Source organism: Gordionus sp. m RMFG-2023, chromosome 1, assembly GCF_954871325.1.
Source record: "Gordionus sp. m RMFG-2023 chromosome 1, tfGorSpeb1-WG-v2, whole genome shotgun sequence".
In the NCBI taxonomy this organism is placed as follows: Eukaryota; Metazoa; Nematomorpha; class Gordioida; order Chordodea; family Parachordodidae; genus Gordionus; species Gordionus sp. m RMFG-2023.
In genome coordinates, this window is record NC_088775.1 from 56,011,289 (window position 1) to 56,083,033 (window position 71,745).

The 71,745-nt window shown below is 28.8% G+C and overlaps 2 protein-coding genes and 2 long non-coding RNA genes across 4 annotated transcripts; 1 reads left to right on the plus strand and 3 right to left on the minus strand.

Annotated features, from left to right (window-relative positions):
* Positions 1-36,154: 36,154 nt before the first annotated feature.
* LOC135931864 (uncharacterized) lies at positions 36,155-37,200 on the minus strand. Its single transcript, XR_010573188.1, has 3 exons — positions 37,102-37,200; positions 36,820-36,981; positions 36,155-36,291 (listed from the first exon to the last, which is right to left on the minus strand). It is a non-coding gene; the product is annotated as an uncharacterized LOC135931864 (long non-coding RNA).
* Positions 37,201-37,865: 665 nt separating this feature from the next.
* LOC135927653 (ATP-dependent DNA helicase PIF2-like) lies at positions 37,866-38,918 on the minus strand. The gene has a single exon (XM_065463788.1). The coding sequence runs from the start codon at positions 38,916-38,918 to the stop codon at positions 37,866-37,868; it is 1,053 nt and encodes a 350-aa protein (XP_065319860.1).
* Positions 38,919-38,953: 35 nt separating this feature from the next.
* LOC135931863 (uncharacterized) lies at positions 38,954-40,718 on the minus strand. Its single transcript, XM_065469169.1, has 3 exons — positions 40,692-40,718; positions 40,588-40,644; positions 38,954-40,483 (listed from the first exon to the last, which is right to left on the minus strand). The coding sequence occupies exon 3, from the start codon at positions 40,412-40,414 to the stop codon at positions 38,954-38,956; it is 1,461 nt and encodes a 486-aa protein (XP_065325241.1). The 5' UTR covers positions 40,415-40,483; positions 40,588-40,644; positions 40,692-40,718.
* Positions 40,719-59,373: 18,655 nt separating this feature from the next.
* On the plus strand, positions 59,374-60,306 carry LOC135922669 (uncharacterized). The gene is made up of 5 exons (XR_010570991.1): positions 59,374-59,476; positions 59,853-59,918; positions 59,965-60,036; positions 60,109-60,150; positions 60,197-60,306. It is a non-coding gene; the product is annotated as an uncharacterized LOC135922669 (long non-coding RNA).
* The last annotated feature ends 11,439 nt before the right edge of the window (positions 60,307-71,745 follow it).

Below are 71,745 nucleotides of genomic sequence, written 5' to 3' on the forward strand. Positions count from 1 at the left end.
ACTTTGAATCCGTGGGTTGTGGAAATAAAGTATCCGTTACCGAGAATTGAAGAAATTTTAGCGAATCTGAAAGGGGCGAAGTATTTTTCAAAAATTAATTTTTCGTGTGCGTATTTGCAGTTACCTATGAAAGAATCTACGAGGAAATTGTTAACCATAACGACGTTTAAAGGATTGTTTACGTTTTGTAGATTGCCATTTGGATTAAGTATTTCGGCACCGATTTTCCAAACAATGGCTGCGGTTTTTCAAGGGTTAGAAGGTGTTTTTTATTATATGGATGATGTTTTGATTACGGGAATAACGGTAGAGCAACATAATCGGAGATTGGAAGAGGTCTTTGAGCGGATCAGAGTTAAAGGATTGAGGGCAAGTAGAGAAAAAAGTGTTATGGGTGTTACTGAAGTTGTATATTTGGGTCATAAAATAAATGGAATAGAGGTAAAACCATTGGATAAAAATTTGATGAGTATTGCGAACTTAAGAAAGCCGGTGAATAAGGCAGAAATTCAATCGTTTATGGGAATGGTGAATTATTACCATAGATTTATTGAAGATTTTGCAAGGATAGCAGCTCCCTTATATGAGTTATTGAGAAAAAATGTGTCTTTTGAATGGAAAAATGAACAAGAATTGGCGTTTGAAAAATTGAAATTGGAAATTAGTAAAGAGCCTGTGTTAGTGTGTTTTAATAGCGAATGGGAAGTGATTATGGCTGTTGATGCTTCTAATAAAGGAGTAGGAGGAGCTTTATTACATTTGATAGAAGGTATGGAAAGACCGGTGATATTTTTCTCGAGAGTATTTAGGGAAGTAGAAACAAGATATTCGGTAATAGAGCAAGAAGCGTTGGCGGTTATTTTTGGTTTGACGAAATGTAGGGAATATTTGATTGGAAGGAAATTTGTAATGTATACTGACTATAAGCCATTGATACATTTGTTCAAGAAAAATAATAAGGAATTGATGATGTCGCCGAGACTTCAGAGGTGGCTATTGTTATTAGGTAGCTTTGATTTGGAATTGAAATATCGACAGGGTAAAGAAAATCATTTACCAGATGTATTATCGAGATTAGGTAGAGGAGAAGAAAGTGATTGTTTAATGGAGGATAAGACGGATGAAAAAGCATTAATTCGGATATTAAAAGGGATTTCAAAGGTAGCCCTACTACTTGGAAAGAAATACAGGAATATACTCGGAAGGATAGAGAATTAGGTTTGATAAAATTATGTTTAACAGGTAAAAGAGCGTGGAATGATAAAGGAAATAAATATAAAAATATAGAAACGGAATTGGTAATAATTGATGATTGTATAATGAGGGTGTCATAAATGTTACCCATTTTAGTAGAAATATCAATCAATTTTATAAATATATAAATATATTAGTTTTTAATTAACCAAATGTCAGTCATTTCTGACAAAGATTTTTGTTTATATTTTTTAAAAATTGAACAAAGAAACACTTTTTTTTTATGACTTTTCGATTTTTATATATTTTTGTGACTTTTAAATTTTTGAACTTTTTTTTTTTTAAATTATGATAATATTTTGCGCCTTTAATTTTTTACCTTTGTAATTTGATATAGTTTTATTTAATAAAGATATAGATCCGAAGATTAGTTTGCCTAGCATTTAATTTGATAGTTTGCATTCTGAGTTTAGCTTTATAGTAGAATTTAGTCTTAGTAATTTTTCTGATATAATTAATATTTGAACCTCTTGTTTCCTCGTTATTTTCGGTTTTTTGTCATTGGTGACCGAGACCACCAGGATTGTTTAGATTCCAGGGTTATTCGGTATTTCAAGGTAAAGAAAAAATATTTTATTTTATATTTTGTATCTCACCTCAGAACACAACGCAATCACATTTTTGTTTAAATTTTTTAAAAATTGAACAAGGCCGTTTTAAGGTAATATAAATTTTCATATAATGAGATGGGCTTTATATTTAATTTTGATATTGAGCCTAGCGTATTTGATAAAATTTCGGAGTATCCGAGTATTACTTATCAAAGTTTGTATCAAATGGTTGATAAATTTGATGTAAATAATGCCGTAGTGACAATTTTATTGTTGGTTCTACTGTACGTGTTATATATTACAGTAAAATTTTTGTTTGGAAAATGTACTCTGGGCGCGACTAGAGTATATGGTAATTGGAAAATAGACACTCCGGTGTCGGCTGATTGTTGGAAAAAGATTTCGGTCTTGGAAAGTAGTTTAAATGGAATTTTAAATGAAATCAAGAACGGCAGACCTGAAAAGGTGGAAATGATGAAAGATAATAACGATGATCGTTTGGATAGTGTGGAGAGATCTATAGTTATCCTCCAGGAATTGAAAGAATTAAAAGACATGATTAGGATTATATATCAGGATATGAATACGTTGGTTATGGCTAATAGTAATAGTAATAAAGGCCAAGTGCGTGGTCCGACATGGACAGATGGAAAAAATATTTCCATTGAAAAAAATGGCTTTTCAGGTCATAAGAAAATTTTTGAAGATTTGAAATGTACCCGTTGTGGGTATGTGGGTCACAAGGTAGAGACCTGCGTAGTCAAAGAACAAAATTTTCGTGAAGGTTTTCCGTTAAAGAGATTGGCATCAGAAAATTTTAATGTTAGAAAAATTTCTGGTACTAACACGAATAAATTTGATGTTTTACGACCGAATTATGGCAAATCCCGTTTGTGTTTTAAATGTAACAAACCGGGACATGTAGCCATAAACTGTATCAAAAATTGACTATATGATTGTAAATGTAATCATATAGTAGGTAGGAGATCGGGATGGAAAAAAAATAATAAAGTAAATAACCATGATAATAACCGAAATTTTTTAAATTATGATGATAAAAATAATAAAGATTCTAATGAATTTAAATGGGAGAAATATCCTTTGGGTATTGTTAAATATTCCGATGAAAGGAATATGAATATTTTCAGATGGGAAAAATATCCCAGTTATATAAAAAAAAACAATATGAATATTGTTAAGGAACCACTAAATTCCGAGTTGAATTTATGTTCAAATGAGAATTCTCATGAAACTGATGTTTCAGATGAGATTAATATTGATCCGTCAATTAAAACATATGATATTTTAATGACTGAAAGATTAGTCGAACCTCGTCCTTGTCCAAGAGTTATCGTAAGAGTTGACTCTAGGGATATTGACATGTTGTTCGACACAGGGGCTAGCATTTCTATAATGTCTCGAAGAAATTATTTTAAGTATTGGCCTAAAGGTAAGCTTGAGAAAGAATCTATGTGCGTCAGACAATTTGATGGGTCTGAGATAATAGTTTTGGGAAAAACTAAATTGGGCGTAATTCTTCATGATACCACATTTTTCCTAGATTTATGGGTAGTAAAGAAAGATGTGGAAACCATCATGGGGTGGGATTGGATTGTTCAGTTAGGTCCTTTCAGTAATTATTGGAATATTTTTGCCCTACATAATGGTTCGGTCATAATTAACCCGAAGGACCAAAATATTGCTTATAACGCTCTAAAAAATATCTGTGAAATAGAAGGGAAGGATTTAACCATAAAACAAAATGATTCAACCCATAATTCTGATTGGTATGTAAAGTCCACGGAATTAATGGTTGAAAACAACATTAGCATTGATAAAACCCCAGTGGTGGCTATTGGTATTCCTGAATTACATAAAATGAGTGAAAATATATCTCGTTTAATGAAGAAGTATGAAATAATTTTCGAAGACAAATTAGGTTGTCTTAATGATTATCAAGTAGATATAAAATTAAGGGAAGGATTTGCACCTATTTTCCTAGCGTGTCGTCGAGTCCCTTTTGAATGGAAAAAGGAAATTGACGAAGAATTGGATCAATGGGTTAAAGATGGTATCATTGTTCCAGTGGAATATAGTGTATGGGCAACCCCGTTGGTACCGGTTAAGAAATCAAATGGTAAATTGAGACTCTGTGCTGATTTCAGAGTAACCGTTAATCGATGGGTAGTAGAGGTTAAATATCCTTTACCCCGAATTGAGGAAATTTTGGCCCAGTTGAAGGGAGCGAAATATTTTTCAAAGGTTGATTTTTCGTCCGCCTATTTACAATTACCTTTGAGGGAGGAGATTCGTAAATTATTGACGATCACGACTCCCAAAGGGCTGTTCGCTTTTTGTAGATTACCATTTGGGTTAAGTGTGTCAGCGCCTATTTTTCAGCGAACCATGGCGTCCGTTTTCCAGGGACTAGAGGGTGTATTTTATTACATGGATGATGTGCTAATTACAGGGATAACGCCTGAGCAGCATAACCATCGTCTGGAGGAAGTTTTTAAAAGAATTCAGGGTAAAGGCTTGAGAGCCAGCAAAGAGAAAAGCCTTTTGGGTGTAATGGAGGTCGAATATTTAGGCCATCAAATAAATGGGATTGAGGTGAAGCCATTGCAAAAAAATTTGAAAAATATATTAAATTTAAAGCAGCCCAATAATAAGGCTGAAGTGCAGTCCTTTTTGGGTATGGTAAATTACTATCATCGTTTTATAGAGGATTTTGCGAAGGTAGCTGCCCCGTTATATGAGTTATTAAAAAAAGGCGTTCATTTCGATTGGAAAGTAGAGCAACAAGAAGCATTTGAAATTTTAAAGGGAAAAATTGGGGAAGAGCCAATTTTAGTCTGTTTCAACAATGATTTAGAAATTATTTTAGCGGTTGATGCCTCCAACAAAGGTGTTGGAGGAGCCTTATTACATGTAATTGATGCTGTGGAAAGACCCATCCTTTTTTTTCCCGAGTTTTTAGGGATGTCGAAACGAGATATTCGGTGATTGAACAGGAGGCCTTGGCCGTGATTTTCGGTTTGACGAAATGCCGTGAATATTTGATTGGTAAAAAATTTGAAATTTTTACTGACCATAAGCCATTAATCCACCTATTCCGAAAGGATAATAGGGAGTTAATGCTATCTCCCCGGTTACAACGTTGGTTGTTATTAGTGGGAAGTTTTAACGTGGAAGTTAGATATCGTCGGGGCAAAGAGAATCATTTGCCTGATATTTTGTCCAGGTTGGGTTCTGACTGTGCAGACCCGGAAATAAATAGTAGTATAAGTGATAGAGAGAAGGCCTTAGTGCGTTCTCTGTCTTATATTTTAAAAGGGGGTCCTACCAATTGGGAGGATTTGAAAGCCAATACTGTGAATGACAAAGTGCTAGGTCAGATAAAATTAAGTCTAACAGGAGATAAACCTTGGAAAAACAAATATGATGCATATAAAAAAATACAGAAAGAATTATCAATTGTTGATGATTGTATTATGAGGGGAAACAGGGCCGTAATTCCTTATAAATTACGGAGTAAAATTATGAAATTATTGCACGCCGGTCATCAAGGTCGAGACAAGATGAAGTCTTGGGCTCGAGAATATGTATGGTGGCCTGGTATGGGCAAAGATATTGAACGGATTACCAGGAAATGCGTTCCTTGTAATGCATGGGCTCCTATGCCCCGTAAAGAGGTAGGGCAGGTTTGGCCTAAATCAAAGAAACCTTGGGAACGTATCCACATCGATTTCTTTGATCTTGATAAAAAGACATATTTTTTAGTGGTAGACTCATATTCTAAATGGATAGAATATGCATTAGTACATGGATACACCACAAAAATTGTTGTGAAAAAATTAAGAGAATTATATGCTCGGTTCGGTTTTCCGGACAAAATAGTGTCTGACGGGGGTCCCGCCTTTGTCAGCGAAGATTTTAAACAGTTTTGTGTTGAGTCACAGACAAAACACATTCTAGCTCCACCATATCATCCCAGCTCGAATGGACAGGCTGAGAGGATGGTAGCCATTGTTAAAAATTGGATCAAAAAGGCTGGAGCCCATAAAGAGGAGGCTTACATGTCTCAATTATATTACCTCAATTCTCGTAATCGAGAGGGAGTTACGCCTGTCGAGTTATTTTTAGGTAGGCGAACACGGGGTCCTTTGGATTTCTTAAAACCAAAGAAGAAGACTATTACCTCAATGGAAGTAAAATTAGGGGTAAGGTTTGCCGTGGGACAAAAGGTTTGGGCCCGATTGTTCGACAATCGAGCAACCAAATGGGAAAAGGGTCGGGTCATATTGAACCGGGGTTCGAAATTAAGTGAAATTTTGTTAATAACAGGGGTGACCGTGGTTCGGCATCACGATCATATGAGATTGGGATAAATAAGAAGCGTCTTATTTGTTTGGGGTACATATGGGTTCGGTTTCCGAATATATTTAGTCATATTGAAAATAGTTCAATATAGACAGGTTGTTGGTCATTTTCAGTTAAAAGCATATTTCAATTTAGATGAGTTTAATAAAATCGGGTTCTTAATATATTTGGTCATATTAAAAATAGGTCCATATAGACAAGTTTAATAAATTTGTCAACATGGTAAAGATATACATATTTGGTCATATTAAAAATAGGTCAATATAGACGGGTTTAATAAATTTGTCAACATGGTAAAGATATGGAAAGTTTTTTTTTCGGTTTGGTTCGTTAAGGAATGTCTTTGTCTGTTTTGTCAAATGAAGATTTGTGTTAATGTTGTCTTGTATTAAATAAAGTTTGATTTTCAAAGTAATGAAAACATGTTTGTATATTGTCCGTTATTAAATGAATAGAAAGTTTTTTTCTTTTGTGTAAGGAAAAATTGTGTTAATGTTGTCTTGTATTAAATAAAGTTTGATTTTCAAAGTAATGAAAACATGTGTGTATATTGTCCGTTATTAAATGAATAGCAAGTTTTTTTTTGTGTAAGGAAAAATTGTGTTAATGTTATCTGGTATTAAATAAAGTTTGGTTTTCAAAGTAATGAAATAATGTTTTTATCTTTCATTAGATTAATAGAAAGTTTTTTTTTTAAAATGTAATGAAAAGATGTTTATTTTTTATTAGAATAATAGAAAGTTTAGTTTTTTTTTCTGTTAGTTTTAGGATGGCAAAATTTTTTCCTCACTTATTTTTATTTGGGGATTCGCGTGAATAAGTTAGAAAGTATGTTATTTGTTTCAATTGACGCTCCCACCAAGGGATATTATAATAATATTATTGAGAGGAATATTTTTTTTTGTTTTGATACAATATGCTTGCGCCGTAAATCGTGAGTATAAAAATAGTTTTTTTTTATTAAACATAAAATTTTTTTTAAAAAAATAAGTTAAAGTAAATTAGTTTTATATTAAAAATTTAAAATTTTGTAAATTAATTTTATATTAAAAATTTAAAATTTTTTTTTAAAAAAAAAAGAGGTTAAAGTAAATTAACTTTATATTAAAAATTTAAAATAAATCTCCCGTTGCAGCTGATATCCACATATTCCGGACGATAAGATAAATGGAAACTACCAGTCGATTAGTGGATCTAGGGTCCTGCTACATTCAAATTACCCTGATCCCCAAGAATACCGGTATGACAATACCAGCCACGATGGTACTAGATAATTCGATGATGTCTGGAGGTCCCCGTATCAAGAAATGTTTCCATTGTCGAAGCAATGATCATATTCGAAGCCAGTGCCCAAGCTTAGGAAGAGACGGGCGATCGCCTCTAGCCCCTATCAATGACAACACTATTGGGCAATCAACCAGGCAATATCGAAGGAGAGGGGAGGACTCTACGCGGGAGACAGCTCCATGCGCTCCCATACGACAAGCGCCGTCAGCCAACAGGGGTGCCCTGAATGGTACCTCCAGCGGAAGTTCCAGCAGCACGTCAAACCCCCCCATTGACAACATTCTCCCGCGAACGGTCGATAACATTCAAGGACCTACGCCGACGACGTCAGCTTTTTCTGCGGAAGCTACACGTATAGATGACATGGACTTGTGGGAGAATCAGTTACTCTCCTGAAGGCTCCACAAAAGGTCCGCTGCACCCAGACACCTTTTATATTATATTTTTTTTTGTTATTTGGCGTGCCACAGCCCATAAAGGGGTGGCATGTCATAAATGATACCCATTTTAGTAGAAATATCAATCAATTTTATAAATATATAAATATATTAGTTTTTAATTAACCAAATGTCAGTCATTTCTGACAAAGATTTTTGTTTATATTTTTTAAAAATTGAACAAAGAAACACTTTTTTTTTATGACTTTTCGATTTTTATATATTTTTGTGACTTTTAAATTTTTGAACTTTTTTTTTTTTTAAATTATGATAATATTTTGCGCCTTTAATTTTTTACCTTTGTAATTTGATATAGTTTTATTTAATAAAGATATAGATCCGAAGATTAGTTTGCCTAGCATTTAATTTGATAGTTTGCATTCTGAGTTTAGCTTTATAGTAGAATTTAGTCTTAGTAATTTTTCTGATATAATTAATATTTGAACCTCTTGTTTCCTCGTTATTTTCGGTTTTTTGTCAGAGGGGAAATAGAGTTATAGTCCCACGACGATTAAGGGAAGGGGTTTTGAATATTTTACATGGGGGGCATCAAGGAATAGAAAAAATGAAGCAATGGGGAAGAGAATATGTATGGTGGCCCGGGATGAATGAAGAAATTAATGATTTGGGTAAAAGTTGTGAGATTTGTAATGCCTGGTCTGATATGCCCCGGAAGGAAAAGGGTAGTAATTGGCCAAAAGTTAAAGGACCCTGGATCAGATTGCATTTAGATTTTTTTGAATGGGAAGAGAAAAAGTTTATTTTGAGCATAGATGCATTTTCAAAATGGATTGAGTTTGAAGAAGTACATGGATGGATTAACAGCGGGAATAGTAATAAGACATTGCAAAAAATGGTTTTCGAGATTTGGTATTCCAAGTATTATGGTGTCCGATGGAGGACCGGCCTTTATAAGTGTGTTGTAAAAAAAACAGAAATTTTAATTAAAAAAATAATTATTGTGTAGTATTTATTTGTGTAAATTGTTGTGAGTTTTTTTTTTTAAATCAAGAGAAAGAAAAAAATTTTGAATCTATGGAAACCTATTATATAAAGTCCAATAGAACTATGATTCAGGTAAATTCTTTGGATGTGTCTAACCCATTGGCTGACAAATGGCATAATTTGTGGATTGATCAACAAACAGGAGAAGGAGCAACACAAACATACTCGTATGGTACTATGTCCTCGCAAGGAAAGGTGGCGTTACATGCAAAATACGCGTCTGGACAGGCTACTATTCCAATGCGACAACTGGGGATGAGAGGAATCAACATAAACTGCTTCAATTGTGGTGGACAGGGACATAAAGCTAGGGATTGCGCGAGCGGGGTGAGCACATCGTATACGTTGAATAATGGGCTCGATCGTTGGGCTGGGGGGCAACAGCGGAGGATAATGGACGATGCGCGATTAATAGCGAGGGAAGCAGAAGAAGTTGCAAAAAGACGTTTGTTATATAAATTCGGTCAAGCAGCGGAAAATAAAAAGGTGTCAGGGGGAACAATGATGGATTTTATAAAAAAGGAAATTCATGAATTCGGAGATTCGAAATTGTTGGTTAGAAAAAATATTGATTTTAATGTTAATGGAACGGAGGTGGAAATGAGTGATTCAATAGAGGAGTCCCTCATAAACGCTCCGGTCCCATGATTTTTTTTGTTGTATTGTGTAAATATTTTTTTTTATATAAATAAATTTTAGTAAGTACCCTGGATTTTATCCTTAGAAGGGGGTACATGTTGTAATATGATATGAAAATGTATTGATTTTTTTGTTAAAATTAGGTTATTGATTAAAGTGTAAAGAAAAATATATATATCGATTTGATATTATTGATTTTTATGATGATTTTATATATAGTTTCGCTCGCGATTTTGATATAGATTTTTTGATATTATAGTTTTCATATATAGTTTTTTTTTTGATGTTTTTCCCAAATTGTAAAAAAAGATAATATATATTTTTGGTCTGAAATAAAAAAAAAGAAAGAAAAATAAAAATAAAAATAAAAATAAGTGAAAATAAAAATTTGTCTTAAAAATTTATCACCACAATATCATTATAGTTTTTTAATAAAAATACTTGAATGTAAAATTTATTTTATTTCATATGAGCATATATATAACTTAATATTAATATATATATGTAAAATATTAAAACTTATATATAAAAATTTATTTAAATATAGAAATTAATCTTTATAATTACTCAAAATAAAAGACATATGTTATATGTCGATTAGTTTCAATAAATAAAATAAAATATTTTTATTTTACATAAAAAATTCAACATAAAATTGGTAAATTTAGATATATTTAAAAAAATTTCCAAAATCAGACCCGACCGGGCCCGATTTTTTTTAAATATTAGGCCCGGCCCGAACCCGAATATTTTAAATAGAACTAGGCCCGTTTGGACTGGGCCGGAGTCGGGCCGGGCCTAACTTTGCAGATCTCTAATATAAATATTATATAAATATTATGTCCGAGTTATCTATAACAAGAGAATTCTGATATTACAATCCATATCAAGGAATTTGCCATTTTTAATTGCAATGGAATTGGTATAATATTTTATTATATTAATTTTTTTGATTAATAATGATGACGAAAATGACGACATTCTTCCATGGCCAATTTATAGACCATATTTTAAAATAATATCTCAAAATAAAGAAAACAAATCTCTGTTAGTAAAATGTCTGCCATATCTACCAAAAAATATGCAAATTTCAGTTAGCATTACTTAAACTTGCAACATTGTAAAACATTTAAGGGTATAGATACTAAATAAATGTTTACAATTTTAAATTTTAAGAGAAAACATCAAACACTCTTAATCCAAATAATAAAGGGGAAGGAGAAAAAATCTATTAAAGAAAATATTGGACTAGGCTCATCGTCCATTGATTTTTTTCTAAGAGATATCAGACTTTAACCCAAACCATTAATAACTGAGTTTATTATTGATAGCATTCAGCCATTTCCAATTATTGAAAATCCTTCATTTATAAAAATGATAAAAACATTAGCTCCACAAAAAAATATAATTTGCCGACAGAAAGTGGTTGCTAGAATTTCCCAAAGATGGGAGAATGAAAAGAAAGAAATCATTAAAATTCTAATAGAACCATCGTTAATATGCACAACAGCAGATTGTTGAAGTGTCTATCGCCAGTATAGCTAACATTTAAATTTGTATAATAATTTAATTACAAACAAATTATTTGAGCAGTTTATAGAAATGTTAATTTTTAGTTCATACATAAGAGTCACTGCACACTATATAGATCCAACAAGTTTGGAAAGAAAAATGTAGCGTTGGCTTGTAAAAGAATGACTGGTAGTCATATACATGATAAACTAGCAAAAAATTTACAAGATATAGCAAAGGATTATAACATACAATATAAAATCTCAGAGACCATTACTGATAATGCCAAAAACTTTATTAAGTCTTTTAGGTTTATTTTAAATATAAACATAATATTACTCATTTATGCTAGAGTTTTCAAGCCAATTGAAAATATTAGTGAATCCATTGATTATCTAGAAGACGAAGAAACAGTTGCACCAATATCAATATCAGGTCTTTATACTACTACTCAGTATTTTGGAATATCAGAATCATATTTTTTACCTAATCATCAATGTTGTGCCAGTCACACATTGAATCTTGTTGCCACTGTAGATGCAAATAGAGCCTTGCAGTGTAAACAATATCAGAAGGTAAAACTATAATTTTAATTATAATATTTTATATTTTATTCCTTAGATATATAGCACAACATTGTCTAAATGCCAAAATATATGGAATAGACAAAATAAATCTCAAAATTCAGCGGATATTACAAAAAACAATATTGGCCGATATTTTATTTGTCCCAATATAACTAGATGGAACGCCACTTATAATGCTTTACAATTAATGTCAGAAATTATTAAGACTAAATTTGAAAAATGGGACAAGATTTGCGATGGAATAAAACTATCTAGATTTTTATCTAATGAATGTGATTTTATTCATGAATATTGTTTAGTAAGTTATAAATAAAATTTATATACAGCATTATTTTAAATTAGCTAATGAAGCCGGTAGCAAGTTCACTTGATATTCTGCAGGGAGATAAATATATGTTGATAAATTTTTAACAAATGAACCTTAAATTTTGTTTATCACTTTTAAATGCCTTACTTAAAGGGATTGAAGATAGGTAAATTAATAATAACAATATTTAATAATTCTAGGTTAATTGGGACAATTTTTGAAGATGAAAATATTTTGGCAACTATGTTTCATCCTTTTTTTAATCTAGATTGGACATGGTTACAAATGGATGAAAATTTTAATTAAAAAAAACAATTAATACAAAGATTAGTTGAGGAATTATCAAAGTCTTCAAATGAGTGCAAATTAACCTGTGAAAAAAAAACAATAATTTAAAATCCGATTTTTTACAGTAACCCACAGCAGAAGATATGATTGTTAATGATTTAAATTCTGATAATCAACAAATTTTAAATAGTTTTTTCAAAAATGAATGCCGATATTTTAGTATTTTTAAACAATACTCTGATATAAAAATGTTATTCATTAAATATAACACCACAATCCCTTCCAGCGCCCCTGTTGAAAGACTTTTTAGTATAGCTAAAAATGTCTTTACAGATAAACAAGGATGTCTTAATGACCAAAATTTTGAAAATATTTTGTTACTGAAATCTAATAATTATTTATAATCATTTAATCATATATTATATTATTTTATTAATGATATATAATAATTATTTATATTAATCATATATTATATTAATATCTAAAAATCATTATTTTAGTTATATTTTGATAAATGTGATATCGAGTCAATATATTTTTTAAATCATTTCATGAATTTGCACATTAGAATCCTAATTTAGGTTTAATCAAACCTTATCTAAGAGTATAATAAAAAATGTATCTGTACATTGATAAATTTTAAATTGTATCTGTATCAAGATAACTTTTTAGACGCTGTATATTTACAAATTTTTAGACGATGTATCTGTATCTAGATCCATTTAAAAAGTATCTTTTAACAACTCTGATAATTAGGTACTGTTTTTAGATCAATTAAAGGGTATTGCCCTGTTTTTAATGTGATTTCTAGTAATATATTATATCGATTTATAAGTAAAGTAGAAGATAATATACATTTGCACGAAATATTTGAAAAAATCTTTACATTACATAGCCCTCTATCTATAGGATGGACTAAATAATCAATAATCATTTATTCTAAATTAGCTATATGTTCGATGGAAAAAGATAAAATACCAGTTTTATAGAGTTTATTATAACACAGGCGCGTAGGGGGGGGCGGGAAATTTCACCCCCATAGCAAATTTGACTGTTTTCCTAAATATCATTTTAAGCTAAAAAAAATTTACCTCCCATACCCCTCTCCCCTGCCCCGTCAAAATTTTTCAATATCAAGCAGAGTTTATCTTTACTGCTAATTGCATTAAATAGCTCACTACTATGTAGAAATTTACAAAAACCAAATTTCGATTTGGTTCAAATTATTGATTTGGAGGTAAATGTGAATAGGAAAAATGAATCTAGATGAATATTTCATAATATTTATACGTTGAATCAAAAACTAAATCTTATAGAATATTATAAAATATCCTATTTCATCCCATTCTTAGATACTTTTTTATCGAAAATTAAAGTACGGTTTTTAGATAAAAAAAAACAAGTCTTTGGTAATCATCAAATTTTATTTCCTAAAGACCATTCTTCGTTTTCTGATGCCATTATTCGTAAAATTAAATATTCCGCAAAATTTTATTCCTATGATATTCATACTGAAATCAATTTAATCAGTGAATTTGAATTGTGTTATAAATATTTACTACGTTTATTATTTTACCTGAGCATGCTATTGATGCGCTCAATCGGTATAAGGAAACCTTGGTTTAATTTCCAAATATTTTGAAGGTATTTAATATTCTTGCATGTTTGCCTATTACAACATATACGAATGAAAGGACCTTTTTCAAATTGAGAAGGTTGAAAATTTATTTACAAAATACTACTTCCAAATCTCGGCTAAATGGGTTAGCTCTGTTAAATATCCACAAAGATTTGATTCAAACGACAAATGAAATTCTTGATGAATTGGCAAATTTCCCACGAAAATAAAAAATGGCATTATAATTCTAATATTTTATAAATTTTTTGTATAATATTGTATTTGATAATAGGTTATAAAAACTTGTTCTTTAAAAAATTTTCTAATAAATATTTTATATACACTACAATTAGTATTTTCAATAAAAATTTTTTATTCTATTTGTATTATATGAGAATTTAAGTTGAAACTAGTTTTTAAGCCAATTTTATAAAAAAAAATTGACACTAAACTTTATTTCAATTTTATATTTAAAAATTTTTTATTTATAATATACCTAACTTAAAATAAAAAATGGGTTATATATATAACCTTTATTTCTTCTTTAAATATTCATAAGCGCGAATTAGTAAATAAAAGCTAAAAATATTAATATATAATTACTATATTATGAATAATTTAAAAGAATAGCTCACAGATATGACCTGGCTGAAGGTGGGTCCCCTGTAGGAAAATCCTGGAGACGCCACTGTTATAACAAAACTCCTTGGAACACACTACACTTTTTTCTGTCGTGTTTTCAAACATTCCGATTGATTATGGTATATATTATTAGGTAATATAGTTGGTTTTCAAATATTTGGTTTACAATTTTAACACGTTGTTTATACTCATTTAAAATGAATTTGTGAGTTAAACTCTCCCCTATATTTGTTAAAGAAGAAGATGTTAGAGTTAAATAATTTTTGTAAACTGGGCTATCTATATTGGCTGTCGTTATTATTTGAATAAATGCGTCTATATCACATGTATTCGTCACGGTGTATTTCTTTTCTTCATAACTAACCGATACAAATAAATTCCCATTTTTGAGAAGGCGAATTGAATAGTGGTCTTCTTTTGCATCACCGCAAATATAATGCCAATCGATATTGGGATCGATATAGCTCCTACACCGGGATTTCTTTATAAGACCTCGCCAATTTTCTATAGCATTCCTTTCTATTAAAGTATCAATGCTAGGTATTGAGTTCTGATTTTTAAAAAATATTAAATCATATATTTATATTATTATGGGCTATTTTGATCTTGGCGATTTCGTGTGAGAACCATTTAATTAGCATAAATTGATGTATAAGACAGAAATGGGAATATATTAGATGTGAGTAGGATTATAAATGTAATGTGATTAAATGTTAATATGATACAATGGAAACTATTTTTGACTATAAGTTAAATTATAAATTTTATACTTTATTTTTTAGGAAAATTGGAATCTAATAATTCTTGCATTGTTGTCAATTTGCAAATATTCTTATGGATTTCAAATGCGATGATATTAATATATTTTATAATTATAATTTTACTACTCTCTTTATTTTACCTTTTTCCAAATTATTATAAAAATTACTATCTTCTTTCTAATATATTATTTTTAATAACCTCATTTTTTTCCTCCATTATTTCTTTTTATTTTTTTTACTTTACCAAAAATTTTTTTATTTTTTTTAAATCTGAATTTTTAAAAAATAAACAATAAAGTAAATAAATAAAAAAAATTTTTTCTAATTTAGAATATTATTTATTTATTTTTTACATAAAAAACCTACTTTTTCCAAAACACGTTTTTATATTACTATAAATATACTATGTTTTATTACTAATTTTTTACTATAATTATCTATCTTCTCTTATCCACCTATTACTATAAATATACTATGTTTTATTACTAATTTTTTACTATAATTATATATCTTCTCTTATCCACCATTTTTAATTCTCTTTTTATTATTATTATTTATTTATTTATTTACTACCTCCAAATAATAATACCCAATTTAATTTTTTACAAATAAAATATGGTTTGACTGAAAGTCTTTATTCTTGGTCTTGATGGGTATGACTTGGTCTAGATGTGGGGGAGGTGGGTGTGTGTAAAAAAAAATTTTTTTTGATATGGGTATCAAATACATATAATTTTAATATGGTTTTACTCAGGGATTCGAATCGAACCCGATCCCGGAGAAGTGAACCCGGGTTTTTAGAAAAAAACTCTGAACCCGAACCGAACCTGAACCCCATTTATAAAATTTTCAAAACCCCGAACCGAACCCAAGAATTTTATTTGAACCCGGGTTCAAGCGGGTTCAGTATATTAATATATGTAAATACAAATATTATATTTTCAAATTTCCAATTAAATGAAGTGTTAATAAATTTTAAACAACTTAATTCATTTATGCCATTTTTAAATTTATTCTCGATTCCTATTGGAGTGTTAAAAAATTTTAAACAATTGAATTAATTTATGCCATTTATTTTTAAATTTTTATCTTATTATTCTTAAAGATTATTAATTAGAAGAAAATGGTTTACAAATCAAAGTAAAAATTATTATATTGTTAATTTAAAAAATTCTAAACATCTAACTTAAAAATTGTTAAATGTAGGGCAGTTTTTGTGAACTTATTAAAATGATTTTAAAATTTATATATGCTAATCATTTATTTTTGGTTCAGATTAATTTTTACAAGATATTAATGAAGTGCATATTATAAATGAAATTAAATTTATAAATATCTCTTTTTTAATTCTGAAATCATTGCTATTTAAAAAAATTGTTCTCTTTTTATAGATTTAAGATTAAAGATAAAGTCATATTTGATAAGCATTTTACCCTTAATACAATAGAAAAAAAATCAATATGTTCTTATTGCAAAGTAAAAATGTCTGGTAATCACTTGTCAAATTTAGAAAGACACCTGGAAAGAAATCACAACAATGAATATTTAAATTATTTAAATGAAAAAACCAAATATCAGGAATTGTTATTGGCAAAAAAACCTAAAATTAATATAGAAACCTTTTTTCCAAAAAAGCATATAAGTATAAATATATCATCTAAAGATTTGATGAGTTCTATACTAGAACTTGTTACTGTAAATGGCTTTGTCAATTATTGAAGATTCGGGATTTTAAAGAATTATAAATCCACTCCTATCTGGGCTCAATTTAGTTATAAACAAAGAAAATTTATCCAAAACTATTAATAAAACAGCCCAATCAATTAGAGACAAAATATCGAGAGAGGTAGAAGGAAAATTAATTTAAAAGTTTATGCAGTTCAACGACTAGATAGGTCAATTCTTGGTGTAAATATTCAATTTATATCAAAGTCCATTATAAATTTGAGGACTCTTGGAATTGTAGAGCTGAAAGAGAGATGTACAGGAGAATATATAAAAGAGAATATATTAAAAACTTTACTAAAATTTAAAATTAATATTGAACAAATATACACAATTACTTCTGATAAAGGTTGTAATTTTTTAAGAGCTATAAAGCTCCTGCAACCTGAAACTGATTATGATATAAGGAGTGAATCAGCAGATGAGGAAAATATGGATGTAAATGTATATAAACATGATATTGATGATATACAAAATACTTTTTTATCAACTATTATATCCTATCCGATTTATAGTGTACGGTGTGCAGCTCACACACTTCAGCTGGCACTTCAAGATGCTATAAAATTATCACCTATTGTGGAAACCATTGCAAATGCTAGGAGCCTAAATTTAAAATTAAGACATCCCACTTACCAAAAGTTATTAAAAAATATGAAACTCCCTAAGCTTGTGTTAGATTGCCACAGATGGCATTCAACCCATGATATATTAGAAAGGCTGATTTTACTAAAACCCAATATCGAAGATTTTTTTCAGAGCAATCTGATTATTTATTGACTGAAGATTGGAAAGAGATAATAACGATTGTTGAAATTTTAAAACCGCTAAAAATCGCAACCAAACAATTCCAATCTGAACAGTTAACACTGACAGATTTTTATGCAGCATGGTTAAGATGCTGCATCGAACTGGAAAAAAATCTAAACCATTTTGCTCAATTACTATATTCTTGTCTTAAGAACAGAGAAGAAAGGTTTATAAAGAACGAAATTCTCTTAGCTGCCATATACCTGGACCCAAGATACAAGGTTAATTAAAAGCTTAGTAAATTAATTATTTTAGATTTATATTAAAATTGTTATTTTATGGAATATTTAAATATAAACAATATAAATCCTTAAATATTACAGGTATTACTTAGTGATGATGATAAGATTTGTGCGAAAAGGCATCTTGCCAATTTATGGAGACGAATTAAAAGCTTAACAACGCCGATTTTATCTGATGATATTAGTTCCGATGAAGTTATTGAACAAGAAGATGATTTAGAGAAATTGATACAACTTAAAGAAAGGCAGGAGAAAATACTTAAAAGAGGGCCAACGATTGCTGAGAAAAGTATTGGAATAATAATTACTGGATTTAGCGATTATAAAAGATTAGATAAGAAGGAAAATATTTTGCATTTTTGGGAGTCTGCTAAGCTGGAACACTCTGAATTATATATTTTATCTAAAATCTTATTTGCTGTTCCTGCAACCCAAGTTAATTTATCATATTTTCACATATAAATACATTTAACATAGGTTAGCGTTGAAAGATCTTTTTCACATTTGAAATTCATTCATTCACCACATAGATCGAGGATGAGTGAACAACTCTTGGAAGATATTATGCTAATACGTCTAAATAAAATTTTTAAAATTGATACATGACTATATGCTTTGTATTTTTAACTATATTTGCCTATAAATAAAATAAAAAATTTATTTTTTATATCAAATTTATGTCTAGTTTTTTATTATGATTTAAATATAGAATTTTTTTTATCAACTCAAAAATTCTTGAACCCGAACCAAACCCGGGTTCAAAAATATTTCCCTGAACCGAACCCGAACCGAACCCACCTTTTTTTATACCCCGAACCGAACCCGGGCAAAAATTTTGTCAGGTTCGCATCCCTGGTTTTACTGATATTTTTTAATCTTGGTTTTGATTGGTATGACTTAGTCTGGGGGGTGGAGGAGAGAGTGTAAAAAATAACAATTTTTAATATGGGTATCAAATAAAAGCTAATTTTATTATGGTTTGACTGAAAGTCTTTATTCTTGGTCTTGATGGGTATGACTTGGTCTGGATGTGGGGGTGGTGGGTGTGTGTAAAAAACAATTTTTTTTGATATGGGTAACAAATAAAAACTAATTTTAATATGGTTTGACTGAAAGACTTCATTCTTGGTCTTGATGTGAATGACTTGGTCTTAATAAGGGGGGTGGGGAGGGTGTAAAAATCAATTTTTTTTGATATGGGTATCAAATAAAAGCTAATTTTAATGGTTTGACTGAAATTCTTTATTCTTGGTCTTGATGGGTATGACTTCGTCTACGGGGGCGAGGGTAGGGGGGTGTAAAAAATATTTTAAGCTAATTTTAATATGGTTTGACTGAAATTCTACATTCTTGGTCTTTATGGGGATAACTTGGTCTGGGGGTGGGAGGGGGATGTAAAAAATAATTATTTTTGATATGGGTAACAAATAAAAGCTAATTCTAATATGGTTTGACTGAAAGTCTTCTTGGTCTTGATGGGTATGACTTGGTCTGGCAGGGAAGGAGTGTAAAAAATAATTTTTTTTGATATGGGTATCAAATAAAAACTAATTTTCTTATGGTTTGACTGAAAGTCTTCATTCTTGGTCTTAATGGGTATGACTTGGTCAAGGAAAAGGGGGGTGGGGAGGGTGTAAAAATCAATTTTTTTTGATATGGATATCAAATAATAGCTAATTTTAATATGGTTTGACTCAAATTCTTTATTATATGTCTTGATGGGTATGACTTGGTCTATCGTGGTAAGGGGGGGGGGGGTGTAAAAAATATATATTTTTGATATGGGTTTAAATAAAAGCTAATTTTAAAATGGTTTGACTGAAAGTCTTCATTCTTGGTCTTCATGGGTATGACTTGGTCCAAGGGGAGGGGGTGTAAAAAACAATTATTTATGATATGGGTATCAAATAAAAGCTAATTTTAATATGGTTTGACTGAAATTCTTTATTCTTGGTCTTGATGGGTATGACTGTGTCTGGGGGGTGTGGGAGAGGTGTAAAAAATAATTATTTTTGATATGGGTATCAAATAAAAGCTAATTTTAATATGGTTTGACTGAAAGTCTTCATTATTGGTCTTGATGGGTATGTTGGTTTGCGATAAGGGGGGTGGGGAGGTTGTAAAAATCAATTTTTTTCGATATGGGTATCAAATAAAAGTTAGTTTTAATATTGTTTGACTGAAATTCTTTATTCTTGGTCTTGATGCGTATGACTTGGTCTAGGGGGGTTACGGTGGAGGGGGGATGTAAAAAATATTTTAATCTAATTTTAATATGGTTTGACTGAAAGTCTTCATTCTTGGTTTTTATGGGTATGACTTGGTCTGAGGGAGGGGGGGGGGGTGTAAAAAACAATTTTTTTTGATATAGGTATCAAATAAAAGCTAATTTTAATATGGTCTTACTGAAATTCTTTTTTGGTTTTGATGGGTATGACTTGGTATGTGGGGTGGGGGAGGGAGTGTAAAAAATAATTATTTTTGATATAGGTATCAAATAAAAGCTACTTTTAATATGGTTTGACTGATAGTCTTCATTCTTGGTCTCGTGGGGAGTGGGGGGTGGTGATGTAAAAAATAAATTTTTTTGATATGGGTATCAAATAAAAGCTAATTTTAATATGGTTTGACTGAAAGTCTTCATTATTGGTCTTGATATGTATGACTTTGCCTTTATAAGGGGGTGGTGAGGGTGTAAAAATCAATTTTTTTTGATATGGGTATCAAATAAAAGCTAATATTAATGGTTTGACTGAAATTCTTTATTCTTGGTCTTGATGAGCATGACTTGGTCTAGGGGATGAGGGTAGGGGGGTGTAAAAATATTTTAAGCTAATATTAATATGGTTTGACAGAAAGTCTTCATTCTTGGTCTTTATGGGGATAACTTGATCTGGAGGTGGGAGGAGGATATAAAAAATAAATATTTTTGATATGGGTATTAAATAAAAGCTAATTTATGGTTTGACTGAAAGACTTCATTCTTGGTCTTGATATATATGACTTGGTCTTTATAAGGGGGGTGGGGAGGGTGTAAAAATCAATTTTTTTTGATATGGGTATCAAATAAAAGCTAATTTTAATGGTTTGACTGAAATTCTTTATTCTTGGTCTTGATGGGTATGACTTGGTCTAGGGGATGAGGGTAGGGGGTGTAAAAATATTTTAAGCTAATTTTAATATGGTTTGACAGAAAGTCTTCATTCTTGGTCTTTATGGGGATAACTTGATCTGGAGGTGGGAGGGGGATATAAAAAAAAATATTTTTGATATGGGTATTAAATAAAAGCTAATTTATGGTTTGACTGAAAGACTTCATTCTTGGTCTTGATATATATGACTTGGTCTTTATAAGGGGGGTGGGGAGGGGGTGTAAAAATCAATTTTTTTTGATATGGGTATCAAATAAAAGCTAATTTTAATGGTTTGACTGAAATTCTTTATTCTTGGTCTTGATGGGTATGACTTGGTCTAGGGGATGAGGGTAGGGGGTGTAAAAATATTTTAAGCTAATTTTAATATGGTTTGACAGAAAGTCTTTATTATTGGTCTTTATGGGGATAACTTGTTCTGGGGGTGGGAGGGGGATAAAAAAATAATTATTTTTGATATGGGTATCAAATAAAAGCTAATTTTAATATTGTTTGACTGAAAGACTTCATTCTTGGTCTTGATATGTATGACTTGGTCTTTATAAGAGGGGCGGGTGTGTGTAAAAAACAATTTTTTTTGATATGGGTATCAAATAAAAGCTAATTTTAATATGGTTTTACTGATATTCTTTATTCTTGGTTTTGATGGGTATGACTTGGTCTGAAAATTTATTTTTTACACCCCTCCCCACTAACATCCCCCCCCCAGACCAAGTCATACCCATCAAGAACAAGAATGAAGACTTTCACTCAAATCATATTTAAATTAGCTTTTATTTGATACCCATATCAAAAAAAATTATTTTTTACACCCCCCTTCCCCACGCTACTACCACCCCCCCCCCCCTCCAGACCAAGTCATACTCATCAAGACCAAGAATAAAGAATTTCGGTCAAACCATATTAAAATTATATTTTATTTGATACACATATCAAAAAAAAAATTTTACACCTCCCCTCACCTCCCAGACTAGTGAAGGTCACGGTCCGGTATTTGGTCCGGACTGGACCGAAACCCTCGGACCGTACCGGACCACGGTCCAATAAAAAGATCGATCCAGACCGTGGTTCTAAATAAAAAGACCGGTCCTGGACCGGTCTTTTTATTTGTTTAAAAAACATATTTTTTTAACAATTTGATTTGTTTTATCATTTTATTAAATATAAGAGTATTATATAAACAATAAAATTTATCCAATGGTATTGAAAAAAATGATTTTGTGTTTGTAGAGGGCATATTAAAATTAAGAGTAGATTGTGTTTTTTGAGATATTTTCATTTTCATCATTAGAAGTATATATTTTATGTTTTATCAGATGTCTGCTTAAGGTATCTACTTATTTTATTAAATAAGGTTACGTAATTTTTACAATAAATTATACAGACAGTTTCTTTAAAAAAAATAGAACTATATAATAACTAAAATATTTTAATATTATTATTGCTTATTTTGATTAATTTATTGCTTAAAAAATTATAAACAATTATTTTGTTACTAGGTGCTGACGATACATTAAATTTGAAATTATAAACAATTATTTTGTTACTAGGTGCTGACGATACATTAAATTTGAAATTATAAACAATTATTTTGTTACTAGGTGCTGACGATACATTAAATTTGGTACTGCAGTGAACACAACTCTATGTTTTTATTGGGACTATAAGTAAAATGTTTCTTGGACAAACTTATGGTTTTCATATTGTAAAATAAAAATTAACAAAATCTAAAATGATTCCTCTAGAAAAATATCATAAAATAAAATATACAAAAAAATTATATTAATTGTATAGTAAAGCAAACTTAAACAATAATAAAAGACCGGTCTGGACCGTAAAAAATAAAAAGACCGGTCCGGACCGCGGTCCTCAAGAAAAAGATCGGTCCGACAGGTCCGGTCCGATCCCGGTCTAAGACCGATAGGACCGGACCGTTGACCTTCAGTATCCCAGACCAAGTCATACCCGCCAAGACCAAGAATGAAGACTTTCAGTCAAACCATATTAAAATTAGCTTTTATTTGATACCCATATCGATATTTTGTGTTGATTAAACTATTTCTGACCCCCCAAGACCTAGACTCCCCCCCCCATTATGAGATTAGCTATCGATTGATACCCTATATTAGACCTATCTTATATTATAAGGCCATAAAAAACAACATTGAAAATTAATGAATAACAATAAAAATAAAAAACGCAACGAAACGCGTGGAAAACGCTTTTAAAATAAAATAAGATTCCTCTTTATCACTATCAGAGACGTGCAAGCCCGGCCCGGGCCGTATTTTAAATTTTTTAAATATACCCGGGCCGGGCCTAAAAATTTTTTTTAAAAAATATCCGGGCCGAGCCTAAAAAATTTTTTTTAAATATATCCGGGCCGGGCCTAAGATTGTTAAACCCGGGCCGGGCCTTAATATTTTTTATAAAAATTTTAACATTATGAGTTAATGGTTATAAGATTATATTATATTATAGTTATGATTAATATAATATTGGGTAATGGTTAACACACCTAACACCCACAGATCGATCTAATTATTAATTTCCTGCAAATTTATTCAAAGTATTAATATATTTTTTTATAATTCATATCTAAATTTTTACAACATATTTTACCAAAACAATCAAATAAAGGAATATCTTAAATAAGCCCCAATATTCAAGTATTAATAATATATTTTTTATAATTCATATCTAAATTTTTAGAATATTTACCAAAACAATCAAATAAAGGAATATCATGGCACAAAATACTAATGATATATTTAATAAAATTAAAAATAATATTTATTCTTTTAGAAATACAAATAATATCTGAAATATGGGCTAAATTTAACATCATCATAGATGAAAATAAAAAAAACATTGGCTACGTACAATGTAAGAATTGTTCAAGTATATTATCTTATAATTATAAACATGGTACATCACATCTAAAAAGACATAAATGTGATGGTAAATCCATGAAAATTAATAATTTTTTTTACACCTGAAAAACCAACCTATAAATGTAATATAAAATATTTAAAAATTAGAAAATAAATTATATTAATATTGTGCAATTAGATTATATTTTCAAAATACTATTTATTATACATGCATTTTTTTAAATAGCGATTTATTTTTATTTTATAAATTAAATACAATATATTATATTCTCAAAATATTTTCCATTTTTATAAATTAAATATTAGTTTTATTTTTTTTAAATGCAATATAAAATATAGTATATGCTCAAAATATTATTACCATTTTTATGAATATTAGTTTTATTTTTATAAATGCAAAAAATATAGTATATGCTCAAAATATCCATTTTTATAAATAACAGTTTTATAATTTTTATAAATTCAATATAATATTCTCAAAATATTAGCTTTTTTCATGTATTTTTTAAATAATAAGCGATAATACGCTGAAAAATATGGTAAAATACCTCATAGGTGAATTTTTGTATACCAGGTCGAATATAATTTTAAAAAATTCCGAGCTGGGCCTGAAATTTTTTTTTTAAATATCCAGGCCGGGTCTTAAATTTTTAAATCCGGGCCGTAAAAATTTTTTTTTAAATTTATCCGGGCCGGGCCTTAAATCTATAAATCCGGGCCGGGCCGGGCCGTGCAAATGGTGCCTCTGCAGGTCTCTGATCACTATTAACACTGATAATACCGTATTATCATTCCTTAAATTAAAACCCTAATTTTTTAGTTAGCCCTTTAAATCCCTGAAGATCCCGGATAGTCATGATTCCTTTAAAAATTACGACATATATATAATTTTTTATATAATTGGGTTCTTCTTTCATTTTTTGGCAGAACGAACTTTTTTATTTTTCACAAATAATTTCTTATATTTTGTTAATTTTTCTCTTATAATTTTTTACTTTTATTTGATAATTTTTATCGTTTATGATTATGAATAAAACTTTAAAATCTTAAAATATTTTCTCAACTACAACAGTATGGTCAGAAACCTCGATGTCCTCTTAAAGTAGAGTTAATTTTTAAATTACGTATATATGTTTTACTTTTAACGTTCAATTTGACCAATAAAAAATATATTTCATTTAAAAAAAATAAATTTTAATTATTATTTAGTTACAAAATAAAATTGAGGATATATTTACCTTGCCAGAGTTATGACCAAAATAACAATCGATCAATGTCTAAAGGAAGTGTTGGATATAAAAATGTCCCATCTCAGGAAAATAACGGAGCTGGCTATACAAAATATTGGTATAGCTCAGCTCAAACAAAAAAAGGATTATTAAAATAGAACAAATGGTTCAAAATCTTTTGTTGTAGGACAAAATGTTCTTGCATGGAACCATAAAAGGTCGTATAAGAAAGGGTGGAAAATGTTAAACCCCTGGATAGGTCCTTATTTGATCAATAAAAATTTGATAAAGGTAATAATATTATATAAATAATTTATTGTTATAAGAATTAATAACAACAAATAATGTCATATTAAAAACTAGAGCTGTAAACATTACTACAAAAAAGAAACGCGTTATCGTTACTCGTTACGTCTAAAAAAAGAACACGCGTTACTGACTATTCAATAAAGTAACTGGTTACTCGTTACTTAAAAAATTATTATATACAAAAAAAATTTCTTTTTTTCTTGCAATATGCAATATAAATAAAACTATACAAAAAGTTTATATAATAATATAAGATCATTTAAAAAAAATTTTTTTATATATATAGTTATAATATAAATAAAATTATACATAAATAAAATAATATATTATCAAGATAACATCTTTTTGTAACAATTTTTTTTATTTATTTTTAGCAAAATTGATTCAAAATTTTGATCAGATAAACAAGAGAGCTTACTGCTCAACACAGCTTTCGCCGCGCTAAACACACATTCAATTGGCGCAGAGGATGAAAGAGTTGTATTATATTTTATAAATAAAAATTTTAATTCTGTGAATTTATTAAAAATATTTAAAGAATTCTCTTTATTTTGAAAAAGCTTAATAGATTATCTTCACAAGGATCTTCATTCATTTCCTCATCAAAATTATTTAAATATTCTGGTATGTGTGTTGTATAAAGTAATTATGTTAGCTCTTTCTTTATCAAGATCTTTTCACAAACTGGAAATAAGTTCTAGCATTGTTTCTTTGTTGACCTCTAGTTTTATCCAGAGCCAATAATATTTAAATAGCAGGTGAATTATTACGGATAGTATATATTCATCTTTATAGATGAATAAAAGATGATCAAAATATAAATTCTAAGCAATATTTGAACTATATACTTTTTATCTATGCTTCCAGGATTGAATTAATAAGCGGTTTGCAATACTTGAAATTATTTAAAGCCATTTTTTTAAGTTGTAATATTATAATAGTTATCGTTTGAGTGAGATATCCCATATGCATTTTTTCTTCATTCTCTAAAATTGAGAGAGTCGTAGCAATCGGTTCCATAACCTATAAAATTATATATATACATATCATATTTCTTAATTTGTAATTCAGATTTATCACAAGTTTCGTCAAATTTTTGTAAATTCTCTTTAATAAGATTATCTATTAATTTCACAGAGTTATCAAAAGATTTCCATATTGTTATATCAGATATCTTCCCATATTTCCCTAATAATGACTGCACAGTATTGCCTATTCCACAATAGCTCATATTTAAAAAATGTAATTTTTGAAATGGTCTTAAAATGAGCATCGTTACCTGCCTTTTCAATGTCAACATTTGCAGTGAGATTTAAAGTGTGGGCTGAACAGGAATGAGTAAGTATTCCTTGTTCATTCTAATATATTTTTAGTAAATATATTATAATTTTTTTACTTGAAAGCTTTTATATAATTTCTAGCATTGTTGGTAATACATTTTTCACTTTATTTAGTATCTTATATGTGGTAAAAATTTAAAAGATTATTTTTGCTAGATAATCAAATATGTGTTTTTGGTTTAGCCTTTTACAAGCTAAGCAGGCTGAAATTCTATCAAGAGTGTCTGGGTGAGCCAGTGTACCGTCATCCCTAAATAAGAGCTGTTTTAAAAGACAATATTATCAATATATAAAATATATATTTTATATACCTATGATAAGCTGACCAAGAATCAACAGTTTTACAGGCAATTTGTGATACACAATAAATCCACTAATTTCTTTACCATGGTATCATATGCTTTGTTAATTTTTAATACGAGGGTAGCCCTTGACATCACATTTTTAGTTATCTGCAATTTTTTGATAATATTGCAGTGCTTTCTACAATGTAATTCTTCAATTACAAAATTAAAAACCAATTCATCAACAATTTATTGTGATATATTTATCTTTGATGTAGATGAATTCTGCATCTCATTGAGTGTGAGTTGATTGGCTTCAAGTTTTTTTAATTAGTATTCAAATGTTCATTAATCTTTTTCATTTTTGAAGATTGTACAGTCTATAATTATTTAAAATTATTATTAATTCCTGAATTTTTTATTAAAAATAACTTAGCTTTTTCAATAATTGAAGATAAATCTTTTAAAAATTTAATTGCATTTTTTAATCCCTCACTAAGCTTATTTGTCAAGGAAAACATTAAAAATTGAAATTATGATTGCCAGATTTTTTTAATTTCAGAATTCAGAATTATCATTTAAAAAGCAATCAGTAAAAATATCTAGGTTCAGTTCTCTAAAATATTGCTTCATCATTTTATTCCATACATATATTTATTCAAAAATATATATTTATTTAAACAAAGTTTTTTAAAATCACTATTTTATTCTTTAAATTTATTAACAATTAAACCAATAGCAATACTAAAGCAAGAAATAGACGATATTGTTTAAACTTAATAAAATATTATAAACCAATATCAATATTTTGTTAAACTTGAGTTTTTATTGTTGGTCCCCAGCCCATATTATAGTATAATTTTATTGCTTATGTTTTAATTTCATGATTAAGCTTTTCAAAATATTTTGAAATAATACTTCTTTTAAGGTTATTTTATAATACCCATGATTTAATATTCTATTATTAAAGTAATGTCTAATATAATTTAATATTAATTCATCTTTTTACCTTCATATAATTTTTTAAATTTGAGCTGCTGGACATTGAGGATGAAATATTTGTTAGGACATAATTAACATTTACAAAATGTAGACTTTGTACACTTAATTTTCTTTATTGGTGTAAAATATGTTTCAAATTGGGGTCACGGAAGGTTTAAATCATCTTCATCTGAAGAAGTAAGTACTATGGACATAATATTCTTAAAATAAATTATAAAATGGAATAATGATTTTATTATTGACATTTACTTTGAATTTTGATTGAATATTAATTAGATTAACATTTGACTGAAAATTTAACAACGAGAATTTAAAACAAAAATGAAAGTTTGGTGGTTGATATGAATTAAAAACTTGTCTTAAATTATTTATATTAAAAAATAAATAAAAGTATTATTATAATAAAATATGTTTTTCTTTTTTTAATATTTTGAAAATATTTAAAGTAAATTTTGCGTTACCGTTGCTCAAAACAAAGAAACACGTTACCATTACTCGTTACCTCAAAGAGAAGGTAACGAAATTAGTAACCAGCAAGATTTAAAACAACACATAATCTCTCCAATTTAAAAGAATTTATTGTATTAAAGAATGAATATCCAGATCAAAATGGTAAAGATTTTTTAAAATCTACAACATTTATGAAGTAAAAAATATTTTTAGATTAAAAAATTAATATTTAATAACATTATGATTATTTTAAATGTTTTTATTATAATTAATGCATTTCCTTTAGACAGTCGTTCCCAAAATAGTGGGCTTGATGATGAAAATATTCCACTTGATATGGATTTTGTCCATCCAAAATCTCCCATAGATATTGTATTTCGGATATATATTTGAATTATTTTTTGAATGATAAAATTAGCAACACATCTGGATGATCAAGGTAATGTGTTATTTATAGATCTTGATTTCTAAAATGTTGGGCTTAATGATAAAAATATTCAGCTTGATATGGATTTCCAATCCAAAGACTCCCATAGGTAATGTTATTTCTGATATATATATTTGATTTATTTTTTAATTAATTACGTATACAGAATTTCATGATAATATTTTGAATATAAATTAACTAGAAAATATCCCTAGATATTTCCTTAGAGCAAAGGCATGGAAAAAATATTATGTTAAAATATATGGTCTAAAGCCTATTAAACGTTGTCGGGATGTAGACTATGTAACCACTTGGTGTACACCATCTTGGAGCAAATAGAAAGTGATAGGAATTGTTTTTTAGGTAAAATATATTAATATAAAATTTCATTTTATTCTCTTTATATAATTTAGGGCGATTAGTGTAGAGATCACTGGGGTTCAAAATTCCCATTATTCTCAGTCAATGGTGGGCGTAATTTATGCTAACAATATTATAATTTATATTCCTCCTAATATATTTTTTTTGCAATAATTTATCTTCCATCTAATCATTATTTAATATATTTTTATTAAAATTTTATTTAATTTTTTTTATATAAAAATATATATATATCATTCAAATTATAATTTATTTTGATATATTTTTTTATGAAAGTTGTATATTATAAATAAAATTTAATATATACATTTTGATGTGCAATATCTATAATATATATAAAAGCCTTGTCACAAAAATACCTGAAAGTCTGACACTGTCACACTTTCAATCTATAATATATATTTAAAAATTCGTTTAATTTGAAAATTGCATGTGGCCCAATCGGTAAGAACGTCGCTTACAAATCTAATGGACCATTGGACTTAGGTTCGAATCCCGGCAATGGTCTTTTTTTCTTAATCTGGCAAAATGATTTTTTTTTCTTAATCTGACTAAATTAATCAAATAGAAGATACGATTCAAAGTTTATAGCTACTTTAAAATTCAAACTATTAAATAGGTATCCTGATATTTTTAAATTTTTTACATTCTTTTTTAAAATCATCACAGAATCATATTAAACATTCATTCATCTTCCATTACCAACTAACTGATAAATCAAACAACTGAACTGAAACTAACTGATACAATAGATATTCTTGGTAAATTTTTTGATTTAATTACTATTTTAGCAATGGTCTTTTTTTCTTAATCTGGCAAAATGATTTTTTTTTCTTAATCTGACTAAATTAATCAAATAGAAGATACGATTCAAAGTTTATAGCTACTTTAAAATTCAAACTATTAAATAGGTATTCTGATATTTTTAAATTTTTTACATTCTTTTTTAAAATCATCACAGAATCATATTAAACATTCATTCATCTTCCATTACCAACTAACTGATAAATCAAACAACTGAACTGAAACTAACTGATACAATAGATATTCTATGGTAAATTTTTTGATTTAATTACTATTTTAGCAATGGTCTTTTTTTCTTAATCTGGCAAAATGATTTTTTTTTCTTAATCTGACTAAATTAATCAAATAGAAGATACGATTCAAAGTTTATAGCTACTTTAAAATTCAAACTATTAAATAGGTATTCTGATATTTTTAAATTTTTTACATTCTTTTTTAAAATCATCACAGAATCATATTAAACATTAATTCATCTTCCATTACCAACTAACTGATAAATCAAACAACTGAACTGAAACTAACTGATACAATAGATATTCTTGGTAAATTTTTTGATTTAATTACTATTTTATTATATTTTTAGATTCCCGCACAAGATACCATTCAAAGATACTGAAAATCAACAATCAAATTGTAGTACTGAAAATCAAGAGCAATGTATTATTGTTTCAAGATCCTTAACAGTAAATTTTTGTCTCAAATTTAGACATAACTGATTAAGTGCATATAAGTTAAAATTCAAACTATTAAATAAGTATTCTTATGCTGCCAGAAAGGTACAGTAAATTTTTGTCTCAAATTTAGACATAACTGATCTTTATTATAACTTACAACTCCTTAGATTTTCTTCTATAGGGGCTAAAAATGATAATTTACAAAAATAAGTTATGCATAACTTTTAAGTGTATATAAATTAAGGTATTCTTATATTTTTAAATTTTAGCTGCCAGGAAGGTACAGTAAATTTTTGTAACAAATTTAGACATAACTATAACATACAACTCCTTGGATTTTCTTCTATGAGGGCTAAAAATGATAATTTACAAAAATAAGTTATGCATAACTTTTAAGTGTATATAAGTTAAAATTCAAACTATTAAATAGGTTTTTTATATTTATATATTTTAATAATATATCAGCATAAGGAGAAAGCCAGACGGAGACAGGAACTTTGTCGAAGCAAGAAAAGACAAGAGCAAAGTCTTTTTGCATCATATCAAAGTGCAGTAGTACTAAAAATCAAGATCAATGTAATATTGCTTCAACATCCTTAACATGTCTTAAATTTAATTTTATATTTAGAATAAAATTTAGATTTATGATAGAAATCATATTGGGTAAAATATAAAATAGAAATGCTTGAAAATTTTTTAATTAAATATGGGCTAGACATTAGCATGAATTTTTTTTTTTGCAGAATCACCAGGCCTGATGAAAAACCAAGCCAATGCAACTTTCATTGATTTTATTTTTAATTGAATTATGACTTTTATATATTTTATTTCAGTTCTCAACTAACAAAATTATTATGGTCTTTGGCGGGCTTGAGAAAATTTTCCCAACAATATGGTTTTCAGGGATTTACCTATCTCCAGGCTTGGGAAAAAATTACAAAATTATTATGGGTTGGCCAGGTTTGAGAAAAAAAATTTCAGGCCAATGTCTGGTCCATATTTAAAATTAAAAAATTTTCAAACATATCTATTTTAAATTTTATCCAATATGATTTCTATCACAAATTTAAATTTTATTCTAAATATAAAATTAACTTTAAGATATTTAAATTCAATAGAAAAATGAAATATAAAATTAAATTTAAGACATTGTTATTAAATTACAATAGAAATAAATGGCAAAATTTTATGAAAGTTGCTTGGGACTTGGTTTTTTGATCAGGCCTGGCTATGTTTGCAAAAAAAATTCAGGTCAATGTCTACCCCATATTTAAAATTAAAAAATTCCCAAACATCTCTATTTTAAATTTTATTCAATATGATTTCTATCACAAATTTAAATTTTATTCTAAATATAAAATTAAAATTAAGACATTATTATTAAATTACAATAGAAATAAATGGCAAAATATTGGGAAAGTTGCATGGGACGTGGTTTTTTGATCAGGCCTGCTGTGTCTGCAAAACAAAATTTCGGACTCTAGCCCATATTTAAAATTCAAAAATTTAGAAGCATCTCTATTTTTAATTTTACCCAATATGATTCCTATCACAAATTTAAATTTTAATATTTCTAATACCCTTAATGCTCACGGGTTACATTGCCACAATTTTATCTCTTTTTCTTCTAAATTTTACTATAAAGCATATTTAGTACCATATATACAAACTAACTAATTACCCCTCAACCAGTGGCGTAGACAAGGGGGGGGGGGTTTAGGGTCGAAACCCCCCCTCCCCCCATAGAAAAAAAATTTTTTTTTTAAAATTTTTTTTTTAAAATTTTTTTTTTTTTTTAAATTATTATTTTTTTATTGCGAATAATTATATTTAAAAAACGGTTTCAATTTAGAGAAATAAGATAATATATTATATGTAATACAATATGAATATGAATATCACAATGAAATATATTTATAAAAAAGGAGTTTTAATTTTAAATGATCACATCGTTTAAAAATATATATAAATTATATGAACTAAAATATTAAATAACAATAAAAGAATAAAGATATATTGTATGTAAATAATTTCTGGCATAGTTAAATTTATTAAATAACAATAAAGATATTTTGTAAATATTTTCTGGCTTGGCATAGTTAAATTAGATATTTATAAATTTAATTATTAAATATATATTTTTAAACTATATAGATAGTTTGTAAATTTTAATTTTTTATAATTATTAAATATGGATATCCGTAAGTTTTTTCGTCAACAAGAAAAAGGTATATAAAAATTTAAGTTGTGTAATTTGAATTAGAAATATATATAGATATAGATGTTGCTCTTGCTAGTAAAAATCAGCCATCAGTTGAGTTGGTTTTCGTTGTATCCTCAGATGACGAAGGTAATGGTATTATTTATAATATCTTTTATTTATCTTGCAATTAGAAAGACCAGACATACCATTACCACGGACAACTACCTAAAGCTTTTTGAAAGCTCCTCTAAAAATGCTACTTACCTAAGTCCCACTATTCAAAATGAAATAATATCAATATGCAATCAGTTTATATTAAAGGAAGTTTCTTCAAAAGTCAAAGCATCACCATTTTTTAGTGTTTTGGCGGATGAAACTTCCGATATTGGTAATATTGAACAACTATCCATAGCAATAAGGTTTATTGATATGGAATCTGGTAATTATAAAATGAAGGAACTATTTGTTCAATTTATTGAATTACCTGACACTAAGTCAGAAACGATTGCTAATCAAATTATTAAATCACTTCAAAACCTGGATTTTAATTTAAATCTACTGAGAGGCCAAGGGTACGATGGAGCTCCCTCCATGAGTGGCCATGTTAAAGGGGTCAGTCAAGAATTAGAGAGCTTTATAGCACAGCTCTTTATGTTCACTGCAGTTAACATTGCCTGAATTTGATGATAACTGAGGCATGTGAAATTAGAGACATCCGGAACAGTTTACGTAAAAAGATTTTGATTTAATTGAAATTTATTAGATTTTATTATGTATTATAGATATCTTTATATAATTTTTATATATTTTTCAAAATTTAGAAATAATATCGTCGGTTTGTGACTTCTTTACCCCACCCAAGAAGAGGGAGATTTTTACCCAAACGTTCGATGAAATTGGTTCAAAAAATTCAAAAAAAAAATTCAAAAGATTTTGTCCCACAAGATTCATTGAAAGACAACAATCGGTGAAGGTTTTCATCGAGTTATATGAGGTTATTTTTGCGGCACTGGAATCATACATATTACGCAAAGAAAAAGATTCCGCAGATGCGGAAAATCTTTTACAGGCTATTACGAAGCCTCAATTTTTAATTTCAATTCAATGTGTTTATTTATTATTTAATTATACATATGATTTTAGCAAAATGTTACAAAAAATTGATTTGGATTTAAGGGAGGTTATGAATAGGGCAAAGGATATTGTTGAAATATTAACAAATATCAGAGATAATGTGGATGAAAAATTTCACGAAATATATGAAAAAGTAAAGGAGATCGCTAATATGTTTGGGATTGAAATTTTTAAACCTAGAGTAGTTTCTAGACAATCCAATCGCTCAAATATTGATGCATCTACTATTGAGGATTTTTATAAAATTAACATTTTTATTCCACTTATTGATACATTTTTATTTCAATTAAAGGAAAGATTTATAAGTCACAATTTTATTTTAAAAAGCTTTTATTTTCTTTTGCCGGTTGAGTCTGAATTGTTGATTACACTTGAAACGCGAGAGGATATTAAGAACATCTCAGAGTTTTATTCTGATGATTTATTAGGGTCGTATGATAAGTTACTTTGTGATGTCGAATTTTGGTATAAAAATCTTGGCAGAATAGAGTACTCTTTGAGACCAAAAAATGCTTTGCAGGCCCTTTCCATGGCACTTTAGATTCCCTGCCCAATATCAAAACATTGTTTTTTATTTTAGCTACTTTACCGATTAGTACCTGCACTAATGAAAGGTCTTTTTCAACTTTGAAAAGGTTAAAAACCTATTTAAGAAATAGCACCGGTGAAAACCGTTTAAATGGATTAGCCCTATTAAATATTTATAAGGAGATTATTCTAGATAAAAATTTGATTCTAGATGAATTAGCCAAATCTCAGAGAAAAGTAGACCTCTCTTTATAAATTCAAATCATATAATTATAATATTTTCTTAGTCATAAAATTTTTATATGTAAAACTTAATTATAATGAATTTTTAGTCATGATATTTTTATACTATATTTAATAATAGTATTGCACCTACAATAAGAATTATTTATATAATATACTCATTTGTATTAAATATAACTGTTAAATTATATTTTTTTAAATTGCATACAAGAATTACTTATATTTTAGTGTAATTTTATTTTTTTAAAATATAGATATTTACAATCAATTTTTAAAATAGTAATCTGTATAAAATTTCTAATTTTGAAATTTATTTTTTGTATATAAAATAAACACATAGTTAAATAAAGGGTTTATACTAAATAAAATTGTTAAATTATATTTTTTTAGCAAGAATTACATATTTTAGTGCAATTTTATTTTTTTAAAATATAGTTATTTACATTCAATTTTTAATATAATAATCTGTATAAAATTTATATATTTTGAAATTTATTTTTTTATATATTATTAAAACTAGTAGATAGCCCGTCAAAAATGACGGAGAATGAGAATTTTATTCGTTTTTTTAAGAAAGATGTTACCTTTTATTTAAAAATCATATCCAATTTATATAATCTGAGGAGAAGAACGCGAAATGATATTTCTGCTAAAGTGTCAATTTTGGTATACCCCTCTAAAATAGAATCATGAACGACATTGTCAACTCAACCATAAAACGGTCGTAAGTATTGTTATAAAGGCCATGACAAAACTATCGCATATTTTCCCATTAATAATGTTAATGAAATTGGCTGCACTACACATTCACGTTTGAACATCTCTCTAAATATTCATGAAAGTTCCTCAGGGAATCGGATAAAGTATTATTTATAATAACACCTAATGAGGTGAATGATAGTGGAATTAAATGCTTATATTTGTTAAAAATTAGGTAGAGGTGGCATAGGGATTGTGTTAGTGGTGATAGAAATATCATTTGGAGGCAACTGGGTGTATAAAATAAACAGATAGATATAAAACATTAGATAAAAAACAAAATAAACCTCCAGAGGAGTTCACAGTGCCTTTATCTTGGCCACCAGTAACTCTAGAACGGATAAGGCGTTTGTTGAATCGCCATTTTTTCCTTTGCTTATCTTTAATAATAGATTCATCATGTTTGGTAATGTGAGGGATTAGGGTTAGCCTAGACAAATAAAGAAATCAGGCAAAAATATAAATATACTATTGTTGAAATTAAACAAACATTAAAATAATGTAAAACCGGTAGAAGGGTCAATATTAGATGCATATTTCTAATAAGTTGGAGGGCTATCATCAAATAAAATTTTTGGGGGACTTATCAAGTCTATTATGATATTATAAAAGTTAAAAAATAACATGATAAATGTAATGTTATTAAGATAAAGGTTAATTAATTGTAAGGTAATTAAAAAATTAGATTAAAAAAGGGGGGAAAAAGAAGGTATAAATTATTATATTATATTATATAAATTAAAGGTGATAAGGTTTTGAGATATAGTGGTTAATAGATAATAGAGATAGAAAGAAAAGAATGAGATAATAAAATTTAGTGATAAATAAAAATGTTTATTTTTGTTAAAAAATAAGTGGAGGTGGCATAGGGATTGTCATAGTGGTGATAGAAATATCATTTGGAGAACTGGGTGAAAATAAAATAAACATAGATATAAAACATAAGATAAAAAAAAACCTCCAGATGAGTTCATTTCAAGCGTAGTTCTTTATTATTTTGTCTACCAGTAACTCTAGAACGGGTAAGGCGTTTGTTTATTCGTCATTATTTTCTTTGCTTATCTTTAATAATAGAATCATCATGTTTTGTAGAAATGTGAGGGAATAAGGTTGGGTTAGCCTAAACAAATAAAAAAATCAGGCAAAAATATAAATAAACATTATTATTGAAATAAAATGAAGATTTTTTGGAATAGATATAAAATAATATATAATATTATTTATAATAAAAATAATGTACTATGTATATTTTTTGTGCGTTATACAAAATAATCAGCAGGGATAATAGAGCAATGGTGGATCCGACAAAATGGTAAGCTTTTAAAAAAGTAGGATCCTTAAAAATTGTTATATTCATTTAGTTAAATTTTAAAAATGTACTTTGATATAATTTTCAATTAGACAAAATATTCATCAGAGATAAAAGGGCATATTGAGCGGCCTGACAAAAGGATGCTTAAATAATATAAAATTGTTTAAATTATAAAATAATATCATACTAAGTAATGTTCATTCTTATTCGTATAAACCGGGATTAATCGGATATAACCTCATGATATACCACATTGGTAGTAGTCTTTGTTTTATCATTGGTTATAATCTTTAATTTATGAGGAGAACAAACTCGAGACATAGCCACATATAGCTGTCCATGTGAAAAAACGGGATGAGGTAAATAGATGCCAACTTTGTTCAACGTTTGTCCCTGAGCTTTATTAATTGTCATGACAAAAGCAGGTCTCACGGGAAATTGGCGGCGCTTAAAGGAAAATGGCAAGCCAGAATCTGTAGGAATTAAACTTATTCTAGGAATGAGAACTTTAGTACTGAGAAAACTACCAGAAACAAATTCCGCCTCAATTATATTTGGTAGCAAAGAAGTTATAATCAATTTAGTCCCATTATTCAAACCAGAAGCAGAATTTAAGTTACGCATTAATATTATAGGTACCCCGACTTTGAGTAAAAGTTTGTGAGGTGGTAATCCTGATATACTTAAAGAATTTAAAATTCAGTGGGATAAAACGTCGCTTCATCCTCGGTTATGGTTTCATCAGCACTTATGTATGTAATTATATCTCCCGGAATTTTGTTAATCAATTTAATATTTATAGAATCGACATCTACGTTTTTAGGGGTCAGGATTGCATTTTGAGCAAATGATGTTCGGTTAAATGATGAATTGTCTTTGTCTATATCGTAAACAAAAGCAATAAGATCCTCGATATCATTGGAAGCTATACAACAATCTTGAGGAATTTTTATTTTATCCCTGGAGCCATCGAATGTTTCACAGCCTTCACTAACTCTTAAAAGAAATTTTGAGTATTCATTATTAATAAAATAATCATTTGCTTCCTGAAATTGTAGAAGTCTCATATTAATACATAACCTTAATGGCACTATATGTGACCATAAATAGGATCGTTTTAAGGTTGAGTTAACAATGTCGCATCTTCCACCACGTTTAATAACAGGTAAAATCTGTCTAAAATCTCCGCCAAAAATAATAATTTTACCACCAAACGGTTTGTCTAATTTCATTATATCCTGAAATGACCTATCCACGGCCTCGAATATATGTTTATGAGTCATTGATATTTCGTCCCATATTATAATTACCGATTGTCTTATCAATTCAGCTATTTGGCTTTGGTAAGGAATATTACATGAGGAACTTTCATGAATACTTAAGGGGATGTTGAAACGTGAATGTGCAGTACGGCCATTATGAAGAAGAGTTGAAGCTATGCCAGAAGATGCAACAGCTATAGCAATTTTACCTTGAGCTCTCAAGTTAAATAATATTGTATTTAATAGAAATGATTTTCCAGTACCACCAGGACCATCTATAAAAAATAAATTATGGGATGGAGTGGAGGGCAAGGACATAATTTTGGCATAGATAATATTTTGATCCCGATTAAATAAATTGTAGTTAGCCAAATATTTATTATACATATCATCAGTATCGTAGGAAATTTCCTCCCGAATAAGGTGACACCTAATATTAGCTGTAGCAGATGGAGATTGGGTGGATAATAAAGGGATAGGCATTCCCAAAAAATCCTTAAGAGATTTACCATTTTGAATCAAAATTTGATTGATGTGGCATAGCGCGAGATTTTAGGTGATAAGGTTATCCGGCTCTGGTTATCCGGCTCTGGTGATATTTTCTTGGAAAAATCTTCACAAAGATAAAATTTAAAAGAATTCCAAAGACCTAGAGGATCTCTCGGCTCACAATGTAATAAAATAACAGAAAATAACTGGCGCAATTGATATGGCATCTTAAATGAAAGACCTTCCTCTAAACAATGGTTCCATTCCGCATCATCTGATAGCAGACCACGTCGAATACATGCATCTTTAAAAGTGTTACTGATAATTCCATTAAAAGAGTGTAGATCTTCAAAACATGTAGGCCCAGTAACATAATTAAGTAATAGTCTTAAATAAAAAACCTCACCCTCTTTAGGAGAAACTGTGCGTATACGGCCTATAACTTTATTACCACCCCTTTTTCGTTTTAACCACTGTTTAGATAGAGGTTTCCACACATAATATCTTACAAAATCTGCATAAATATAATGTCTGGCATCTGTGTCAAGTTGATTAATTTTAAACCATTCGGTTAATTTTGTACCAGGATTTTTAGTTAAGATATTATTTATATCAGTATTTGATTGAAAAAGGATTATATGTTGATTGGGTAGATGAAGGTCTAAACGATAGACTGCAGGAGAATGATCCTGCATTTCAAAATCCAAAGTACGCCATAGCGATTCTATGGCGGATATATATCGAGCATCAATGAACTGGGAAGTTTCATCAACATTATTAATGGAAACGGAAGCAGTAGTTCTGTCATGGCCTTTGTAACAATACTTATAAAGGTATTTTATGGACTGGACAGATGAACAAATTTCTACATTTATATGTGCATTATATTTTTTTGATAAATGTTTATTATAAGGAATAATCCAACGGTTGTTAAATATAAATCCGTTTAATTTTTTTTGGAAGGTAACGCCATCATTTCGTCGCCTATATAAAGGATAACCATACTTATCGATAGAAGAGGTATCCACAAATGATTTAGGATATTTTTTTGAGCATTTTCCATCAATCATGCAGGGACTATTAGGAAATGTTATACCACATTGCCCATGTGTATTAAAATTGCTAATAATTTGAAACAGCTTAGGCTCAGTTATTTTGTTAGGAATTTCAGAACAAACTACATCATCATAAGTATCAGCCGTTGGTAGCCTATGAGATTTATCTAGTATAAGGCACATATGACAATGAGGCAAACCTCTTTTCTGGAATTCTATGACATCTATATAAGCGATTACTTTGCCAAGAACATGATAATAGAGCAAATCCTTTTTTAGACATTTTAATTTTTGACGAAAAACGCGACAAACTAAATCTGGGCGGTCGTTTGGGGTCTGATGAGGAAATAATTCACGCATTATTTCATCCCATTTAGGGTTGCAGGTGAAAGTAATGAATAATGATGGTTTACCAAAGCAGCGTACAATAGCCATTCTTTTATTAATGAAGGATAAATCACCACCTGTACAATCATTAACTGAGGTTAGGTCATGGCTTGTTATCTAAAATAGAAACAAAGAATAATATAAAGAATATAAATGCAATGAACATGATCTAAAATAAAAACAAAAGAATAAATAAAAAATAGAGTCAATATTAGGTTAACCTCTCTAGAAATAGTGGGAATACAATCATTAACTGAGGTTAGGACATGGCTTGTTATCTAAAATAGAAACAAAAGAATAAATAAAAAAAATAAATGCATTGAACTTGATGAGGAGTCAATATACCACCTGTACAATCATTAAATATGGGTAAGACAGGGCTTGTTATCTAAAATAAAAACAAAGAATAATATAAAGAATATAAATGCAATGAACATGATTTAAAATAAAAACAAAAGAATAAATAAAAAATAGAGTCAATATTAGGTTAACCTCTCTAGAAATAGTGGGAATACAATCATTAACTGAGGTTAGGACATGGCTTGTTATCTAAAATAGAAATAAAAGAATAAATAAAATAAATAAATGCATTGAACTTGATGAGGAATCAATATACCACCTGTACAATCATTAAATATGGGTAAGACAGGGCTTGTTATCTAAAATAAAAACAAAGAATAATATAAAGGATATAAATGCAATGAACATGATCTAATATAAAAAGAAAAGAATAAATAAAAAATAGAGTCAATATTAGGTTAACCTCTCTAGAAATAGTGGGAATACAATCATTAACTGAGGTTAGGACAGGGCTTGTTATCTAAAATAGAAACAAAAGAATAAATAAATAAACTAAATGCATTGAACTTGATGAGGAGTCAATATACCACCTGTACAATCATTAAATATGGGTAAGACAGGGCTTGTTATCTAAAATAAAAACAAAGAATAATATAAAGAATATAAATGCAATGAACATGATCTAAAATAAAAACAAAAGAATAAATAAAAAATAGAGTCAATATTAGGTTAACCTCTCTAGAAATAGTGGGAATACAATCATATAACTGAGGTTAGGACATGGCTTGTTATCTAAAATAGAAATAAAAGAATAAATAAAATAAATAAATGCATTGAACTTGATGAGGAGTCAATATACCACTTGTACAATCATTAAATATGGGTAAGACATGGCTTGTTATCTAAAATAGAAACAAAAGAATAAATATAAAAAATAAATGCATTGAACTTGATGAGGAATCAATATACCACCTGTACAATCATTAAATATGGGTAAGACAGGGCTTGTTATCTAAAATAAAAACAAAGAATAATATAAAGAATATAAATGCAATGAACATGATATAAAATAAAAACAAAAGAATAAATAAAAAATAGAGTCAATATTAGGTTAACCTCTCTAGAAATAGTGGGAATACAATCATTAACTGAGGTTAGGACATGGCTTATTATCTAAAATAGAAACAAAAGAATAAATAAATAAACTAAATGCATTGAACTTGATGAGGAATCAATATACCACCTGTACAATCATTAAATATGGGTAAGACAGGGCTTGTTATCTAAAATAAAAACAAAGAATAATATAAAGGATATAAATGCAATGAACATGATCTAAAATAAAAACAAAAGAATAAATAAAAAATAAGTCAATATTAGGTTAACCTCTCTAGAAATAGTGGGAATATCATCCATCATAAGCTAATGATCATAAAAAATGAACAAATAAATTACTTCTTCTGATTTCAGGAATTCAAATAAAATGATAATCTCTAAAAATTGGTATTTGGCACTCCGATTTCAGTCAAGGAAAATGATAGTCTCATAAAAAATCAACAAATAAATTACTTCTTCTGATTTCAGAATTTGGTATGAACATCTGTTTAAAAAAATATAACAAATAAAAAATAAATAAATAAATACGTACCGATGACATGACGTAACGATGACATGACGTAGCGATGACATGACGTAGCGATGACATGACGTAGCGATGACATGACGTAGCGATGACATGACGTCACGATGACGTAGTGAGGACATCGGAAAATTATAATATAGATAAATACATAGTTAAATAAATAAAGTTAATAATAAATAAAATCTCTGCAAAATATTGTTATATGCAAAAATTTAATTAAAATAATTATTTTTAACATAGAATAAGATATATTGAGTTGATCATAAAATTGGAAGGTTTAGGGGGAGGCAAATTTTTTTTACATCGAATAGATTGAATTAATATACAATTTACTAAACATTGATAACATTTTCAAAATAATGCTTTCAGTCGCTTATTAATTATAAATTTGGCAAAAATTTTAATTCTAATATTTTTTAATATTTATGCTGGCCTGGGTGTAATACACAAAATATTGGCAAATTTTGATAAGGCCACTGCCCTCAACCCCGTCATTCTTGACGGGTTATTAGCTAGTATGATAATAATAATATTAAGTTTTTATTAAATTTTAAATTATGTTTAATATTTATAAAGTTCTTCGTCTATTTTCTTATTTGATGCCAAATGAAGTTTATTTTAATATTGATGACCCAATTCAGGACAAAATAATATAGAGATGGATTATCTTTAAAATAATATATTAGGTAAACAAATAAGCATTACGATTAAGCCATTTAGTCTAAGAATTTATCTTACTGTTTCTTTCCAGTGTTTACAAAGGGTGGGTACTTATTTTTAAGGGTGGAGTAGAAATTGAAGTTTGCATCTAATTAATTTTCTGTCATGTAGAAGCTTTGTCAATAAATTAATGTCTTCGAGAAGATTTATCTTGTATAAGAAATCTGAAGAGGAAAGGTTACGGCGCCGCTGGATAGTTGATCTGAGTATTTGGTTTTGGATCTACTTAATTAACTTAAACTTGTTTTACAATTTTATTTTTAAAATTTCATGTTGTGTAAATTAGATTGTTAGTAAGGATCTTTTCCCTTCCTCAATATTACTAAACTATAATTCCAATTATTACAAATGAGAAATTATTCAATATTCATATATTGCCAAGTTAATACTCATGATTATTGGTCTGAACCATATCATCCTAGACACTTTTTGTTATGAAATACGAACTAAAGATAGGCGGGATCGGGTTTTTAGATATTATACCGAGTTTTGTTAAGATAAATAAAAAAAGCAAAACAATTTTTAAAAAAAGACATGGTACATGGATTTGTTTGAACCTGCATTTTGAGAGTAGGTAACAGCGACTACATAAACGGGGGGGGGGGGGTAGGAACAGTTTGTATCCTATTTTTTGAGGGGGGTAGGGGTTAGGCGGCTTTAATGGGGGTAGGATAAATTTTTGTGGGGGTTATCTATTAAATTTTGAAATCAAATAGGATAAAATTTATTGCTGTAAAAATTAATACTTTTATTATAGACCTATTATAATACAATTCATCAACCAAGTCTATATATTGCAAACTATCATAGACATTATTTCCCAAATAAAACTTTCTGCTATCCTTTCAAATATAATTTAAAAGGTTTAGAGATTTTCAGCAGGCTCACAATGCTATAATAATGAATTCATTGTAAATGATTGGGGTTTTAATTGAATTTATTATCTAAAAATTAACTCCTTTATTCACTAAATCTCGATAGTTGGTAGTAAAGATAAAATATTTAAGTTATTGTTTTTAAATTTTCTGGAGTATCATTATAATTAAAAGGGCGAAATAGAGCGATAGGCATAGGTTTTTGAAGGGTGCATCCAGTGAAAATCCTGTCATGTAGACCCTGGTAGGTAATATAACACTGACCAACAAGATTATCCACTACTTATGAAATAATTTTATTTGTATATAATTATAAATAATCGACTATTTAATTAAATTTATATATATTAAAAAGAGAAGTTTTTTATATGTTCCTTGATTTTACATATCTTATTATTCGACTTAATAATCTTAAAAAAATTAAGATGAGCTCTTGAAATGTAACAATATATATCTTGCAAAGCATTATTAAAATATTATTCTAAAACATAGATTATAATTAAACAGTTAGGTTTTATACCATTATTATCTTTTATATTTTATTAATAATTTTAAAAACAATGAAAATTTTTACTTTAGATTTATCGCTTCAAATACATTGGGGGTCATTTATATTAAAATCTAACAATTCATCCATGGGATTTTGATGGTGTGAAATTTTGAAATCTTATAGATCACTTTCCGACGTTACATCGGACTTATGAATCGTCTACCTCATTTGTAATAATTCATTACCTATCTCCCACTAGACTTAAAACTTTGTCTAATTTCTATTATCCTTTCTCCCGAGTTCTCTCTTGGCCCTTTGAACGATCCAAACGCTCGATTATTCCCAAAATTTTGCCTATCATTTACCTAGATTATTATGCATGACGTCCTCTCTTTAATTAACTCCTGAACCTGTAACCATGTTACCTTTTCAATCAAATCGTGTCTTGATGATCAAAATCTGTCTCTTTATTTTTACTCTGCGATTCCTCTTCATTTACTTGCTCCAAACTAAACTACATATCCATAATAATAATATATATAACTCTCCAAAAATATTGTACTGTATTTCCTAGTATTTAATAAGTCTTAATATCTTCATATTTTCCTTATAAATTAACTATAACCTTTAAAATGGAAATCTTTACTATCTTTAAGGTTAAAAGATATGTTATAATCAATATAGTAAATAATCTAACAATACAAATATACATCGGTTTTTCACGGTATTTATAAATTTAGTCTGGTACGAAACAGTTCCGTAATTTTCTATTTACTAAATACAATGCTTAAAAACTTTAAACAAAATACAGTCCCATATCTTGATCGTTTTCTAATAAATCTCTGCCTCATAAATATCTTAATAGAAATTATCTTTCGCATCCGCCTTTCGGCCTCAAAAATTTCTTAAAAGAAATCAGAATTTGGCCTCAATAATTTCCTGATACACCTTCGCCTTTCGGCTTTAATAAGAAACCACCTTTAGGTCTTAATACAAATCCACCCTTCTTCCTTAATATAAATCAGCTTAACGGCATATAAATCTGCCTTTAGGCCTTAATATAAATCACCTTTGGCCTTAATATAAATCCTCTATTCAAAAAAATAGTAGATCTGTCTTGATCACCACTATTTTAAACGGTTCAGATTTTATTTTAGATATGGGGTTTTTTTCTTCTTTTTTTATAGTTTTCCCCCTACTCTATTTTTAGTTTAATATTTATGTATTTTGAGTTTTTACCTTCTCCTTTTTTGGGGAAATGGATTAATTAAAGAAATATTTTCATCTTTTCTTAAAAATGAAGCTAATCTTTTGGAAGAAAGAAAAACAATAAAAATTCGGAAAAAAATAATTTGAAAGAATAAAATAATGAATTTATTAACATTTTTTTTTAATAACAATTATCAAATAACTATAAATTCATTAATAATCCAAAATATTATAAAAATAAAATCTAATTATCGATAAAGAATTATTACTTGACAAAATTCACAAAAATATTTAAAACAAGAAATTTTCACGATGAATAGATAAATTAAAGTTATACATAAATAAAGGTAAATCATTTCGTTCTTTTGAGATTAAATAAATTTATTCATAAAAGTTGTAGGATTATAAAGCTTTCACTTTTATAATTTTTTATGAAAAATTATTTGTTAAAACATTGGTATATCCAGTCATTTCACTGAGAATACTTGCAATATATGATGTTCATACAAAATATTTAGATGTTCCAAATTAAGATTCTAACATATCTTACACCATCCGGAACTTAAATATAATGATGCATAAAAGTTAGATGGTAGCGTTGTTAAATTTCTGCGTCGGGTAGGCTTGGCCAAAACCCAGCAAATGATAGCTATCTTAAACTCGAGCCAACCTAATAAACTATAAATCAGGACAACCCAATGAGCCTCAGAGTCATAGATATGCTCAATAAAGCAATTTTACATAATATTGTTGTATCGAGTTCAGGATGGTGTAAGATATGTTAGAATCTTAATTTGAAACATCTAAATATTTTGTATGAACATCATAATCTTTTATTGCAAGTAGTGAAATGACTGGATATACCAATTTTTTAACAAATAATTTTTCATAAAAAATTATAAAAGTGAAAGCTTTATAATCCTACAACTTTTATGAATAAATTTATTTAATCTCAAAAGAACGAAATGATTTGCCTTTATTTATGTATAACTTTAATTTATCTATTCATCGTGAAAATTTCTTGTTTTAAATATTTTTGTGAATTTTGTCAAGTAATAATTCTTTATCGATAATTAGATTTTATTTTTATAATATTTTGGATTATTAATGAATTTATAGTTATTTGATAATTGTTATTAAAAAAAAATGTTAATAAATTCATTATTTTATTCTTTCAAATTATTTTTTTCCGAATTTTTATTGTTTTTCTTTCTTCCAAAAGATTAGCTTCATTTTTAAGAAAAGATGAAAATATTTCTTTAATTAATCCATTTCCCCAAAAAAAGGAGAAGGTAAAAAACTCAAAATACATAAATATTTTTATAATAATGATTTTGACCAAAATCTTAATTGGACCTTTTTTAAAAATTGTTTGCATTTTAACAATCCCCCACAGTTTTATTTAAAAGTTTGCTATATAAATGTAATCATTTTTTATTAATAGATTTTCTTATCGGACGTCATGTGATTAAAAATATATTCCTTGAGTTAGACGATAATAAAAAAAAAGTGTGGGGAATTGTTAAATGCAAACAATTTTTTAAAACGGTCAGATTAAGATTTTGGCCTAAATAATTATAAACCTCAAGATTTAGCAAATAGAGGCTCAAACATCTCTGCCAGGGGCGGACTGGTTTGTAAATCTAGTGGGAAATTTTCCCATGGGGACTCGAGATTACAAATTTGGAGGCTTCTCCTTAGTAAATTACAAATTTGGTGGCCTCTTTAGTAAAGAATTTTTTTTTAAATTGGCATAAAGTCTAAATATTAATATAAATTTTTTTTAAAACATTAGAAATTTAAATAATTATTAAATATTAATTTAATTATCTGGTGGAATTATAATCACTATAAAAAAATACATTCATTCATTCATTTTATATAAAGTTTATGTTTATATATAAAAAACACATTATTATTATTGAAAATGGACCAAAATAAAAATAATCAACAACACAAGTAAAACCAAACCCTATAAAAATAATTTATGATTTTTTCATATTCATGTCGATTTATTTATTTATCTTAAGTTAAAATGCAATTAACTATTTTAACCCAGAACTAAGTGTAAGTATTAAGAAAATTTATGCCCCCCCCCCTCTCAACTAAAATGAGCCATATTTGTTTCACAAACATAATCCAATGAAAATGTTTTCTGAACTAGAGTGGAATCTTTACTTAAAATATATTGAATATTAATGATCTTATCATTCAAACATAACATCACATAGATCATTAAATATAAAAAATATATATAGATAACCTTGATGGCTATTTTATTAAATATAAATTCTAATTAAATTAAAATCTATATTTTTTATATTATCATATATAAATATATATTAAAAAAAGAAAATAAAATAAAAAAGTGGAGCAGAAAAACTTCATGTGATCTTGTAAAGAATTTAAGATAGCTTGTGAAAATCCAAAACAGCAAAAGTTTTTTTTTTCAATATAACAACTATAAACTTATTAAAAACATCTTCATTTCTTATAACTTTTTTAGACCCTTTTAATGCTCCAAAAAGGTAATAATACAAAGATGTTGGACATTGATTGTAATTCATACCATAAAAGTCCACAAAAATCACAAAAAAAAATCATCCATCTTTATGTTTATTACAAGTATCTTCACCCATTATAAATATAGGTTCATATTCTAATATAACATCTAATTATTCTCATGCTCAAACCACAAATTTAAAAAAATTAGCATATTTAATATGCTCAGAGACTCCAAACCTTTACATGATAATACAATTTCACCAAATATTCTAATATCATTTCCTTCAAATAGTGTTGTTAAATGGCTCGTTTTGAGCCAACTTTTAAAAACGGCTAGCTCAATATTTTATCTAGAAAAATATTACGCAAGCCTGAAGATTTTATTCATAGAAGGAACAAAAATCTAGACATATATTATCGAAATCACGAAGCTTAGACAATATTTTTATGTCTAAAATATTGAGTTAGCCGTTTTAAAATAATAACGAGCCGTTTAACAACACTACCTTCAAATGATAATAGCATTCTTATTCTATCCCTAACTTTAAAGGAAACTTCATCTCTATCTACTTTACAAATACCTTCATTTTTAACTATATTACAAATACCTACATCTATAAATTCTAATCTAATATCAAGCTTTTCATGCACAGAAGCAGAAAATTTAAAGAAAAAGATCTCACCTATTAAGTCAAATTTATTTCAGTTAAATTGAAATGCAACAATTCCACAAAAACTTGCCTTTTACAGCAACATCATCCAACCTGTATACCTGACTAAGTACACCGCGTTTGTATTATAAAGTAGTTATGGAAAATAAAGTACCAGGAAATTAGCTTCCAGTTGCTATACATGAAATTAAAGCTATTTACTGCTCAATTTGTATAGCTTTTGCTGGTTATGAAAATTCATATTTAAAAGGGTGCACCAATTTTAAACATATATATTCTATTGTTGAAATTCATGAAAATTCAACTTGCTATCCAAGCAGTGGAATACTTTCTTAAGGCCACCAGTGACAACAGCATACAAGATTCAGTTATAATAATAAACTTATAGCTGGAAAAGCGAAGCAGATTTCAAGTATTACTCATATAATAAAACATATATTTGAAATTGTTAAGGTATTAGGGCGTCGAAATAAGCCATATAGAGGGCATTAAATGCATTCGTTTAAATTGGACAGCATTTTGTTTTGTTTTAAATTTAGACGTTTTAAAAAAATAAAAAATTAACAGTTCAATTTACGTTTGTGTTTTTTTATTTGCGTTTTGAAACGCTGCGTTGAAACGTTTAATTTGTGCAAGCTATTATTCATTCTAATTCTGCTTCTTTTTCTGTTTTGGTAATTTACGATTTTTTTATGTTGGACCAAAATGTAAGTATGTTAAAAACCGAATCAGAAGTAAATTTTAATTCACTTACCAATATTCATATTTTATGATATTATTATATTTTGGCAATATAAAAAGAAAAATTATTTTCATTTTGTCCCACTCCTTCAATTTTTTAAGACCAAATCTTTTGTGACAGATGCGAGATTTAGTTAAATGCTATAGATTTTGAGCCGTGCTCAACGATATTTTATTATTGCATCAAGCTCACTATCAGCAGATCATTCCATTATCAACATTTTTTTCTTTTTTAAAAATATATTACATTTTTATATTATTATATTTCGTTTAATATAAAAATATTCATGAGTTTGTATTTAATTCTTATCAATATTTTTTTTTGTTCTTTGAATATTTTGTTAACTGATTTTTTTTTCAGCCTTCCATATAAATAAAAAATTATATAAAACAATTAACATTTAAATATATTACATGAAATAATAAGAATTATGATATAAAATTAATCCTAATATATAAAAAATATGAGAAGATTATTTTAAATTATTTATTTATTACGGATTGGCTTGTTGTCAGCCATTAAATGAATGAAATAATATATATTTAATAATCACAAAAGTTCATAAATTCACGAAGAATAATGGATTCAACTCAAAGGACGAGTAATTCTTTTAAATGCATATAAATATTAAAAAGATAAAAATTATTTTAAATTTTAATATATTGTAGTAGATTTCTAATAAACTCTTATAATTCCTGGCCGGAAGTCAGGTAAAAGAGGGCCGTAGGCCCGCAAATGGGAGTTTTGGGGGATAGTCCCCATGTGGCCTCTCTTAGAAATCTTCCACGGGGCAATTAGTCTCCCAGTCCGCCCCTGCTTTCTGCTGTCTATGACCAAATTCTCCAGGCTTCATAATTATTTTTGGCTAAAATCTTAATGCAGTACAAATTACCAAACATGTCAAAAACTTTATATTTTAAATACAAATAATGAAAAAAGTAATATTTAAACCCTTCAATACTCCGGTGGGGTATATGTGACCCCAGGCTTGCTAGAATTGATATTACATAAAAACGGTTTATTATTATGATCTGGAATTTTCAGTAGCTTCATCAAATATATCTTTAATTTCAGATATCTTGGCTGAATAGTTTTTAAGATGTGACTGATTAGGATTTGTGAGACCCCACCAGAGTAAAAACGTAAGTTTTTGGAAAATTTTTATAATTATCTCATTTTTCAAATTATTTTTATCATTTATTATGATTTTCACATATTCTGAAAGTAAATATAATAAAATTTATTTAAAATATAATATCAATTTTCATATATTTGAGTTGGATATGAAAAAATAACATTATTATCATGTCCAAAAAAAGAAAAGGATGTCATAATGCTATCAACTTTCCACCATAATAAAAATGTTGATACAAATGATACAAGAAATCCTGAAATTATAATATTTTTTAATATGACTAAAGGTAGGTTAGATATGGTGTATTGAATGACAGAAAATGATACAATTTTAAGAAGGTCTCACACACTTCTAAACATAATATCAATTAATTCACATGATAAAATATTGACTTAAAAGAAGTAATTTCATATATAAAATATCAATGAAAGTTATTAAGCAATATTTAGAAGTACAACAAAAATTATCAGATTGTCCTGACTTTTGTATATGCAATATATTAGGCAAAGTTCATAATATAAATCTTATAAACTCAAGAGGAAGGTACAGTATGTGTCTTAGCAGTAAAGATGAGAAAACTAAATATCTTTGTCAAATATGGCGAAAAAAATTATGAGCATATTAATGCTTTATGTGATAAGTCAAAATTTACATATTTCAATATCATATATTTTTTTTATTTTTGCATGTATTAGTGTAAATCTTGTTTTATATTGAAGAATAGATATCAATATAATGAATTATAATGATGATATGATAGGTAAATTATTTTTTTAATTTAATATTTAAATTTAATAAAAGTAGACTTTTTTTAGAAAATTTTTGGCACAAATTATAAATATCCTCATTATTTTTAATCTAAGCAAAATAAATTAAAATAAATAAATATTTTATCAAGTTTGAGGTTTGTTCTATCTTATATCCAAATATTAAACCAAAATATTAAATACAAAAGGAGATATATACATTTGAAATTGGGGTCTATTAAACCCCACCAGAGTACTAACGTCATTTTTTTCACCGGAGTATTGAAGGGTTAATATTCTCCTTATACGGTGAGTGCGTTTATCACAGATCCGATAGCTATGGCTAGAATACAACAAAAGTCATGTTTTTTTCTGAAACTAATGGTGGTTCTATACTTGGAAAAAATTTATAATGAATCGGACTATATCAAGTGATAGCGATTATAAAATAAATGAGTTTCATAATATTATGACCAAATTTGGTCGTTGTTTAGCTAATGGTTTATCGTGCATTATCATGAATCATTAATGTAAGTAGTTCATGGATGTGGGCTCTTATATTTCCCCAGGAGCGCTAGCCTTTAAAATCTCAGGGGTTCAAATTTTTTTTTTTCAAATGTCTATTTTTTTCAGGCTAACATTGTCAAAATTTTCTGTATAGGTATAAATAAAATCTTAAATAATTCGGGGATTCAACTTTTTCAAGGGGTTCAGGCCCCTGTGCTTTCCACTCATTAGTGACACTACTATCTTGGCTCATTATCTCAACTCACTGATGTTTAAATAATAGTATTAGGATTATAATGCATACAAATACTTACAGCTTGATTACAAAAGATTGTAAAGGGTTTATCATATTATTTCCCAAAATTTTTCTTAACATTCGATAAGATGGAAATGAGAAATATCTGACCTTACTCTGTTCTATCCAATGGTTCTATCAACTTTTAGAGGGCGAAATGTATAATCATGTGATATAGCGAAGACCGCGAAAATCAGGGAATATTTTTAAAAATGTTCTGGCGAAAATTTTTGATATGAGAAAAATATATAATTAGTTTTACAATGAAAATCCCAACAGTCTCTGAAAGTTTAAAAACAATTATTGTAAATGAAAGATTAATAATTTAATGTGATACAGTAAATAAATTTAATAATTTAATGTAATGCAGTAAATAAATTTAATAATTTAATATGATACATTTCAACGTTTCACTGTACAGAAACGTTTAACTTAACAGTATATTTTTTTTTACCCTTTTTTTTCTTGAATATATTGGTTTTATTTCTCTTTAAAACAATAAATATAAAAAAAATATAATTGACTAATAATAAATTTCCACTTTTTTTTTTAGTTTATATAAGATTATTTTTTTTATAAATATTAAATTATTATTTTTTTTTTTACATAATAAATATTAAAAACATTTATATAATGACGTTCAAGATGACTGCGCGAAACTAAAAAAAAATATTAAAAATAAAATTTCAAACAAAAAAATATTTCATGACTCATACAAAAAAATAATAAAACTATTTATAACACGCCCCCATTAAATGAAAACCCTTGAACATACAAAAAAAAAAAATTAAAATTGTTGTTTAACAAAGATAAACAAGGGGGTTTTGTACATAAAATCAAAATGTAATTATTTATTATTCTCTACATATGTTAATATAAATAAAAAAAAATATATGATGTAAAATATTTTAAAAGTTTTACTACATATATTAATATCGTATTTTAATTATTCCCGAAAATCTATTATGGAAAATGATATTTTAAAAAAATTGTTTTATTATTACAAAATTTGTAAAATTTATTCTGGTCCCATTACATCCTCCAACAATTCCTGAATCTCAGAGGCCGACAAATCAACCATCGGCCACTCTTCAGCGTAATAGGCCCTGGGACTCGCCTCCGGCGTTTCTTCTCGAAACGGCTCAATAATCCCCACCGGTCGCCCCATCGCAGTTATGGATTGATCTTGTTGCGGCATTGCCCCTATCGTCAAAGGCGGCAAAATGGTCCTAACTGGGCGTGCGTCGCTCCTTTTTATTCTATTCTCCAACTATATACAAGTTCTATTTCCAACTTTTGATTTACGATCCCGACATCTCTCAAAATTATCCCTTACTTTAATTTTATTACTTTGGTTAACATACCCAACATTTTTAACTTTTTGTGCATCATTTATTGGCACTCTAACTAAGTTCCCCCTTTTTTTAAAAAAAATACTCGCTTTATTCCCCGAATCACGAAATCATTGACTAACTGATATCATTGATATTTATTTTATTTTTTATTAAATGTGATGTAATCCCGTAATTGCTGAGGTATTAATATCTCGGGTTAATTATCATTATCGATTTTTTTTTTAAATTAAATTTGATTTAATCTCGGAACTGCGGAGGTATTATCATCTTGGGTTAATTATCATTATTAGTATTATTATTTTCTATGTGCTTTAACTCGAGAATCACGAAAGTTTTTTTTTTATATATATATAGCCCCTTAACCTCCAACATTATTAGCACCGGTTACCATTATTATTATTGATCCCCTTTTTTTTTTTATTAAATGTGATTTAATCCCGTAATTGCGGAGGTATTACTATCTCGGGTTAATTAGTATTTATTTTGTTTTTTTTATTAATGTGATGTAATTCCGGAATTGCGGAGGTATTACTAGCTCGGGTTAATTATCATTATCGTTTTTTTTTTTTAAATTTGATTTAATCTCGGAATTGCTGAGGTATTATCATCTTGGGTTAATTATTATTATCGATTTTTTTTTTTATTAAATTTGATTTAATCTCGGAACTGCGGAGGTATTATCATCTTGGGTTAATTATCATTATTAGTATTATTATTTTCTATGTGCTTTAACTCGAGAATTGCTAAGATATCTATCCCTCTCTCCTCGCCGCATCATGGCTAGATCTCAATCTTTCAGACTCTACTCTCTTCCGTATCTTCTACGTGTCTAACTCCTTCCTTTCCGTCCACGAATTTTACTCTCACCATTTTATGCCCCATGTTCTGTATAATTATTCCTGACTCCCATTTTCGGGTACCTCCAAAAATTCTCGCCCATACGGTCTGACCATTCACAAATTCACACTGATTATCCATTGAATTTTCCTCCTGCGCCGGTTTGGGTCTTAAGAAATCCAACTGAATACGAGTTCTACGGCCCAAAAACTTTTCTGCTGGGGACAATTCCTCTCCCTTTCGACTATTGTTATAATACGCAATCGCTATCCAAATCTCTCCACCCCCATATTTCGACTTCCTCAACCAACTCTTTACCACCGCCACCATCCTTTCCGCCTGCCCATTTGAGCTTGGGTGGTAAGGAGGCGCCAAAATGTGTCTCGCCCCAGTTTCAGTACAAAAAACTTTAAATTGTTTACTTATAAAAGCGGGTCCTCCATCCGACACGACTATTTCCGCTACCCCAAACTTTGCCCAAAGATCTTTTAACGTCTTAATTACTACTAGCGTTGTTAACCCCTTTACTTCTTGATACTCTACCCATTTTGAGTAAGCGTCCACTACGAGGAGATATATTTTATTTTCGAAGTCGAAAAAGTCTAAGTGTACTCTTTCCCATGGTTGAGTAGCCCTAGGCCAAATACTTTTCTTGTCCTTTCGAGGCATACTTGCCCATGAATTACACATGTCACAACTTCTCACCATATTCTCGATTTCTTTATTCATGCCAGGCCACCATACGTATTCCCGCCCCCATTGTTTCATTCGTTCCATACCCTGATGTCCAGCATGGATCATTGCCTTTACTGCCTCCCGCAATCTGGACGGCACCACTCCCCGACTTCCTCGTACCACACACTCGTCCACTATCGTTAGCTCTTTCTCCACTTGCTTGAACTTTTTGTCCCCATCTCGCCATTGCTTCCGACCCAATATGCACGCTTTGATTCTCGTCAACTCGCGATCTTTTAAAGTAGCATTTTTGAGTTGTTCCCATGCAACTGGTCCTCCTTTAGATATTCCGACTATTGCTCTAATCAACCCGTGCTCATCCTCTTCATCCATATCTTTCGACCTACTCGTTTCGCAATCCTCTCCCGCTCCACATCTAGAAAGAATATCCGGTAAGTAATTTTCTCTTCCTCGTCGGTATTTCACTTGCACGTCGAAACTGCCTACCAGCAATAGCCATCGCTGCAACCTAGGCGACAACATGAGCTCCTTGTTGTCCTTCCTGAAAAGATGAACCAAGGGCTTGTGATCCGTATATATGACAAATCGACGTCCGATCAAGTATTCCCGACATTTAGTCAATCCAAATATAACCGCTAGCGCTTCTTGCTCGATCACTGAATATCTTGTCTCGGCCTCTCTAAAGATTCTTGAGAAAAATAAAATAGGTCTCTCCAATTCGTCTATACAATGTAATAGCGCTCCACCCACACCCCTATTCGAAGCATCAACGGCCAATATCACTGGCACATCGTTATCAAAACACACTAGTACTGGTTCCCTTCCAATCCTCAATTTCAACTCCTCAAAAGCCTCCTCCTGTTCAATCTTCCATTCAAATCTTTCTCCTTTCTTTAACAATTTATACAACGGCGCCGCTATCTGCGCGAAGCCTTCCACAAAACGGTGATAATAATTCACCATTCCCAAGAAAGCTTGTACTTCCACTTTATTATTAGGCTTCAACATGCTTGTTATATTTGCCATATTTTTATCTAAAGGTCTGACCTCTTTCCCATTGATTTTATGCCCCAAATATACGATTTCTGATACTCCCAACACACTTTTTTCAACGCTTGCCCGCAATCCTTTATCCTTGATCCTTTTGAACACCTCCTCCAATCTTCGTTCGTGTTGCTCGGGAGTCTTTCCCATCACTAATACGTCATCCATGTAGTAAAATACTCCCTCTAGTCCTTGAAAAACTGCCGCCATCGTTCGTTGAAAAATTGGAGCCGACACGCTAAGTCCAAACGGCAATCTACAGAAGGCATACAATCCCTTCGGAGTCGTGATCGTTAATAGCTTTTGTACCTCGGGTTTCACCTTCAATTGTAAGTAAGCGTTCGAAAAGTCCACCTTTGAAAAATATATGCTACCCTTTAAATTAGCTAATATTTCTTCAATCCGAGGTAACGGATATTTTATCTCCACAACCCACGGGTTTAGCGTGACCCGAAAATCAGCGCATAAACGAAGCTTTCCATTGGCCTTCTTCACGGGTACTAACGGTGTTGCCCATTCGCTATATTCCACTGGACAAACAATGCCCTTCTGCACCCACTGCTCCAATTCCTTGTCTACTTCATTTCGCCATTCGAACGGTATCCGACGTAATGCACAAAACTTGGGCACATATCCCTCCTTTAATTTGATATCCACTTCATAATCTCGGAGACAACCCAACTTCTCATCAAAAATCTCCTTGTAATTTTTCATCAAGTTTCTCACTCCCTCTTGTACTTTGATCATACCAAATTCTATCTCTCTATCCCGCAATTCCCTCTCTTCCCGTCGTCTCGTTTCCTTTCCATCCATTTCCATTTGTTGGCTATGTGTTCCCTTAGTATTTCCTTGTTCCAAATCATCATCTTCTCTAGTCTCTTCTTCTGGCAACATTATTTTCCCATCTGCCAATCTCTCCAGCTCCGCTTCAAACTTTCCTTGATCATGAATTTCTTTCTGTTCTTCAGTATCATTTCTTTCTTCCTTTCTCCCAAAGTCGCGACAACTCCTAAAATTCTCCCCAATACCTCCCCTAAAATTCTCCCCAATACCTCCCCTATAGTTCCCCCCAAAACCTCCCTTATAATTTCCCCCGATACCTCCCCTATAGTTCCCCCCGATACCTCCCCTATAATTCTCCCCAATACCTCCCCTAAAATTCCCCCCAATATCTCCCCTATAGTTCCCCCCAATACCTCCCCTATAGTTCCCCCCAATACCTCCCCTATAGTTCCCCCCAAAACCTCCCCCTATAGTTCCCCCCAAAACCTCCCCTATAGTTCCCCCCAAAACCTCCCCTACAGTTCCCCCCAAAACCTCCCCTACAGTCTCTAACAACCCTATTATCCTCTCTTCTTCTTTCCCCTTCCAAAAAGGTTTCAATTCCTGGCAATCTCTCTCCATACCACAAATTCATATCTCTATTTTCTTCATATCTTGCAACAGGTAAAAATACACCACACCATGCGAATACCCCCCAAAAACCACAATCTGGACCAATTCGGGTGATCCAATCCCATCCCACTACTGACTCTACTTTTCGATCTACTATCCATAAGTTCAAAATCTCCACTCTATTCTCTAATACCACCTTTAACTCCACCCTTCCCATCACTGCGACTTCTGATCCATCCAACTGACGGATCTTGATGTCCTCCCGTTTAATTATCCCTTCCGACCAAATACTCTGATATTTCTCATATCCCATCACGGATATGGCTGCCCCGGTATCAAATAACATGGATACCATATTTCCATTCAAATTTATCCAAACTCTAGGGCAAGGATCATGTATCCTTTCCTCTTGTTTTATATATATGCCCTTTGATACCCAATCTTTCTCACTATAATCTAATCTTTCCATCTCTTTCGCCCAAAGCCCCCCGACCTTTGCGGCATGCTCTTTGCCATCATATAGTCACAAATACTCGCAATCTCTCGCCCCGTGTCCTTCCTTCCGGCAACGGAAACAGATTCTATTCTGCTCTTTATTCACAGCCAAAAATGGTATTCCTACCCCTTTATTTTTTTCACTTTCTATAATTCTAACATTTGGAGCACAAAACCGCCTCTAGTTTTGAAATTACCCACATTGCATTCCTCCCTATTATGACCAAATCGACCACAACCTGCACATCGTAGCTTATCACGTCTTCCTGAACAAAACGTGGCTATATGTCCATATTTTCCACATTCAAAACATTTCGTTTCTTGGCAATCTCTGACCATATGTCCCTGTCTTCCGCAATTATAACAATTCATTCTCCCCCTTACTCTTGAATCAAAGTTGGGTCTCATTTCTCCTCTCCTTCCCTGTGAACTTTCACTAGGTCCCCTAAATGTCCCCAATCTCTGATTAGTATATGAATCTCTCCTTTCAGGCCTATAGGTTAATTTATCTAATTCGCTATCCATCCACCCATTAATTAACTCCTGCACTGGGAACCATGTTACCTTTCCCATAACATCCTCTTCCCCATTATGTCCTTCTATAGTCAATGTCTGCCCCTTTATTTTCACACTTCGACTTCTTCTCAACTTTCTTCCCCATATTAAGCTACACATCCATATTACTAATATAACCAATGCCCCAAAAATATTATACTGTATTTCCCAGTATTTTACAAATTTTAAACTTTTCATTTCGACCTTATAAAAAATTTATAATTAATTTCAAAATAAAAATTTTTGTTATTTGTAATGTTAATAGATATGATATTATTAATAGTGTAAACAACCCAATAATATACATGTACATCTACAGTTAATAAGTCTAAAGATACGACAAAAATTTGGGCAAATTTTGTGTAACAGATTTACAACTCGTAAAATTTGGACAGCACTTCCGTACTGTCCAAGACTTTTTTTTTATTTTGAGAGAGAAGAGAAAAGAAAAAAAAATAAATGGACAGCTGATGTCGATGATGAAGACGATGTACAATTCACTTCAAGACTCAAATACCACTATATGATATTTTTTACTCGAAGACTCAAATACCACTATATGATATTTTACCGTAGATGTAGATGAAGACGATGTACAATTCACTTCAAGACTCAAATACCACTATATGATATTTTCCACTCGAAGACTCAAATACCACTATATGATATTTTACCGTAGATGTAGATGAAGACGATGTACAATTCACTTCAAGACTCAAATACCACTATATGATATTTTCCACTCGAAGACTCAAATACCACTATATGATATTTTACCGTAGATGTAGATGAAGACGATGTACAATTCACTTCAAGACTCAAATACCACTATATGATATTTTCCACTCGAAGACTCAAATACCACTATATGATATTACGACAACCGCACTAACCAGGTTGCTTTGTATAAACACTGTACAGAAACGTTTAACTTAACAGTATATTTTTTTTTACCCTTTTTTTTCTTGAATATATTGGTTTTATTTCTCTTTAAAACAATAAATATAAAAAAAATATAATTGACTAATAATAAATTTCCACTTTTTTTTTTAGTTTATATAAGATTATTTTTTTTATAAATATTAAATTATTATTTATTTTTTTTTACATAATAAATATTAAAAACATTTATATAATGACGTTCAAGATGACTGCGCGAAACTAAAAAAAAATATTAAAAATAAAATTTCAAACAAAAAAATATTTCATGATTCATACAAAAAAATAATAAAACTATTTATAACAATACAGTAAATAAATTTAATAATTTAGGAACAGATTCAATTCAGTCTACAAGCAACTTTCTCATAAGAAATACTCAATCCTTTCCTGTTAAAAGTAAAAATTTTATACCAATTGTTTTTAGTGTGTTTAATGATTTCAGGCCCAAATTTAATTCAGCCAACCTATAATGTAGTAGAAAAGGATGCACAGGCTTTGCTCATTACCATTGAAAGTATAGCCATATTTTACTTTATTTATTATACTAAATTTAATATTTAAATTAAAAATTCAATGCAATCTACAGGCAACTCTCTATTAAGAGATGCTCAAGCCTTCGCTGTTGAAAGTATAAATTTTTTAGCAATTGATTTTAGAAATTTAAATGATTTTAGACCCAAATTTAATTCAGCCAACCTAAAATGCAGTAGAAGATACAGAGGTCATGCTTACTTCTGCTGAAGATATAGATTTATTTTATTTATTATATTAAATTTTTAGGTGCAAATAATTCAGCTTGCAAATGATAATAAATCAGAAGGAAAGGCAGCTATTGAAGATTATTATTATATGAATATAATATTCCTTTTTTTCAACCCTTTAAATAAACATAATTAATAAATCTATATTAGATAATTGTGATTTTTCAATATATATAGCAATGCTCTAATTGATTTCCATCATTATAGTTTTTATATATATTTAATATGCATAGATATGAATCATGTCTATTCACTGTTAATATTTTATATGAATGCATATTTTATTATGATTGTCTTATTATAATATTATATATTATTCAGAATCTGTCTATGTAATGTATAAATACTTAAAATAAATTATTTATTATTATATAAAGAAGGCTTTAACACTAAAATAAAAAAATCTAAATCCTATTATTTTGTCAGGGACACTTATCAAAAAAGTGAATGTAAAAGAGTTAATATTTAAAATATAAATAATTAAAAAACCCTTCATTTACTATGAATGAATTTTTATAAGAAAGATATATTGTTTGCTATGCTTTTAAATTAAATATACAAAAATTAGTATTTATAAATTGAAAATATATAAATGTCGTGATGACGTTGAAGAAGTGATGGGCTGTCAATTATTATTATGACGTTGAAGAAGTGATGGGCTGTCAATTATTATTAATATATAGTCTTAAATAGAAATACGTATATGTGAATCTTATTCATTAAATGATTTTTTCCCCATTTTTTTTCTATTTCAAAATTCAAATTTATCTTACAATTTACTTTAAAATTTATATTATGTCAATTTTCAAAAATCCCTGGCCTACTTTCAAAAACGGAAACTCCTTGATCAATATGATATTAACATTATTTTAACACAAGAATCTCTTATTACCAATAATATATAAAAAAAAAAGAGAAAACAAAACAAAAAAGAGAAAACAAAACAAAAAAAATAAATAAATAAATTACAAATTACAAAAACTAATTCTTCTTCCTCTTTACTCCTTAATCACCCCCCCCCCTCCCCTTTTTTCTAATACATATTCCTATCTTATCTTTTATAATAAATAAACATTATATACAATGTGGATCCTGGCTTATCCACGAGTGGTACCCGTCATCCCACTCAAATTAAACGGGACCCTGACAGTAGGGTAAATTACTGTCAACTTTGTGGATCCTGGCTTATCCACGAGTGGTACCTGTCATCCCACTCAAATTAAACAGGGCCCAGACAGTAGGGTAAATTTTCTGCCAAACAGTGAATGCAAATTCACAGCACTGGAGACGCCCTCTATGGGGTGGTGGAGTGCCCACTTAATTGTGGGATGTCTCCCCAGTGTATAATATGATATATGATATGATATTCATTAAATAATTAATCATATGATCGATCCTGATATGAGTAAACGAATTTACAACTTTCGAATAGTTGCATATTTTCCATTTAATATATGATGATCATTTCTATTGTGAATATTAGTTTTATGTAAATTATGATGTTAAATCGCCGCCTCCGAGAAATAATGGATTACCATATCTTTATTTGAACTCCCAGGTCTATTTATTTTTTATTTAATCTTTTATATTTTATAGATATCTACCAATTCTACAAATACTTCTATCACTCACAATTTCATTTTCAAGCACACTATATTCCTTAAATATTTGCTTTGCGACTAAATTCATTTTTTTATGACATGAAAAGCCTGACTTCTACTCTTCTGAATCAAAACTCTAGCAAATTCTTTCAAATGCATGGAAGATGTTTGGGAGAGTAATGAGACTCTTTTTTAATTGCTGATGATTATACATAACCCATAATATATCTCTGTCAAGTTATTACTTTTATTCATTAATTTTTTTATTTTTTCTAGACTCAAAGAAATAAATTCTCTTCTTTATTTACTAATTTATCTCAATCAATTCATCATAACTTAATTCTTTCTTATCTTCTCCAATTCTTTACCTAAGCTACTATAAAGTTTAGCAAGTACCATTATAAATCATTTATTTATCTTTTATTTCAATTATTTATTTCCTTTAACAATTTATTTTTTCTATATATTAATCTTATTAACTTAATTTAAACAAAATAATATAAATCAACATTTAATATAATTACAACTTCTTTCTTAAACAAAATTTAACTTTAATCCTCTCTTAAAACTCAATTTCATGGATATTTTCTTATTCATCATTTCTCTTGTCTGCTTTTTCAATTTTTCAAGTATTATCTGCTTATTTTTTCCCCATTTTTTTCTATTTCAAAATTCAAATTTATCTTACATTTTACTTTAAAATTTATATTATGTCAATTTTCAAAAATCTAACAATCTACTCCTACAACATTCCTGGCCTACTTTCAAAAACAACTATACTTAGGAAACTCCTTGATCAATATGATATTAACATTATTTTAACACAAGAATCTCTTATTACTAATAATATAAAAAAAAAAGAGAAAACAAAACAAAAAAATAAATAAATTACAAATTACAAAAACTAATTCTTCTTCCTCTTTACTCCTTAATCACCCCCCCCCCTCTCCTTTTTTCTAATACATATTCCTATCTTATCTTTTATAATAAATAAACATTATTTACAATGTGGATCCTGGCTTATCCACGAGTGGTACCCATCATCCCACTCAAATTAAACGGGACCCTGACAGTAGGGTAAATTACTGTCAACTTTGTGGATCCTGGCTTATCCACGAGTGGTACCTGTCATCCCACTCAAATTAAACAGGACCCAGACAGTAGGGTTTCTGCCAAACAGTGAATGCAAATTCACTGCACTGGAGACACCCTCTATGGGGTGGTGGAGTGCCCACTTAATTGTGGGATGTCTCCTCAGTGTATAATATGATATGATATGATATTCATTAAATGAAAATTTTTAGTTTTATTTTAAAATTGATAATTCAATTCACTAATGACTTTTTTCGTCTGCGGGAAAATGGCTGATGTTAAATCGCCACCTCCAAGAAATAATGATATTTATCAATTCTACAAATACTTCTATCACTCACAATTTCATTTTCAAGCACACTATATTCCTTAAATATTTACTTTGCGACTATATAAATTTTTTATGACATGAAAAGCCTGACTTCTACTCTTCTGAATCAAAACTCTAGCAAATTCTTTCAAATGCATGGAAGATGTTTGGGAGAGTAATGAGACTCTTTTTTAATTGCTGATGATTATACATAACCCATAATATATCTCTGTCAAGTTATTACTTTTATTCATTAATTTTTTTATTTTTTCTAGATTCAAAGAAATATTCTCTTCTTTATTTACTAATTTATCTCAATCAATTCATCATAACTTAATTCTTTCTTATCTTCTCCAATTCTTTACCTAAGCTACTATAAAGTTTAGCAAATACCATTATAAATCATTTATTTATCTTTTATTTCAATTATTTATTTCCTTTAACAATTTATTTTTTTTATATATTAATCTTATTAACTTAATTTAAATAAATTAATATAATTACAACTTCTTTCTTAAACAAAATTTAACTTTAATCCTCTCTTAAAACTCAATTTCATGGATATTTTCTTATTCATCATTTCTCTTGTCTGCTTTTTGCTTTTTCAATTTTCCAAGTATCGTCTGCTTATTTTTTCCCCATTTTTTTTATATTTCAAAATTCAAATTTATCTTACAATTTACTTTAAAATTTATATTATGTCAATTTTCAAAAATCTAAACTCCTACAACATTCCTGGCCTACTTTCAAAAACAACTATACTTAGGAAACTCCTTGATCAATATGATATTAACATTATTTTAACACAAGAATCTCTTATTACCAATAATATTAAAAAAAAAGAGAAAACAAAACAAAAAAGAGAAAACAAAACAAAAAAAATAAATAAATAAATTACAAATTACAAAAACTAATTCTTCTTTCTCTTTACTCCTTAATCACCCCCCCTCCCCTTTTTTCTAATACATATTCCTATCTTATCTTTTATAATAAATAAACATTATTTAAAATGTGGATCCTGGCTTATCCACGAGTGGTACCCGTCATCCCACTCAAATTAAACGGGACCCTGACAGTAGGGTAAATTACTGTCAACTTTGTGGATCCTGGCTTATCCATGAGTGGTACCTGTCATCCCACTCAAATTAAACAGGACCCAGACAGTAGGGTAAATTTTCTGCCAAACAGTGAATGCAAATTCACTGCACTGGAAACGCCCTCTATGGGGTGGTGGAGTGCCCACTTAATTGTGGGATGTCTTCCCAGTGTATAATATGATATGATATGATTATTCATTAAATACAAGATATTCTTATTCATTATATGTGAGTATTCATTAAATACTATTCTTATTCGTAGTTATATTTGATAGAATCATTACAGTGGTACCTGAAACCCGGAATGCATATTTAAAAAAATTCAGGATAATTAGGTTAATTTGTTAAGATTAATGTGTTATATTATTTATACATTGATAGTTTTAACAGGGATTTTGTTATTATCAAATCAGTACTTTAGAATATATTTTATTAAGTTTTTAGTTTCTTTATTATAGTAATTAAGTGGAAATGGCAAAATTTATCTATTATACTGTTAGTCAGTTACATGTATTAGCAATAATTGTGTTAGTAATAGTTTTAATAGTGTATTAAATGGGGTTTTGGATGGGAAGAATAAGTGTGAGCAGCGTCTACATGATAGGATTTTCACTGGATGCAAACCCCCTTCAAAAACCTTTGCCTACTCCCTTTAAGAATCCCGCCCCCTTCGGTGGTGGTGTCTTCTTATCATTTTCACCTATTTATTTATTGATACTCTTTTCAAAGAATATATAAAGGATAACTTAAATTAATCTATCTTTACTACCAACTATCGATATTTTGTGAATATAAAGAATTTATTTTTTTTGATAATAAATTCAATTAAAACCTCCATTATTTACAATGAATTAATTATTATGCCATTATGAGCTTGCTGAAATATCTAAACCTTTTAAATTACATTTAAAGGATAGTTTATTTGGAAAAAAATGTGTATGATTGTTTGCAATATATAGATTTGGTCGATGAATTGTATTATAATAATACTATAATAAAAGTATTAATTTATATAGCAATAAATTTTGTCCTATTTCATCTCAAAATTTAATAGATAACCCCCCAAAAAATTTATCCTACCCCCTTTAAAGCAGCTTATCCCCCCTACCCCCTCAAAAAAATAGGATGCAAATTGTTCCTACCCCTCCCGCTCATGTAGACGCTGAGTGTGTGGAGAGTATGTGAGGGGAATTTTAATGTAGGATTCCGGGTGGAAAGAAGGGCGGAGATGGAGGTTCTGGGAAGGAAGGTAGTAAAGGGAATACGTTGTCTTAAATGTGGCAGAGAGGGTCATATCAGTAGGGAATGCAATGTAGTAGGTGAAGTGAGAAATATGGAGGGGTATAGAAGATGTTTTAAGTGTGGTAAGGAGGATCATTTGATTAAGGATTGCCCGGGAATTCATGAGAGGGTAGGGACATGACTGAAGGAAAGGAAGGAAATGAAAGAATCTTTGATATTAAATCTATCAGATGTCTCCTACATCTGTACAACGGCAGATTGATGGACTCACAATAGAAGGTAAAAATGTTTATTTTCTGATTTATAATATGTCATATTTTTAGAGCTTATTTAGGAGTAACTGCACATTGGATTGATCCTAAAAATCTTAAACGAAAATCTGTAGCGTTAGCTAAAGAATATAATTGACTGTCAAACTTATGACATTCTAGCCAATATTATTGCAGAAATCCATAATTCTTACAAATTTAAAAATAAGGTTTGTAAGATGATTACGGATAATGGGTCTAATTTCCTGAAGGCCTTCAGGTTTTAAATTTATTATAATTTTTTTATAATATGATATAAATAATATAGAGTATTTGGGGAAGATAATAATAATAACAATACTAGTAATATTCCTGACAAAAATATTGAAGATGGAGAACAAGTAGAGGATGATGAAATGGAGTTTGAGATAATTGATGTTCATGACATCCTCAGTTTTAAATTTTTATATTTAATTTTTCACCAATATAAAATAAATTTATAATATTTAGGATCTTCAATAAAGTCTTCTATGTTACCTACCATCATCGTTGTTCCTGCCACAACCTAAATTTAGTTGCGACAGTGGATGCTGAAGAGCATTATTAAATGAGGATTATTTTCTAAATGCCAAGCTCTTTGGAATAAATAAAATAAGTCATCAAAGACGTCTGATATTTTCAAAAAAAAATTAGGACGTTATTTATTGACACCAAACACTACAAGATGGAATAGTGTTTACAATGCTATGAAACTTTTAGCATTGTTTCTAGATGAGAAAAAAATGGAAATGAATTATATATTGGATCAAATGGGAATACAGTATTTTAATGTGGAGGAGCATACTTTTATTAAAGAATATACTGAAGTATTTTTAATTAACCTCTAGATGCTTTTTTTAAATCTAAAAATACTAATTTAAATATTTTTGATGATTTTTTTCATATAAAAAGTTTGTTTATTAAATTTAATACTGCGTTGCCCTCAAGTGCTAGTGCTGAACGATTATTTAGTATGGCAAAGCTTATACTTTCTGATTGTCGCTCTAGACTTGGGGATGACAGTACCGAAATGTTATTATTATTAAAGTGCAATAATAAATAAATTATATATATATATATTTAACAAATTATAGTCATGTTTTTATATCAATATTTTATTTGTGGAAATAAAGTTATGTAAAAAAAATATTAAAAAAAAAATCAAAGTAGCTAATAGCGCGCTACTCATTTGAAAACGATAGCGGTAGCGATAGCGCGCTACTTTTTTTATAAAATAGCGGTAGCGATAGCACGCTACTTTTAAAAGTAGCGTTTAACAACACTGCCCAGTATTAATGCGGAGATTGTAGGGTTAGTGCATAAGTGTGAAACGTGTAATGAGTGGAAAGCTGTGCCGGGTAGGAATAAGAGAGATAGATGGAAGAAGGCTCATAGGGCTGGTGAGAGGGTACATGTCGATTTCTTTAAGTTGGATATAAGGTTTTATTTTTTAATGGTGGATGCGTAGAGCAAATTTATAGATTTTTATAATGTGACAGGATTGACCACAAAGATAGCTATTAGAAAGATTGAGGATTTTTGTGGAAATTATGGGATTATTGAAACGATTGTTTCTGATGGAGGTCCTGCTTTCCAATGTAAAGGATTCAGAGAATTCTGTGGGAGGTTGGGAATAAAATATATTATGTCTCCACCTAATTATCCCCGCTCAAATGGTCAAGCAGAACGGATGGTGGGGGTAGTAAAGGGATGGTTGAAAAGGGAGAAATATGGGGAGGGAAAGCTGTGGTTAGCACAGTTATTTTATAATTATTCAATAGGCGTAGGTGGATCACCATCAGAATTATTTTTGGGAAGGGAAACTAGAATATTGAATATATTAAGAGAAAAAAAAAGGGAAAGGAGAGAGGAGTTGATGTTTAAAGTGAAAATGAAGGTATGGGTATTGGTCTGGAATCGTCCATGTAAGTGGGTAAAGGGAGTTGTAACGAAAAATATTGGATGTAAAAAGGTAGAGGTAATATTGGAGGAGGGAGGGGATACGGTAGTTAGCCAATTAAGAATACGGGTATAGGAAGAAATAGGTGAGGATATTTTAGAAAAGATAGATGCGGATATCGTATTATGGAAAAATATTAAAGAGATATAAGTAAATTGTGATAGGTGAATTTTGGGTATAGGGAGATTGAATAAAATATTGTAGTGGGGATTGAATTTTAATAAGGGAGATGGATTTTTACGAATTTTAATGGGTACTGATTTAGTACTAACTATGATAAATATTATATAAAAAGAAAGGAAAGGAAAGAAGAGAGTTATAAGAAAGGCTTAGAATTAATTGAATAATTAAGGTATAGATATAAGGACAAAGATTTAGGAAGTTTAATAGATGGAGGGTAATTGGATAATTAGAGTATTTATAGGATCTAATTTAATATTTTATTTTATTAAGACATTAGTGATATTTCGAATTAATCCTTATTTAATTCTTATATATAATTAGGTTGAATAAGAATTATCGTGTAAATATTGTTGAGATAATAAAACGTTAAAACCTGGTAGGAAAGAGCTGTTTTATATTTTGTGGATAATATAAGAAAATATTAAAGTATAATTCATGGGAAAAATGTGAATGTTATGTAAATAGAAATGAGATAACGTAACATATATTAGTAAATGTTTTATACTAGTGTTAATTTGGGGGTGATGTTATGTTATTTTTTAAAAAGATGTAATGTAACACGTATTATAGTATATGTTTCGTAATGTAATGGTAAGATGAAAGGATATTGATTTTTTAGATTATTGATATAATATTATGTGTAAAAGGAAAAGAGAAGTAAAAGTTATTGTAATGGAGAAATATCGTAATAATATATTTAAATGGAAATTATATTGAAATTAGTAAGGGATAAGATTTTGTTGGAGTTGGTTAAATAGATAAATAATTGGCGGGGGTTATATTTATAATTAAGGTTAATGATTGTATAGAAGAAATTCTGTTTTGTAGTTTTGTAATGTAATTTTGGTTTATTTTTGATTTAAATTGGAGGTTTTGGAAATGTTGTGATTTAAAGCATTGTTGAAAATTAATTGTATTTATATTTGTTTGATATTGGATAATGGTTATGGTATAGGTGGGTGATTTTAAATGTAATTTTGGTTTATTTTTTATTTAAATTGGAGGTTTTGGAAATGTTGTGATTTGAAGCATTGTTGAAAATTAATTGTATTGATATTTGTTCGATTGTTTTTTTTTGATTTATGTCAAATAAATTGTCTTATGTAGATGTTGATAGTGATGAGGGAAAATGGAAGGAATGTATGTTTGTATATATATAATTTAGTATTAATATGTATAATGTAAAAAAAAAGAAGAAAGAAGATAATATATATTTAATGTTAATGAGTGATTGAAAAAATATAAATATTCTTAGACAATTTATTTGGTGGTAACCAATTAGAATATAGTGTTTTTAAATAATTTTTGGAATGGATGTAGCAAGAAATGATTTTATATTTATGTATAGTTTTTGAAAACAATGTGGATGATGAAGAATGGTAATGGGCAGATGGGATTTGGTCGAATGAATGGAATGGTATGTTGTTAGACGAATGATTGGAATGGTATGATGCTGGATGGGATTTGGTCGAATGAATGAAATGGTATGTTGTTAGATGGATGATTGGAATGGTATGATGCTGGAGGAAATACATATATATGGATCATGCAATGATATGGAATTGGGATGATGTTGAATGGTAATTGGCAAATGGGAGGCAGATTGGATTTGGTCGAATGAATGGAATGGTATGTTGTTGGACTAAGATTGGAATGGTATAATGCTGGAGGGTGAGTATGAGATGGAAAAATGAAAAATTGTTTGTAAAGGGGGGAAGTGTCTTGATGACGTTGAAGAAGTTATGGGCTGTCAATTTATATTAATATATAGTTTTATATAGAAATACGTATATGTAAATCTTATTCATTAAATACAAGATATTCTTTTTCATTATATGTGAATCTTATTCATTAAATACAAGATATTCTTATTTGTAGTTATATTTGATAGAATCTTTACAATAAATACCAGAAAATATATAAATATCATGTTTAGGATCTAAAAATAATTCATAATCTTAGACAATAACAATTTATTGTGAAAATATTTATTGCTCTAGATTAAACTATTTTATGTAAATCATTTTTATAATTTATTTAAAAATTAATATTAAACATAATATTTAATTAAAAATATACTAAATATTTACCATATCAAAATAATAGTATTTTATTGATAATATTTAAAGAAGGTAGAGTTTAACTAATGGCCATATATATTAATATAATATACAAAAAATTAGTATTTATAAATTGATAATATATACCATGTTAATAATTTAATTTATTGGGAAAAATTTAATATATTTATTATTCTAGATTATATCGAATAATAATATTAAGAATAATTTATAGAGATCATTTTTATTATATATTTAAAAAATTAACAATAAATATAATATAATTATTAATAATATACTAAATATTTAATTATTAATAATATACTAAATATTTACTATTATTATTAATATTGTAGTAATAGATATATATTTTAATCTATGACTTTTTTAGTGGAGTGATATATTATGGGAACATTTGGGCGATTCCATGTCAAATCGATCAAAAAAAGCAAATTTTAGGCCGACCCCTTGTAAAATTGTTAAAAATTTCTGGAATTATTTAGATAGATATATAAATGAGAAAGCCGTTTATTTTAGCTCGCTAGCACACCTGGTTCTCGAGATATAGGGGTTCAAAAGTGCAAAAAAGAGCCACTTTGGAATCTGTAAAATTTTTAAAATGCTTAATCTTAAAAACTATTTACAGTGAAAAAATGTATAATATATCATATTCAGCGTCTACATGACAGAATTTTCATTGGATGCATACCCCCTTCAAAAACCTTTGCCTACCCCCCTAAATAATTTACCACCTGCCAAATATCAATATTTTGCATATATAAAGGATTTATTTTGTAAATATAAAGGATTTGTTTTGTAAATACAAAGGATTTATTTTGTAAATACAAAGGATTTATTTTGTAAATACTAAGGATTTATTTTGTAAATACAAAGGATTTATTTTGTAAATACAAAGGATTTATTTTGTAAATACAAAGGATTTGTTTTGTAAATATAAAGGATTTATTTTTTAGATAAATTCAATTAAAACCTCGATTATTTACAATGAATTCATTATTATAGGATTATGAGCTTGCTTAAATATCTAAACCTTTTAAATTACATTTAAAAGGATAGTAGAATTTGGAAAACAATGTATATGATTGTTTGCAATATATAGATTTGGTCGATGAATTGTATTATAATAGTTCTATAATAAAAGTATTAATTTCTACAGCAATAAATTTATCCTATTTCATCTCATTTAATAGATAACCCCCTAAAAAATTTATCCTACCCCCATTAAAGCCGCGTACCCCCTACTCACCTCAAAAAAAATAGGATGCAAACTGTTCCTACCCCTCCCGTTCATGTAGACTCTGATCATATTGTAGGTAAAAAAAATCTCTAAAGGGTTATCAAATAACAATCAAATTGGCGCTAGTTTGAATCTTTAACCTCCGATTTACCTATATTGCTTCACCTGTATTTATAAGCAAAAAAGGGAGTTTGTTTTAGAATTTTTTTATTGCTTTATATTTAGACACATTTGCTAATATATGTATGATGTCAAAACCTTGGCGACGCTATCGAATTTTCCGAAATATTTTACCAAAAATTGAAGATAAAAGTAGATGGCGCTAATGGTTGAAAAATATTATTCTTAAGGAAAATGAAAATATTGATACGT

Coding starts and splice junctions, on each gene's coding strand:
- LOC135927653 (XM_065463788.1), bottom strand. CDS start 38,918: ATGCCTATCCCTTTATTATCCACCCAATCTCCATCTGCTACAGCTAAT.
- LOC135931863 (XM_065469169.1), bottom strand. CDS start 40,414: ATGGCTATTGTACGCTGCTTTGGTAAACCATCATTATTCATTACTTTC.